Source organism: Cyphomyrmex costatus, unplaced genomic scaffold (genome assembly GCF_001594065.2).
Source record: "Cyphomyrmex costatus isolate MS0001 unplaced genomic scaffold, Ccosl1.0 scaffold273, whole genome shotgun sequence".
Lineage (NCBI taxonomy): Eukaryota > Metazoa > Arthropoda > Insecta > Hymenoptera > Formicidae > Cyphomyrmex > Cyphomyrmex costatus.
The window spans coordinates 498,799-570,887 of record NW_017276833.1 but is presented as its reverse complement, the minus strand read 5'-3'; the positions used below and the strand labels follow the sequence as shown (position 1 = coordinate 570,887).

Sequence of the window (72,089 nt, the reverse complement as noted above, 5' to 3'; positions counted from 1 at the left end):
TTATACTCACATGATTTAAGATAAATCTTATTTATTCTGATTAATTAATTTGCGAAAATGTTATAATTCCTTCTTCAATGATTATTAAATGATTGATTAAAAGAGCACTGGATAGAGTCCTTTTTATATTAAAGAAAGATATTTTGAAGTTTTTAGATTTTTTTTCTCTTGGAAAGTTTTATTCTTCCACATATTTATATTTCTTTACATATCATTTTCCTTTACGTATATACATAAGTAAACATACATATCTGACATTCTAGCGCGCGCAATTTGCACGTAATCGCTAAATAAATAATTACAAACTATGCAGCCCGGCGATGTTGCTATGTATGGAAGCACAATATCACCTAAATGCTTCGAACTCAAATAACTACCGTTTAAAAATTACATAACTACGACAAATTATTTCTTCATTCTTTATCGTTTTCTTAACACATTTAATTAACATGTCTCGTATGTTATGAAAAAAGATATTGCCGATCTGTTACAGTGATGATACATATGAAAATGTGTTACATGATATTGATATATAGATATATGAAAATCAGTTGATAACAGTTATTGTACAAAGATTCAAATTCTTGTGTTATAGGCGAAGAAGGAGATCTATGACGTAAAACATCAAAGACTCTGCCTGGCTCAGGATGAATACAATCACCTTAATAATGCCTTGACTACCCTTGGCGCATCGCGTACAAGCTGTGAGTGTAATTTAACATACAGAGGATTTTAATCGATTCTTGAATTAATTAGTAATTTGGTTATATACTGTGCGCGTTATATGCAGCTATTTATAAATGCTTCGTCAATTCTGTCACTTGAAAAGTGTTGTGTTGTTAAAATGAGATTGTACAGAATATTGCTGCGAATTAGGAAATTTGTCATGATTGAAGGTTTTCGTATTTTGGATTTTACATTATGATCAAACATCCGCTTTTTAATTGATTTCAACGTGAGTAGGTAAAGAAAGTTCTCATCGCCGGAAAATGTTGACGGGCATTTGTGGTTTGTAGTGTGTTCCAGCTCGAGTTCCTTGAGTACCAAATATGACCCTGACCTGCTTAAATCAGACGTGGCACTTGCAAGGAGTCGTGTTTCTCGACTAAAACGAGAACTCGAGCAAATTCGAGCGGAGATGAATTGCACGCAGCGAGGAGTAGATACTCTCGCCAGGTATTACATAGGCGAACATTAAAACATTGACTCATTTTTGTATTAAACTTGTTTAAGTAATTTAATCTCAGTCTGTAATGAAAATTATTTTTATACATTTTACCAAGATTTTTATGCGCAAAACTTTACCTCTCTTTTACATTTATTTTAATAATACTTATTCTAATAATAATTTTTATTTAACAAATCAAAACTTTACAGATATATATATATATATATGTATATCATAGAATTATTTTTTTTCCATATTTAAGAATAATTCTAACTTTTACAATCTATTCCTTTCTATAGTGTGGAACAAAAATTGAGCACCCACCATGGTGGATGCTACAATATCATGGAAGCGCAAGCGATTATGACAGAACTTCGCAACATCCAAAAGTCCTTAAGCTCAGGCGAGAAGGAGAAGGCTGAACTGATGCAATCATTGGCACAATTGAAGGATGAACTGACTAGGTTGCAACTATGCGAGGGCAGTCCGGAAGCTAGCACGCTGAGCTTACCGCAGGAAAAACTCAGCACAGCCTCCCAGACTGATCTCTCGGGTGAGTTGGTACCGATTGGTACTCGACTGGCCGAGATGGCACGTATGAGGTTGCAATATGATGAGGCGAGAAAACAGATTCAACATATACAGCAACAGTTGGCGGATCTCGAAGAAAAAGTGACGCCGGGGCAAACTGAGAGCGATAAGGATAAGCTGTTACTGTTCCAAGAAAAGGAGCAGTTATTGAGGGAATTACGTAGCATCACGCCACGTACGAGAACGCAACAGGACATGAAGAAAATCCAGTTGGAGATTCGCAGACTTGAGCAAGACCTTAATACTGCGTTCGAGCTTTCAAATAAAACCATCACCGATCGCGTACGGCTCCACGAAGAGAAGCAACTGTTGCTGCAGCAACTTAGAAACGCTCTGCGCTCAATGGCAATGTTAGAGAGTCAGTTGAAAACTTTGAGCGCTAGCACGTTGTCGGTGAGCAGTAGTTCCAGTCTCGGTAGTCTCAGCACGACGAGTAGCAAAGGTTCTCTCAGTTCAGGACTTAGCTTCACGGATATTTACGGTGGCCCGCAGTGTCTGGGATCGACCAGTTTACAGCAAGAGCGACCAGTCGATATGGTTGACCTCCACAGACGTGTTGAAAGACTGTTGCGCGGTTCCGAACAGAGCAATCTCGTCGGTACATCCTCACCCGGCAGATCTCAGCCAAGTCTCTCTCCCAGATCGAGCTTGTCTAGTGTAAGCCCACCAGTATCGCCGTTGTATGAAAACGCGCCGATGGGTCCACCGCCTGCTTATGAGCAGGTAGAACAGCAGAGGAAGCAATATCAAAGAGTGGTGCCTGCTGCGACAGCAACGACAACAACAATGGCAGCAATTAGCGGTACTGCTACGTCTCACCTGGACGGGAATCAATTAGAGGATCGTTTGTCAGAGTTCAGATTTAGTCAGCAACAAGGAGTAGCATCGCAGCAAGAACAGCCGTGTTCCGTCAATACACAGGATCGTTTGAAACTTGTGGTTGGTCCCCATCCGCCTGTCGAGTTGCAATCGAGTAACATGTCCCAAGGCAGCGGCTTGGGCAGGCCTGGCGCGAGTGGCACGCAGTTGCAACTGCAACAGGTACCGTCATTATCCCTACCGCAGGAGCCACTCCCCTTGTCGCCGATCAGCGAAACGCCACCACCTACTGGGATCAGATCGAGAGCCAGCAGTTCCGGCACCAACACTAGATCCGTCTCCGCCGCCGTTTCTGATGAGAGCGTCGCAGGTGACTCGGGTGTTTTTGAGGCGTGCAATCGAAAAAGATTATCCGGGCCTATCTCCGATGTAGATTCATTAGCTTCTGGCGAAATGAGTCTAGAAACGGCACAAGTGCAGATTAAACTGAGGTATGTTTTATTTATGGACTATACATTATAACAATATTGAACAAAAAAAATTAAAATGTGCATAAAAGTATCACAATATTATAGAAGTATATTTTTTGCAGACAGTATTTTTCTTATTAAAAATGTATACTCATTTAAAATGTATTATATTATCGGATTATATATACAAAGCAATTATGTGAAAATTTTATAAAAAATAATGTGGAAACATTGTGATGCACAAAGATTATTATATAATCAACCATGTATTATTTTTTATAATAATGTAAAATTATAATTTTTTAAATAACGTGTAAACTTCCTTCTATTTATTTATTTATATATTCTATCTATTTATTTACGATAAATTATTATAATATAAGTTTATTTTCTTTTATTTTTGCGGAAATTTGATTGCATTCTTGTGATGATTTGGATCTTGAAACGAACAACTGAATTGAAATCTATAACATTTATCAGGTATTCAGTGAGTGATGGGTTACTTCATGTTGGCATTGAACGAGCCAGAAATTTGGCTGCACTTTTCATACCCGACAATGCGCAAGTGTGAGTATCCACATGATGATTTTTTTTCTAATTACTTTTAAACGATATATTCCAAGCAATATTTACTACGTCTCAGTACTTCTACGATTGTGTCATTTACACGTCAATTTTATTCATTCTTTAGAAAATATAAGATAAATATTTATGTTCTATATTAATATCGTGATATAACTACATATTTTAGACTATCTACTTAAAAAGGAATCTCCTTTTTTAAAATAACTTCACCGATTAAATAACTTCGTTGCGCAATGTTAGATCAACCTGCTGACGAGTTACGCAAATACACTCGACTTTTATCTATTCCCCGTTTGCAATCGGTGATCTTAATGACCTGAGTTGGCCGGTCGATCGATCATTCGGGTCTCTACCGACGTCTTCGTGAAATTGGAATGTAATTATGGAATCCTTGTCGCGCACTCGTGTTTGGATCATTGACCAGCTGCGTGTCGCGCTCACCTTCGTTATGTAAGAGTCGGCTATTATCAGCAATACCGTGTCTCACAATTAGCTTTACAACCACTCAGGAATGTATTCTTGCGGCCATTGTGTTCGGCCACCGGTCATAAATTCACAAAACAGTATGACGCTTCGACGGTCGAGGAAGAGAGATAGATTAATGTATATAGTTACACAAGAGCATTTGATTAATGATCCATCTTTCACGCGATGAATTCACGTTTTCCAATTCCGTTGATGAATGAAAAAAAGAAGGAAGGAGATAAACAGAGAGAGAGGGGGGGAGGGAGAGAGGGAGACCGAGCCTTCTCTCGAATTCTATATTTGTTTTCGTCTGAATATTCTTTTAGAGAATAATTGATAGCTTGTAAGCGAGTCCACGACTTAAAAGTGCAACTACGCACTGCAATTTTTGTCTGTAAAAATAACGTTTTTATTTCGCATTTCAGGTACATCAAAGCTGCATTGTTGCCGATGCAACTACCTATCAATCATACATGTTGCACGAAATCGGTCATCGACTTGCGAAAACCGACTTTCGGCGAAACGTTCCCAATCGCCGTGCCGCTTAACAAATTGTACACAAAAACATTGCAAGTGACACTTTGGTGCACGGAGGCCGAGAAATGTCTGGTATGTATATTTTTATTTTCAAATTTATTTTATTTATATATGACAAATTCTCACTTTACTTAAAGTAATCTCAGATCCACTTAATGTTATGATCGAAAATTTGAGACACACTTATTAGAGAATCAATATTCACACACACACAATTGACGAAAATAATGAAAATTTCAAATTCTTTCGGACGAACAAACAGTTGTTAATTGTTGCTAATTTGAAAACATAGTATTATTAGTCATGTTAAATGGTTTCTTCTGATTTAATTGCAGGGTTCTGCACAAGTCTCGCTGGCAGACTTTAGTCCAGAATCTCCTAGCGTAAAATGGTACAACATACTCTCCTTCCGCTTCATGCATCCATCTGACAGTCCCGGTATCAATGGTGCCTCTGTAAATGTCAGATTGACGAAACACGACAAGCAGGAATCGGATATTTCGGTATATAGGAACGTACAGAATACGAAAGAAGAGAGTAGTGACGAAAGTACGATAATCAGTTCTCAAACATCCACCTTGACGAGGAATCAAGGCTGCGATGAGCTGCAAACAGCTGTAACGTTGAGGTTGGAAGAACTGAATTGTCTACGTAGTCCGGAAGAAAAGGATGAGGATGATGGTAGTGAAAGTGGGAGCGAGGACAGCGACGAAGAAGGTATCATCGTGGAGTTTACAGTGGAGGATAATATTCTAGAAGATGTTTTGGAGCACGAGGTAAACGACATTGTTATATAAACGATATTTATTTACCGCTTCGATTAATTTGACTTTACTATCAAATGTCATTAAAACAATCAAAAGTGTAACCATTGTTTTAACAGGATTTAACATTTTTCTACCACTGTCTCGATTAGTGTTATTTTTTGATGAGAATTAAACTTGCGCTGAATCTTAAATTTATTTTTAAAACTGTAGGAATTTTTTATTAATGAAAAATGAATTCTAAATTTATAACGTAACAGGAGGATGAAGAATTGAACGAGGAAACGAGGCAAACACAGGACAAGGAAACAAACACTGAGTGTGTGTTTATTCCGGAACAGGGCAAGCAAAGAAAACTTTCCGCGGCTGGCGTTGCACCCAGCGCTGTTCATGACGACAAAAACTCTATTGTGATCAAAAGAAGTCAAACATTCTCACCAAGCGCGGCCGTCAGTAGAAATCATTACATCTGTCGAGTAAGTTTTAATTAAATTTTTTTACTATTACATATTTAATAGATTTGTTTTTTGTTCTTATAAAATTCTGTACACAATAAAAAAAGGTTGCAAAGTATCATACCTTTAGACGAGAATTTTGGCACTCATTTGCATTTAATTTTTTTTATCTCGTTTTATACAGCTTAATCGCAGCGATAGCGATAGCAGTATGCCGCTTTATCGCAGAGGCGGACCTTTCCAACGGAATTCGGTAGAAAGACGTTCCCTGCGATGGCGTCGACCGTCCTCCGCTCTCAGTTACAAAACCACGAAAAAGTCGTCTTATTTGCCGTCGACAGCCAGAACGTCTTTGGATCTCGAATTAGATCTCCAGGCGCAGCATGCTAAACTAAATAATCTCCAAGATGAGCTTAGTAGGTTACGAGAATTGAAGCAACGGCTAGAACAAGCGCGTGAAAGAGGCGATACCGACCTAGCGACATGGCTGCTAGAAGACCAGAAGTTTCAAAATCTCATAGCACAAGCCGAAAGTGGCAGGAACGGCAAGAGCCTTGAGGATAAGAAAGTAGAGAAGATGTTAAAGAAAACTTCGAAAGAGATTTACAAGTTGAGGAAAACGAAGGCTGGGAAGGGAAAACCCGACATGATTTCTTTCAAGTAAGTTTCCCTTTGTTACAAAATTATTTTCCTTATCTTTTATTTCAGTTTTTTTGTGATCTGGATTCCAATATTTATAATATTTTATAATAATATTTAAGACACTGAAATAATTAATCCAAGTGAAGTGTTAATCAAAAGTCATGTCTTCAAATAAATTAGATCGCAATGAAAATCTGTATAACTTCCTGACAATTTTGAAGATCATATAAGGGTTAATAGGAAAAAATCATCTTTTACGTAAAGATCACTTGATAAATTAACATTATCTTTTTTTCAGAGAAAAGATGGCTTTCTTTACACGAGTGAATTTGAACGTTCCTGTTCTACCACCTGAGGAGCTCGGAAATGAAGGCATATGTTCTTCGACATCACACACGCATAAAAAGTACGCATCGGAGCCTGTTAGCAGCGTTTTTATAAATTCCATGACAATGCGATCGAACAATATTTCCGGTGGAAGTGCATTGCCTGTCACGAAGAGCGGCAGTGTTACAGATCGAAATGCCACGAATGTCGTTACCGTGATGGTCAACGCGGATGAAGTCGCGTTGTCCAACACCGACAGTAAATCTGTGAATGCTAAGAGTCGACCGGCGGCGGAGACCGAAGCGCGAAGTTCAGAGAACGGCGAGAGAGAGGTTTTACCGAAGTCTGAATCTGAGAAGAATGGCAATGGAGAGCCGAAAAGGTATGAATATGTCGTTGATCGGGTCCTCGGTGTGGAAGTATGAAGATTGGAAAATCGCGCATGTTCCAGTTTTATCACCAAGTTATCGCGCGATGGAGCTGCAATTCCGCGTTCATAGATCTGTTTTCCTTCGAATTTGAAATAACAAGCAGGACACAGGAAAAGACGAAAGAGAAAGAGAAATAGTGATCGCGCGAAGCCACTGTCTCCTAATTCTGAATCCCAGATGCCATACGGAGATTGTAAAACTCGCGTATCTCAAAAAAAACTCGAAAGAATAAAATGCATAAAATATTGTCGTCAAAATTGTCGTAGTCGATGATGTAACTAATGACCAGTGATAACGGTGCATGTGCCAATACTGGGTGTCAGAAGCAACCCTTCAATGAACGCAGCAACGAGAATTACACGCGAACGCGAGCATGATTGTGTGTATATATACAGAAATGTAAATTATTTAAACGATACTCTTTACGATAGGTTATTTAATTGTTTAATCCGATTCGTCTGAGTCTACGTTGCGGAATCGCGATCGCGACACTCGCGTGTCGCGTCATTCGTTCCCTCTGTGCGTCGGAGCACATGACCCACCGAGCAGCTGGTCTGCGACTTGGAAGTCTAACGAGAAAAGGATGCGCCCAGGTTGGCTAGCGAATTTTGCTCCGACTTCGGTGTTGCTGTTTTACAACGTGTTTGGTTTCCTATTTCTGAATTTCTGGATTACGCATCCAGCGAAAACGTATGTCCAAGTGTTCCTCGTGCATATCAATTTTAACGATTCGTAACTTTTAAATATAATAAAATCTCTAATAAAATTCTTCGCTATATGCCCAGATTTTGCATCTCTTTTTTTTAAATTACAATTTCATTAAACAAAATACTCGCACAAATTTTACTCGTTAATTTTCCATAGCAAATTAATCTGCTACAATCTTATTTTTATTTTTTTAGTCTTAGCTATCGAATTTTCCAAATTATGATCAATAATCGCTCTTTTTGGCAAATTTGTATAGAACAGACTTTTCCTAAATATTCTCGAACGAACGTAGGCCTTCATTGATCATCGTTCGGGATTTCAGAAGATTGTAGTTAAGTGCCAGGAAATTGGAAAAACAGAGTGAACAGCAAGAGATCGTGATGTCATTTTTGGCGATTTGTATGTACAGAATGCGTCAGGTATTTGAGGACATATTGAATTTAACTAAAATTTGTATTAAGAATTGTTCTTAGAAAACTTATTGTATTTTAATAAAATTTTTACAGTAAAAAAACTAAGCGAAGGCTATACAGTTATTCGATAAAGTCGCCTTCAGCGGCAATAACAGCTTCAATTCTCTGTTTGCATGCCCGAATCAAATAATCCTCGTCCATACGCGTCATTACTCTGGTAATAGCCGCTCTTAGGGAATCAAGCGTGTTATAGGGATGTTTATTGGTCTCCCGTTCAACAACGCCCCATACATAGTAATCCAAAAGATTAAAATCCGGGGAGCTAGGTGGCCACATGTTTGGAGTTATGTGATCATGCAGATTCTGGGACATCGAATCTTGTGTCGTCATGGCTTTGTGTGAAGGAGCAGAGTCCTGTTGGAATACGTATGGCCTGTCATCACACACGCTATCTATCCAGGGTTTCACAACTGCTTCCAAAACCTCAATGTAGACAGCAGCATTCATCCGAAGTCCTTGAGAAAAGAACTGGAGTGGCATGACGTGTCCTTCATTGCTCACCACTTCCAAAACCATGACAGTTGCCGGAAACTTTGTGTGCATAACATGAGGAACATATGAAGGATCCGCACATAGCCCACCTATCATTTCGTCGGTTTATTTTTCGATCCTGGTCAACATTTTTTTCGTCAGAATAAAACCAGAGCATATCCGGGATTTCAGGATGTTTTGACTTGTTTAAAAGTCGTTGTGCCCGGATGAATCGCTGTTCTCGAGTTTGTGCCGACATAAACTGACCTTCGCGCATCACGTAGGAATTGTGCCGGATGTCTTCGTTGACATTGCGACTGATTATGCACTCAGAAACTTGAAGGTCTCTCGGTATGGCCCTTATGGATTTTAAAGGATCGTCATCAATAATACCCTGGACTTGCTGCACAAACCGTGATGTTCTAACTCTGTCTGAACGTGCCTCGTGTTTTTTGGCAACACTTTCCACATTGTCGTCAGATGCTTCTAACTCTCGACAAACTTTGTGAACAAACGATCGAGCGATTTTCAAAAATTGGAAGATTTCAAGATCACTGTGATTCGCGTGTATTTTCATTTCCTGAGTCAGCTTATTGTCCTCCATTTATGATAAAAGAAAAAAACTTGCTGCGAAAATTTGGCACATGTGTGAGTGTCCTCAAATACCTGACGCACCCTGTATAGAACGATATCATAATCTTTGTATCTGTCTCAAACTGCGCAAATACTCCTCCACCAGTAGATTGTGCAATAATGTGCCTTATTGTTGAATTAGTCGCGCAAAAAAAAGCGTTGCAACTACATATATACAGGGTATCGTAATACAATTGACGAGAGATGATTCTTGTGTGTTTTACAATAAACAAGAAAGATAACTTTTCATTAGATTGCATAGTTTTTTTATGTAATATATATATATATATATCATAAATATATATATATTTGCCATACTGATACTGGCGAAAGATGATTAAACTATAGTTATCTGTGTGTAACCTCGATAGTTGTATCACGATTTACCAGACAACACTCTCACGTCGTTACTCATGTTATCACACCGTGGATACATATGAGTATTCAGACAGAAGCGTGACAATAAAAAATACTCATTTCCGCAAATAAATGATATTGTGATGATTCAAATCAATCACAACTGTTTTTTTTTTAAGGTTCAAGGTAAATATCTACATTCAAGAGTGAATACCTACATTTTCAATCTAATAAAATTGTATAGAAAATCATTTTTTTTTTTAGACACACAGACATTTATGTTGTGTAAATTATTTTATAATGTCAATTTTATATTTGAAAATGTAAATAAAAGTTTATCGTAATAGATGATGAATTTTAGAATATGCAAATTGTGTTACTTTAAACAAAATGTTTCATCGATTTCATCGATAAAAATATATATAAAATATATAATAAAAATATATATATATAAAACGTTAATTAAATGTAACAAAAATATTGCGGAAAAGAGAAATTTCTGGATGTTGCCGCATCGCTTTTAAAGCTAGAACGACCATCTTTGCGATTGTTTTAAATGGTAAAAATTTCGATAATTAAAAAGACCAATAAAATTTATAATGCACAGTATAGATAAAAGAAAACTGTTTGACATCGTCCTATATACATACAAATTTCTTAACTTGAAAATTTTAATTAAAAAATTGTAGAATTCTTTCTCGTTTGCATTCAAAACAAACTTGATCATTTTAGTGTTAATATGGGAAATGGAAAGGTTTTAATTCAGATCGTTGATAGCTTGACAAAGAGATATCTTTAAGATAACGGATGCCATATTATGTATATGCATATCAAGAAACCAAGATGTACAGGTTGGCCGTTAGAAATGAAAGGAGGGTGATAACGAAAGAATAAAATGCAAATATAACTTGTACATATTTTTGTATATACGCATCCTAACGATTATATTTACGTGTCTATAAGTATAAATATGTGTATGTGCGTGCGTGCGTGCCAAATTAATTCTCTTGCGACGTTATTCGCGCGCGTTGCAAGATGAAATAACAGGGATCGCGGAGACGGAACGGAGAGAGAGAGTCGATCTCGCGAACACTCAAAATCACACACGCGACATCAAAATACGCGAAACCCCAAGAGACTCGCTCGCATGAGGGTCAGCTAACTCGATCTAAGGGGCAGGGTCTTGTGGAAAAACAAAAGTTTGTTTTAGCTTGTATAGGAAGATTCGTGGAAAATATTAGGATGAGAGACACCAAGACAGCAATTCGCTTAGAACAACTTTCTGAAAAATATTGTATGTTTAAGGGGGCCGTCGTGGTACATTCACCACTTGTCGTATCGTCATGCCTGAGCGCGCGAAATGTCCAGCTCTGTGATTAGCGAAAATTTAATTGCGATAAATTAAAAAAAATGATTAGAGCTTCGACATTTTTGTATTAAGATTCTCGTCATAAAATTATCTCAAAATACGTCCTTAAGAAAAAAAGTGCGGTAGTGTAAAACACTTTGTATATATATGTATATAGTCTATATATGTTTTATACATATATACGTATATATATTTATAAATATATACTAGAGTTTGCAAAATATAGTGGCAAACTCACTCCTCGTTATTTAAAAACGTATTTTTATTGATGTGTGGAACGTACGTTCGATTTTATAGAGCGTCTTGTAAACCTACGAAATCATAGAGCAATTACAAAATTAAACAACGAAATAATTTAATAATTGCCTTAAATGCTGAATTTATTATGCTCGTGTATTTAAAATTATAATAAAGTTATATACATTACTATATATTTACTACCGCATGTAGCACCTTATATTGTATCAAAGTAATTATTAATGATAATATCAATAACGATGGCGTTAATGGTATTGCTAAGGAATGCTGAATAGACGATAATAAATGTAATTTCATAAAAGAGAAACTTACATATCCACATGCAATTTGCACACATACACAAATACACATACAGAATTATATACACTTACAGACTCCCAGGAAGAATCACAATCAGAGTTTGAATTTGTAATTAACGGTTCGTAATGGTAATGATTGAAAGGACAAAATACAGTATACTCTTGCCACGTTCATTTTTGTGTTGAATGCCTTTCTCTTACATTTTCTGTGTATAAATCTTATTTCTCCTGTATCCTAAACATATTTGAAATAATTACAGATATTTCATTAAACATTTTCAGAAGAATCCAAAACAATATAATAAAATGCCAATACAAGTTATAAGTGAGCCGATACAAAAAAGTTATAAGTGTGTATTTTTTTTATATATATAAAATTTATTCAAGATAAATAATAAAACGTATACGTTTCGACCCTCATTTGGGTCCTTTTCAAAAAGATTAAATATAAAAGTTCGTATATAATAATAGCGCGTACAAAATATAATAACGTGGTGGTAGTGTCCAAATTCAAGTCGAATTTTGTAATCATCAAATTATTAGATTTACTAATAGTAATTGAGTAAGAACAAAAAGAGTAATATATTTATAATTTGTTAAAGAAAAGTTTTTTTGATGTTCGCTTTGACGTTCGCGACTGTTCTAGGTATCATGTGTCGTATATTATACCTGTTACCAATAACAATTTTTTTTATATATATATATATATATATATATTCCCGAAGGTAAATTACATGATTAATATAAATTAATATATCAATATAAATTACACGTATAATATGTTATTAAATTAGAAGTAGTCTAAATAGAGACCGTATTTTTTATAGTATACTAATAAGTGAGCAAGAGTTAGCAAGATGTATAATCGTGTAAATAAAATTATCAAACTGACATGAAGCTTTTATATAACTGACGAGGTATGTACACGATTACAGTTAGACATTTTGTTAACTTTTGCTCACTTAAGTACATAAAAAAATCTCTTTTGTCTGTACGGTCTCTGTCTAGATTACTTCTGATTTATTAATATATTATACAAGATGAAGCATGCGAAATTTTGAATAATGAATTTTAATCATTGCGGAAACAATGTTTATGATGAATTCTATAGATTCAATGTAGAAGTATAACTTCTATAACGAATTTTGTATTATATGTTTACTGTAACATTGAGAATTAATGACCCGATCGGAGTCAATTATTTATATTAAATTTCTTTGTGTTATTTATATTAAACTTTTATTATTCACATGATTTTTATCATTTAAATTTAAATTTCTTAATTGTGTTACTGGTTCTTTGCTCTTCTATATACTTTGTTTCTTTTATACATTGAATTATAAATTTCTAGTGAATTAATATGTTTATTTGTGAACACTGTCTATGCATATAAATATAATAATGCATATAAAATCTTTCCTAAGAGTTTCTTCAATCATATTGGAATGAGGATAGAGAATAATAATTTCAATCTATCAGATTCCGTGTACTTTGAAATGCACAGTTTTTGATAGGTTGATATTCTTATTCTCTGTTCCTTTTAATTCTGCGCAGCCCTAAGTCAAGAGTCGTTGTCGTATGTCGTGCCGTAAGAAATTGGCCAATCACAGTTGAAAACAATCCACCATGAGAGAGAGAGATTGGCTAATTTCTTACGGCACGACATCCAACAACAGCTCCCGATCTATTGTGGAACGGGCTGAACTTTTACATATGCAAGAGTCTGTGCTGCGGCCTTTTAAAGGCGAGAGCCATGAGTAATTAGTAAAGAAGAAAAATAAGAAGGGGTATGTCAAAGGAAATAGATCAGTATTGGAGATTCATTGTGAAATATTACTAATTTTCGGAGTTTTGAAGTCTCTCGTATGACGTGGCGATAACAAAGACAACAAACGCATCGTTAAATCGTATAATCGGTATTACGATACACTGACCGACACTGACGTGACTCTCGCTTGTGATTTGAGACGTATAGGTTAGCGTCTAACCAACAAAGGGACCCATCATCGTTGAATATAATGTTTATTTACCTTGTAGTTCTATAAATAGAGAACAGACATCACGCGCGCGAGGGCGCACGCAAAGCATCCCATCAGGTGGCCGCGGACGATATCCTGGATTCACAAAATTCGTCTCTGAACACACAGCTTAGTACATTTTAAATGACAGTAAGTGAAATAGTACTTGAATAAACAGTGAACAATTATTAATATTTTCAGTCATTAAACAGTCCAGTAAATTCTGTGAATTCTATACAATACGTGTTTATGCTCTCTGCTATACTCTAAAGTACCATTTGATCTTGGAAACATAAGGCTGCTTTTTATTCCTGCTACTACTGTACTAGTGCAGTTCTCTTTCTTGCTTTAGTTAAATGTTATACATACACCTTTTATATCTTACTTTAGGTTTCATAAGTTGTGTACACTAGTTTAGCTATTAGAAAAAAAAACAGCTCCAAAGTCTTGTCATGACATAATATGCTTCCATTGATTTACGTAAGTGATTTTACTTTACTTTGGCAAATTTGACGTGATGGTAATATATTGATTTTATAATTTATTTTAACAATATATATTGAATTTATTTTAATATTACAAAGGATACTTTATATAAAAATATATGTGTGTAAAAGCGTAAGTAGTCGGTTTCACTAAAAAATGATAGGAAAAAATATGAAATTATGTACTCATTACTATCCTGTAGACTCAAGAAAGACATTTGTATTTTATTGATTTAATTTGAGCCTAGAATAATATTTATATTGTTAAATATACTACGATAGGATATTTTATAAATATTTTGTCATTAACTTAATTTCATATATAGTAACTTTAATATGTATCATTGTAGAATAGTTCACATTAGGGCTGTTACATTTGACAACTTTGAATTTTTGAAAAATAGCCTTAAAAAACATGCAAATAACTAAATTTGTTATGTAAGATGATATTCTAAAAGAAATTTTATATTCTGTGCAACACTTTTTTTATTTGCATGTTTATTTCTCAGAATACTATGGGTGGAACGCACTTATATACGCCACAGTCCATCTTACAACAGATGATGAACCAACAGAATCTACAGCAGCAACAGAACCTACAGCAGATTGAGCCATGGATGCAAACGCCGCAAGTACCACCAATAAGTATTCCCTGGAGTGTACCTGGATTGCATCAATCAGAATTAGTTAGGTTCACTGGAGAGACCAGCTCTGGGCCAATACTTCATCAGAAAAGAAAATTAGAAACATCAGATGTTGTAGATACGTGAGTGTAATGCTCTTTATGTCTACCAATTAATTCTATAGCTTGATAACATGTTGTTTTTCATATAGGTGTCATACAAAGCAGTTTATAACGGAAGAAAAAATAGCTGCACATTTCAAAGGTCTGCACATTAGTCCTAATTATGAATTCAAGAATCCAGTGCCATCAACTTCCACTGTTCAAACGTCATCTTCCTGTTATAAGTCATTAAATATTGATTTGAATGTTGATGTGACAGATACATTAAATACTGAACAAACGAGCGAGCTACATCCAAGATTAGTGCTTTCAGAGGAACTCAAGCGAATGCAAGAGGAGCCTATTTTGCCATCAACTCTTATATCTAAATTGTAAGTATACTGGTTATATATGATTTAATAAAAATGCTTTTTAAAAAAGAATGAGAGCGAGAGAGAAAGAGAGAGAACTGAAAAGAAAAATGTACTGTGTTTTCTAAACCTTGTTTATTTTCTTCTCTTGTAGAGAGAGGCCTTCTATGGCTCTAGTTCTTTGGGAACCACCAAATAGACATCTTCGTATCCTGCCAACGAGAGATACTCCAACGCCAATCCCGAATACATCCGACGACAATAATAATAACAATAATGTTACTATTCCTGATCTAAATAATATATTATCCAGTGCCAGATCAGCATTCGAACCAATGGAGTTATGAGAATCTTTGGTTAGTACTGTATATTTTATCTCTACGTACATTGAAAATAAAAAAGTATAAATATTATACTCCGATTTGGAAAAAGGTTTCAATAATCTGATCTACAAGTAAACTACACTGCTGGAAATTGAAAGCCCAAGTAGTTGTGCTAAATGAATTCAGTTGATCGGAAGGCTCCAAACCCCGGTCTCCTGATAGCAATGCCTTCCGAGGACGGAATTGCTACCAACAACTGTACATGGTAGAGACGTCTCGATCCATTCTTACCGCGATATCAAGAAATGATAATCCATCCTCCCAAAGGCCTATCATACGGCCTCGTTCAAAATGGGTTAATTGTCGATATCCAGTTTGTTGTCACCTTCGAGGCATTCTACATAATTTTATCACACGATATCACAGTCTTTCACAGTGATATTAACGCTTATGAATAGCTCCACACGTGTCTAATGGAAAATTTTATTCCGCATTCGTCGTAATGCTACAATCGTATCCTGCAAATTGTGACCTCTTGCGTGCATGTATTAGATATCAATATAATAACTTATAAATAAACATTCTGTGTAACTTTCATTGATCTAGCACTCTTTCATGGTGTTGGGATTTCAATTTCCAGCAGTGTAAATTAGAAGAATAAGGGATAAAATAATGTTTTGCTGTTTCTCCTATAATAATCATTTGAGTGATGCTGTATCTGTGTGAGTTTGAAACACAATTAATATATTATTTTTATTCAATAATCATGGATTTCACATATCATAATTTTGCTTCTAGTCACCACATATTGAATTGTGATGTCAGAAGCAAGAAAATGACACATTAATTTTTGTTATGTACTTTTCAGGAGTTTTCAATACGGAGCATATATCTCTTTCATTATATATATTCTTTATTGTATATTATTTTGTTATAATTTTCTTATATATAACATGTAATTAATATATGAAAAACAATATTATTATGAAGAGATACATATATAATGAGTCAGAGCATTTTTTTATTTGAAATTTTTTCTATCTTTATCTAGTAGCACAAGCAGAAAATAAGGATGTCTTTACATTTTGTCTTTTATAACCATACATTAACTTTTATTACACACAGCAAATGTTAGTAATAGGAGAACAATGCAAGAAAAGAATTTTAATTTAAGAAAAAGCGATGATTTCGAATAAATAAAATAGAGGAAATTAATTAAATATCACTAACAATTTTTTCAGTTTGTATTTTGCATATAGAATTGAGTGAATGAAAGATAATGATTATGTATAAAGAGATAATATAAATTATAACATACAACGAGCGTTTATTATGAATGATTAGTATAGAATGATATATGTATGCATTAGTTTTGTATTAAAGTACGATTATGATAATAAAATCGCATCGGAATTTTAATCTTTTTCACCGAGTTATTCAATATGAAGTAAAAATGACCTCTTTTGCTTCAACGTTGATTAATTAAAAAAAAAGTATCGTACAGAGATTGAAAAAAAAGCAAATTAAAGGTAAAGATTCACTCTTTCGAAAGCTGTAAACCGCATTTGTGCTCAATTTTTAACGCTGTGGAACTTTGCAAATTTTATAAAAAATTTTGAAATTTGATGCATCTTTATTATATATAATATTTCATAAAAAATTAAAATATATTTAAAAAAAATTTTTTTTTGTTATAATGATATCTTTTTCATCGTAGAAAACATTTTTTTTTAAACTAGCTAAATAGATATAATTAAATAAATTCAAGTTACTTTAACGAAATTGGAATATCTGGAAAATAAAAGAAAATTTTTTTTCTATTTTAATTACATTTTTATTGTAATATATAACTTCAATCAAGTTTTGCGTATTAATTTTGTAATCAGTTTTCTATTTCTTAAAATAAGGGATGAAGAAAGAGGAAATAAATCTAAATTTACAAATTTGTGTAGAATCGGCTGTAGATATTTTAAATTAATGATTAAAATAATTCTGAATGTAAATAATAGTTAATTCAATAAATTATTTGAATATCCAACTATTGGCAAATCCAAATTGTATTTATAACTTAAACTTGGTAAAAAGTACATACATATTTTTTTTTCTTTTAAATTAAACACATTACAGCCTTTTAAGCTGTAATTCAGACTCTTGTACGTTCTGTCTCTTCGGATTCGAACGGTCTATCTTCCGTTAAAAGTTTTCTAAATTCTTTAGGATCTTGCAACGGTTCTCCATTGATTGCAGCTATGATCTTGTCACTATCTAATATCGTTGCATGGTTGCCTTCAACGTAATGTACATTCACCTTGTCTCGCGTGATCTGAAAAGTTTTATTGCTGTTATTAGGTATCGATTATGGGAAATTAAGGTAAATATGAAGCTTAGGGGAGGCCTCCCCTAATGACCTGGATCTTGACATATGTTGTTAAGATCATAACCCTGAATGATCTTGAGGAAATCTTAACCGTCGGACCTCACTCGTTAAAAAGTTATGAACAAAAAAGGTTTAAGAAATAATGGTTCATTTTTGCTATTTAAGCCAAGGGTCGCATGACTTCTATAACTAACTCGATAACGAGTACTGAGGCATGCGCCTCGTATATAATCCGCTATTATTTAAAACCGAAGTTTATAAAAAGTACACAAGGACATATTACCTTGTGTAAGCCATAATCTTCTTCGGTCATATTGACAAATGGTTTCGTGGGTTTCAGAAGTGTTACAGGCGATCGTATCCATTCCAAAGATGACCAGTCGTATTTTCGGAGAGCGAGGATGTTCATATAAATAGTTGTATACAATGCTTTCCTAGTTTCGGTAATCGACATTTTGTCGGAAATGTGTGAAAAGAAAACATTTAATTTTTCTTCCCAGGTTGTACATTTCTCAAGATCTAAAAGTAACTGCAAAAAAATAAAATAAACAGGATATTGATAACAAGAAGGTCGTGATGATTAAATAATATCTTAATAACCGTTACTAAAATCTACCTTTCCGTTTGAAACTGATTGTATACTATCCATGATAGAAAGCAGGACATTATTTTGAAGTTCTTCTTCTGTAGTAGCTGGAAGGAATTGCTCTAACATCGTTTTTAATAATTCAGGAGCACCGTCAATCAACACTAGTCGACCGCTTAAACCATGTTTTTCTAATCGTTTCACTAATTCGAGGGCAATTAACGAACCATACGAATAGCCGACTATGGCGAAACCTCTTTGCTCTTCCGCTTTTGGCAAGACATACTGAAAATTCCAATGAAACGTGTCAGTCTGCATGAGCAAATATCTTTCGGAGAGCATTTGTTAAAAGAAATATTGAATGAATATCTTATTTTTTATTTATCATTTACATTCTTCCGCGTATACGTACTGGTAAAAGATGATCGGCGTATTCTGGTATAGACATGGTATTCGTTATTCCATATTGCAAAGCCGCTGCGGAAGGTCTGATTTTTGACGCTAGTGGATTAAATATCTGTCCGCAACCCTGTATACTCGGCAAGAGAAATACTTTTATTTTACGCGGATCCATTTTAGTTTGTAATTCCAAACAGGCCTTAGTAGGCAAATTTTCGTCGTACAAAATTTGAAGCAACAGTTGTATACCAGTTAGCTCGACTGTTTGCTCGTCGGTCTCTTGATTCTGTGCTTTCTGTCGTTCCAAATCCTTATCACGCATCTCCACCAATTTGGCGAAGTTTAGATTGCGCATGTCTTGCGCGGTGAGAAAGATATCATACTCACATTCTAGTATTCGTTTAATCTCTACGGCCATCAATGAGTTCATGCCAAGTTCGGTTAATGATATGTACTGAGCCACAGTCTTCGAATCATTTATATCTGTAAAAGTATCAAGAGATTAAACTTGATTATACCGAGTGGTGACCTGTAGTTTTTGACCAATAAAAAACCGATGGGAACAGGCTGTAACAATCAAGCTAAATATTGAGTGCTTCTATATAATTGCGTGTGAATTTACATACTACGTATGTAGATTTTTTAATAGCGCGTCGAATTCTTTTCAGATTTGAAATGCAAGCTCTAAACTATCTCAGTGATATCACGAGTTAATTGACTAACGATTTAACAAATTTTTGCCAGCATCCTCACCTTTAATCGCAATTTTCTGCTAAATCGTTCGAGCACAAAAATTAACATTAGAGCACATAATTAGCACTTAATTCTGGCATAGGTGCCGTTTTGATTTTTTGTGGGGGAGGGGGTACTAGCTTAACAGACATTATGCTTAGTTAGGAAATAATATAAAAAATTATAAAATATGTGATCTCTAAAAATATTGATTCGACCAATATACTCAAACTGTTTTAGTTTAAAAATAGAATGAATATCCTTATCTGCATATAATCTACAGATTCCTCATTTTGATTCTGTTCTAGAAAACTATTTTAAAATAACAATCTTACTCATTATATTTGCCACGACCTCTACAATGTCGATAGCTTCATAAGCACTTCCACGTTTCTCTGCCACTACCATGCAAGATACTACTGGATGGTTCTGCAACAAGAAGTTCTCCAGTTTTTCAAGACAGGAAGATACCGTTTGTTGCAAAGTACCGCCAGTGACGAGATCCTTGTTATTATCCTGCCAATCAGCGAGAAGACCAACTTCTCCTATCGCGCCCCATTGAATAGCCAGTCCCGGCAGACCGTTCGCTGCTCTATGCTCACAAATTCTCTCCATTATAGAGTTGGCCATACCGTAATTTGTTTGTCCAGCATTTCCCCTCCCGCAAGAAGCCGAAGAGAAAACTACGAACTGCTGAAGTTGCGGGCACAATTTTCTAGATAACTCATCCAGCATCTTCGTGGCCCGAGCTTTCGCTCTGAAAGTTTCTTCAAATGATTCCGGCGTTTGGTTCTTGCAGATGTAATCCTTCAGCACCACGGCAAGATTGAAAATCGCGTCGACCGGACCCTGTTTCTCTGCAGAATTTAGTATAAATTCACAATCCTTACGATTAGAAGCGTCTACTCCTGTGATGATAAGCACGTTCACGCCATAAGATTTCCACAACTCAACTTTTAGACGTTGATAACCGTTCTTTATTCCCGTTCTTGATGTTAACACTAAGTTTTTGGCGCCTCGGAGTATCAACCAGTCGGCTAATTCCAATCCGAAACCACCCAATCCACCCAGAATAAGATAAGTTTTATTACTGTCGCAGTAATATCGTGCATCAGCAAGAATAGGTTTCTTTTCAATAACCTTCTTCTCGTCGGAAATTTTCAAAAGTATCTGTAAAAGACATACAACATGGCTATGTTAAATTTTTTTTAGTTTCTCGCAAATTTTTACTTTAACAATAAGTTTAATAAAGGATCTTTTAAAACTTGAAAACTTAGGTGACTATAATAATATCAGGAGACTCGGTAGCATCTCCCGTCAAGTAGGGGAGACCGGGGCTCCATGGGTCACGGGGTATCATGGGTCATTGATTGTTTAGGAAGTCCAGAATGTTTAGATTGGTGCAATTGGTATCATATGATTATTATTTAGTTGCTCATATTATGAGTACGTTCCGAAATTTACTAGCAGTAACTGACAGCACTGCTTTATCATTCCAAAATAGAATTTCTTGTGCTGTCAGTTACTGAAAGTTACTATCCTACATAAATTGATCCTAGGAGATTACTGACTTCTGGCTATTTTTACTCCATCCCAAGAGGTGAGGCACAGGCAGTAAAAGCAGTATTGTGCGAAATCAAAATACGCATGGTCTTTTTTTAGCGCCGGGGCACTACCGTGTCTCCTGATAAGTGCTATAAGAAATAAAAAAAAGAAAAAAATTATGAATTCGTATAAATTGACATCGTACGAAATTGTAGATACTACCAAAAACAGTCTATACAAGGTTCTTTTATCTCCAGAAGAATTTGAGAAGGCTACGAATGCTGATATATTACATCAATTGGAACAAAAATATTAAAGAATTTCAAGACCGAAAAATTGTTCGGCGCTAAAAGGCTATATACGTAATATATTATATTATAAATCAAAATGACATATTTTGACGAAATCAAATAATATCCTATTATTTTTTACCTTCCCTATATGTTTTCCGGTCGTCATATGTCTGAAGGCCGTTTCCAATTCGTCCTTTTCAAAAACTTTTCGAACAAGTGGTTTAATCGCTCCATTTTTAAGGCCCTCATTTAACAAGTTACGTAGCTCCTTCTTTTCTTCTTCTGTCTTTTTATCCTTCGGTTCAGAGAAAAGCAAATTATCAATCAAAACCCCATGGAAACTGACTTCTTTTAAGAAGATCATCATTCCCAAGGGATTATTTGTAGCGAGATCAAACTTGCCGATTTCGAGGAAACGACCACCTACTGCCAGACAACGAACCGATGCTTGGAGCTTCTCCTCGGCTAATGAATTTAAAACAATGTCCACTCCATCGCCATTAGTTTTTTGAAGTATTATCTGCTCGAAGGTTGTGTTGCGCGAGTTGTAAATATGGTCATCCGGAATTGATGGAAACATCTCGCGAATAAATTTGCGTTTTTCAGGTGTTCCAACAGTAGTGAACACCTCACAGCCTTCGTGAAGAGCTAGATGTATCGCCGCCTGACCGATACCACCACTACCGGAATGAATGAGCACCTTGTCACCTTTCTTCATCTCGGCACGATGATAGAGCGCCAAATAGCATGTTGCATACACGCATGGCACAGTAGCCGCGTCCTCCAACGACCAATTGTCAGGCACATACCAGCACAAGTTTTCGTCCGGTTCAATGATGTTTGTTATACCTCTTATATAGGAAATATAATATATACATATATACGTAAATAGACACCCTATATGTGTGTGTGTGTGTGTGTGTGCGCGCGCGCGCGTATGTGTGTGTGTATATATACAGGATGTCTATTTTAACATATCGTAATATCTTGCTATTAAATTGATATTTTATGATATACTATTCCGACATTAATTATGCACAAGTGTATATAATTGAAAATGAAAAATGTACAAATATTTTTCGAACGACTTTTTGAAAAATATTGCATGTTAAGAGAGCCTTCACTACTTGTCATATCGTCATGCTTGAGCGCGAGAAATGTTCAGCTCTGTAATTAGCAATTGCAATTAATTTAAATTGTACCATTATTGGGATCTTAAGTCCGCTTTGACTTTTCAATGTATAACTTGTAAATATGAAATCGTATATACCGGATTGTACTTAATACAAATTGTATTTAATAGAAATATTACCTCCCACTGCAAAGACCCATCACGCGACGACCAGCGGTATCGATACCAGCATACTCTAAACCGATCGAGTACTCGTCGAATCGATCACGCATTATGTTAGTATCCAAAACGAGTTTTCCTGTGGCTAACATAACATCTTTAAAGTTGAGAGCCGAGTACGCCACATGGACTAGATTTTTTTTATTGGCATCAGGACGTATACTGCCCTCGATCCAACGAAGTGAGCTTAAGTCACTAAGTGCCTATTTTCCACCCACACACACACACACATACACATTTATACATATATATATATATATATATTATACAAAAATATAAAGTATTTACATTATATAACTGCATGGATAAAAGTAATAATATCAATAATAAGAATAATAATATATTATAAATGTACGTGTTTACGCACATCTATGCAGAATGTTTTATAATTATAAATAATGAACAAAAGAGAGCTACGAGCCTAACGAAGTTGATGTTTAATAATCTAACTAAGTAATACAAATACGAAGCCTATAATAGTCTAGCTTGGATCTTTTAATCGCTTATATATAAATTACCGCGGTACTATCACGAATTAAATTAAATTAATAATTAACTAATACGTAGTCCCCCCAAAATTGCGCGCCGAACAATCGTCGGTCTTTTGAAACGCAACTCTAATAATCTGAAAATACTAAATCTGGAAAATTATTCTTATTGCGAAAAATATTACCTCGGCCGGGAGTCGAACCCGGATACCTTTACGCGCAAGTGTCCTAACCAATTAGACTACCGAGGCCTTAGTAATATTCCTCGCAATAACTGGTATATGTGTGAAATGATAAACGCTTTCTTTCATTGGCTCATGATTTGATTTATGTAACACACGATTTCCCATTGATTTATTGTAAATTTTAACATTGAGAATGACCGTAGTCGAAACGTATGTATGTATATTTAACATATAGATATATCTAAGATAGATTATTAAACATCAACTTCGTTAGGCTTGTAGTCTTCTTTTGTTTATTTATTTTTATTGAATCTTATTATTTGTATATTTAGTTTGATAATTATGTTTTCTTACATACCATTTGATAAGCATACGCATGACGAACAAACTTTGGCTGTGGACTTGACAACGGTTGATGTCTGTAAGAACCCCATACTTTTTTCGGTTTCAATACATTGATTGGCAGATCTAACTGAAGCTGTTCCGAATAAAACCGGTTTTGTAGAGAAAACTTAGGAGCTTCGGTATCTTGTATCAATACACTTCTAATCATTTCTCCACCTGGTTCCTTTCTCAAACAGTTCACGAAGCCTAGCAAGCCACTTTCTAATTCTGCCTCACTGACGAGTATTATCCTCATCTCATTGGTTTCGCTTTCAATATTCATAAATGAATTCAACTTCTTGAGCCAGGTGAATTGATTGTTGTTAACATGGATGACTTCGGTTTTGCTGACCAACTGCTCTTTCTTTTTTAAAAGTACGACAGTCTCTTCGCCAATATTCTTTTCTAGAATCACATCTAAACCGTGCTTTGAAAGTGTTGAAAGATTCTCGAGCTTGAATTTTTCTCGTGTCAATACAAAACCGCCGTTTTTCAGTTTCAACAGAATTTCTTCTAATTGGAGGCTCTTATTTCTCGATAACAGCCCGATACCAATAGCAAGCATAAGATTATCTTCTTTAGATATTTTATTAATATCCGAAGTGATAACATTCGGGAATAACAAATAATCAAAACGATTAGATGGGGCTGACAGATGCACCTTCGCTTGAACCAAAGGCATTTCACCTAAAATCTCGGTGAGCATGGGTGATGCTAATTCATCCATCGTCACCTTATCGGAATCGTCGATCAACTCGATGGTTTTTATATGAATAGTTTGATGATATTCGAGTGCAATCTGCGTGGACAATCTAATCATCTCCTTCAAGGATATTTGTGCTCTATCGCGATGAGCTACGAATTTATATTCTTCGAGAACTGGGTCGTTTTTTAACTGGCGAGGTATGGCCGTAGCCTTAACACCACGGATTTCAACTCCCCCTGACATTATAGTTTCCCAATCTTTGTACACGCGTACGGGAAATTCTGAAACGAGAAATTTTCGATGATACTTCTTTTTTATGCATAATTATAATGATTATATTAAACTTATAAGTATAAAAGTTATATGTAGTAAAGAATATATCATAATTTTTATTTATTTTAAAATAATAATGAATTACGTCTGTTTTCTGGATCCAAATTTTGAACTTCTTGCTGGTGAAACTTAATATCAATCACGATCTTGCGTATTTTCGTAGGCACATATAAACCTCTCGTATCCATTCCAAGAATCATTATTTGTAGCATGTTGTCGATGAATGTTACCCAATTATCCATCCAAGCAATGTGCCCCTTATTCCCTGACAGAGATGCGCTTCTTAAGGAACGGAATATGCCTGAATATTGATAACCTCGTAATCTTAGCTCTTTGTAAATATCCTTAGTATTCATTATTTCTTCCTCATCATCTTCTTCTGGTAAAAGAGTAGCAGGTACCTTTTCTTGCGCTGGATTCTTCACGGCTCGAATCAATCCAGTCACAACTGGAGTGTTACCTTCCGATACTTCGAATCTTCCAGTACCTATAGAAATAATTATTATAATTAATTAAAATATTAATTAGAGAAAAAATATATATATTTTCTCTCAGGACTATAGTAACATTAAATTTAAATTGTGAATAATTCAAATGTAAAAATCAGAAAAACAAGAACTTGAAAAATTGATAATAAAAACAGAGGAGAGTCAAAAGACAGTTAATTATTTAAAATAATATAATAAATTTAGCACAACATACAAAGAAATCAACACAAATCAGAGTCAGAAATTAAAATAATTAAAATAATTAAATCCTATTTCAATATAATTTCACACAATTCGAGCAATTTAAAAAAATCAATCTTGAAATTTGCAAATTACATGACAATTGCATTATTTAAAACATGTCTAAATATTGTACATCCTAAATAAATAATAATCGTGATTGTTGTCACAATTAATGACTTTGTATTAGAATTATAAATTGTTATAAATGTAATTGAATTATATATATGTAAAAACATATCAATATAGTGGTAATAATTGTTAATCACAATAGCACATGTATTTTGTATTAATAAAAACATAATGAGATAACCTTTTTGAACCATTACTGTTAACTGAATACTGCCTTCTTTTGGAATATGGGTAGCACGCACAAAGCTGACATCTTCGAAAACGACTGATATCTCTGTATACATTTCCCCATGTAATATACCCATAGTTTCCCAAACCATAGCGAGGTATCCTATGGGAGGTATCAAATTCTTCCCATCAATAACATGACCGATCATATATTCATAGTCCTCTTCTGATGTACACACAATAACAGTTCTCTCCCCGGAAGTGACCTTCTTTTGCACTTTGTATGCTGTTACGTACCAGTCGTCAGTGTGTTCCCATCTTAAAGGAAATTAAATAATTTATTATCTTAGTTTCTCAACAAAGCACAATGAGATTCCTAAAATAATTTCCGTGCAACTTTTCTTTATATTCTTTATTAATTAATACTTTATAAGAATAATAATGAAAGATGAAAATTAATAAAAGATTGTAATAAATGATTAAATTATGATGCACTGAGCAAAAAAGTTTTTTTTGTTTAATTTTAGACAATCAAATATTTAGATCCCGCAAGTCTACCTGATAGAAGGTGCGATCATTGGAGTACCACGACTAACTGGATACTCAACAGGCGGATAAAGTTTCGCAATATCCGGTTGCAGTCCTGCGTTATAGAGCCTGCCGATTCCTTGCAGAAAAACGTCGACATTGTCTCTGTGACCGCGTTGGGTAAGCCCGATATTTGTGACCCCCGAACCAAGGGATCGTCTCAGGATGGCTTGTAAAAGACTGTGGGGCGCGATCTCAATGGTTATCGCATCCTTCGGGATCAAACGCGATGTTTCTTCGAACAATACAGGATTCAGAAGATTGTTTGTATGGTATTCGGCAGATGACAACTTGGCAGCTGTGGTGGACCATTTGTTGCGTGGTATAGAGGTGCTCACCCATTTTTTGCTGCGTGGCTTCGCTTCAGGAATTATCTCGTTCATATAAGCCAGAAGTTTTGGTCCGGCGGGTTGAATATAACGACTGTGATAGGGTATGTTGCTGCACGGCACTTCTTTCGCGAAGATTTGCTTAGCCTGATTAGATATATACATAGATTTAATTACGAGAAATATTACAAGAAAAACAATTTGGATAATATTTATAATTTGGCAATAAACAATTAATTAAAATTTATATATTTGCATATATTGTTTTGTTGTAACTAACACGCTGAAAATTATTTTAACATCATTTTGGATTGTAGTTGAAATCTCTCACTTAAATTTAGGAAAATTTCTGATAAGAAATGATACGTTAAACAAACCTGTAATTCGGCGACAAAATTTTTCATAGATTCAGCAGGTCCACTAATAGTACTACTATCTGAAGCATTATGACAAGCCACTTCGATGTCAGGTGGACATATATCTTTGATGTCCTCGTAGCCAAGACCTACAGCCGCCATCGAACCATAAATTACTTCAGTTTCTATAGACGCTAAACCCCTCGAGTATGATGACAAGATCATTTGTTCGGCGGTGAAACATCCGTCTGCGTAAGCACAACCAAGTTCTCCGACAGAATGACCAATAATATTATCCGGCACAATGCCCATTGATGTGAGAAGATCGACTAGACCAATCTATAAAATTTATATTATATCAAAATACGAAAAAATAGTAAGCAATCTTTTAAATTTAATGATTCTATAAGTTTAAAAAAATCTTAATTAAAAATTTTTTTAAAAGAAACAAACTGTCAATATGAGCCAACGCTAGTTCTCAGTGTGTACTTTTTATACAATTTATTCGGAATAAAATAAAACGTAAACGTTTTGATCTACGGTTAAGGTCCTCCTCAATATAAAAATAATAATTAAAATTAAGATATAAAGTTTAATAAATCTCCACCAATTTCCAATATGAATTTTAGCCTTGGATGGTAAGAATTAAATTTATTCAGAATCTCATCAATATTAACCCTGTCTGCAGCTAAAGCAATGTCATCAACATATCTTATATAAAACACCGGTGTCTCATTGAAAGTTTTTTTTAAAGAAACTGACTTTAAGTCCTGCATCACGATATCCGCAACTATAGAGGATAGTAGTGAATCAGTACATCAAAGGTTTATCTATAAAATTTGTCATTAAACATGAAGGATTTGGAATTTAAAATTTAAGTGCTTTAAAAAATTCTGTTTTAGAAATGTCCGTATTTTATTCTATATATTTCACTTCTTCGATATTCCGTCTAAAACCAGATCTATTGGTATATTGGTAAAAAGTGATACTAAAGATAAAAGAGAGACTTCGTCAGAAATTGTCAATTTAGAAATTCTTTTAGTCAAAAAATAACTGTTAATTATAGAACTTTCAGTCGATGATAAACTTTTGTTGATGATCTTATGTAAGAAAGATGCTAAATTGTGAAGAGAACTTTCAACAGATGAAACGATAACTCTCAACGGATATCCAGTTTTATGAATCTTAGGTAGACCATAAGCTCATGGTAAGACTGGCATGAAACAGTTTAAATTATTGTAATTATAATTCGAAAGATATCCATATCGCTTTTAATAATAACTTTAATTAAGTAATAATTTTATTAACTAGATTACGTCTTTAAAAAAATGTACGGAGCCTGTGAATAACACTGATAATATATAATTTATTAGAATTTATAATAATTATTAAAGAAATAATACGAATATTATAGTTATTGTATATGCAACTCACCTGTACTGCCGCGATACCCACAAATGAATGTAAAATATTATCGAAAATAGTTTTATCTTTATTTGTTAGTATATTTATAATATCTACACCATGAGGTCGTAAGGCGGCATCACATTTCTGAATAGCTTTGGCAAAAACAGGGAATCTCATCAAATCGATACCTGAAATTAACAAATATATCGAATAAACATAAAGAAGAAAATATAATTATTAAGAAAATATGTATATAATTAGAAAGAAATTAACACTATATACATACCCATACCAGGCCACTGTGATCCCATACCGGAAAACACGAACCAAATTGGTCTCGCAGTTCCTAAGTAATTTTCTACTTCCCTTATGGAATGGTCCGCCTTAGAGCCAATTACCGTGTATCCTCTATACAGATGACCTTGGATATCATCAAAATGAATGTCATGCAGCAGACGGATATACTCAGTATCTACCGGATGTCTTTCGATCTACGAAAATAAAAACGTAATTTTCTCCAATCGAAGGTGAATATCTCAAACATTTGGCATTATGTTAATTTCTTTTTCGAGGAAATCTTGTTTTTTTTGTCTCAAATATCTTGGTTCTTCATTGATTTTTACTTACATCGTCTAAGAATACTTTAACGGAGTCCTCTGTACGTCCAGATACTGTTACGAGTCTCGGTAAATCATCAGATGGTGCGCCATTGTTAATTTTCTTTTTCGGATGAGATTTCAATACGATATGACAATTGGCACCTCCAAAACCAAAAGAATTAATACCCGCGTAACCACCTTCCCAAGATGTTGATTCGGTGACGACTTTGATCCTGCCATCTTCAAGAGCTTTCAAGCCTTCTCGTGGTCGGTTGTAATACAAATTAGATGGAATCATTCCGCTTTCCATTGCTATTATTACCTGTAATATATGTTGATTTAATGAATTTAATGAATTACTATAGCATAAATCTAGCTATATAGTCGCCCTTTTACCCTTTCCCCTTTTTAAGGGGAATAACAATCCATTTGTACACTTCGAATCTTGCTAAAATCGACTTTAAATTCGAAATTTGGTCATTTTTTCACATTAATCGGGCAGTATTTCTTAAGGCGTATATCGTAGAGCTAAGTGAATTATTGCATCGTGTTCAGTGATCAAAAAGACATACAGTACCACATTTAAAATTCGGATTAAGCATTTTTGTATCAAATCAAACATGTATTAAAATGTTTTAAAATTAATTTTAAAATTAAGTTTTTTTATTTCATAAGGTTTTCAGATCTAAATTATAAACACAATATTTTTTTTATAAAAAAAAAAAAAAGGAGAGACCTTGGCAACTTGACATAGGCCACTAGCGGGCTCGGCATGACCCATATTTGACTTAACAGAACCGATCAGTAAAGGAGTAGGTCTGTCTTTCTCGAAGAAGACTTTCTCAATCGCGTGAAGTTCTTCAGGATCGCCGACTTTCGTGCCAGTACCATGACATTCCATATAGAACACATCGTTCGGTGATAGATTGCAATCCTTGTAGCATTCTTTCAGCAATGTGGCTTGCATCGCGCTCGACGGAAACGTGATGCCCTGTTCCTTGTAACCATCACAGTTTGTCTTACCGTAGACTACTGTAGCGTAAATTCGTTTCGCATTCTTCGCTTTCTGTAGATATATAACTGAGATTGTTTCGCTGCGAGCATAGCCGTTCGCGTCGGAATCAAATGATTTACTGCGGCCATCAGGCGACAAAACCCCTGTAATCATAATTATTATAATGTAAACAAACATAAAAAAATAGTCTAGCTATTATATCTTCAATTTTTGGTAGTCTCAGTATTTTATACCGAGACTACCATGTCTTCTGATATATACACGCGCGCGCGTGTGTGTACATGCATTGAGACTCTTGAGAAAATATTCGTATAAAAGCACTTATATATATGTACTTTACGTTTCTCTCTAACTTATTGTACTTTATATAGAATTGAATATTATTATGAATTCTTATTGGACCGCTAAAATTCAAACCGAATAAGACAATGCCACGGCAATCTAAGCTGGATCACGGGTGTTTCTAAATAATTGCGTGTGAATTTATATACTATATATGTAATTTTTCGATTGCGCGCCGAAATTTTATTTAGAAGTTTTATATTTAGAAGCACCCATGATCCAGCTTAGACTGCTGTGGCATTGTCTCATTTCAATTTAAATATTATTAACTTCTTGCGCAATATTCATAGAGATTCATGTAAAAAAAATATGATCGAAGACGAGGATTATACCAAGACGAAAAAATTGTAGCGATACATAGGGATGAAGACACAGATTTGATCCACCCACAAGAGCAGCGTCACATTGACCGTCTTGCAAAGATCGATAAGCATGTTCCAACGCAATTAAGCTCGAGCTACAAGCGGAATCTAAAGTGTAAGATGGCCCAGTCGCTCCTAGCCAGTAGGAAATTCTATTCGCTAACATGGCTCTGCTGCATCCGGTAATTCCAAAGCCATTTACCTAACCGTAATCAAGAATATTAAAAGTAGAAAATTTGAATTTATACGTGTGATATTCTCTATACTTTATTATTTTTTATTTTTAGTAATGAAATGAACGTGTAATTAAACGTTTCATAAATAGAAAATCTAAAATTAGAAAATCTTTCTATATCTAAATTTGAGTTAACAAAATAAATCTTCAGTTTTCTGACTCGTTTAGCTGTCGCGTGTTAATAGTAATGAAGACCTACCTGTAATTTTTCGTAAAACCAAGTTTTCTCGGATTCAGAAAAACATGCACCCACAAAAACGCCAGTTCGTGAACCACGTAACTGCTTTGGATTAACTCCCGCATCAATGATGGCTTCGTAAGCATGCTCTAATAAGATTCTGCACATCGGATCCATCGTGTGCGCCTGTTTAAAGTGAACACCAAAAAACAGTGCATCGAATTTGCCAACATCGTTAATCTTTCCTGTACGCTGAGGGATATCTGGATGATCTGTTGACATTAATAAAATCATAATAAGTCATTCAATGTTTCATTATGCAATTATACGGAGTGTCCCATTTTTAATAATGACCTTAAACATTTCTTCAACAACGTATTTAGAAAAATATTTATTTATTAAATAGAAGTTGTATAATTTGAAGGGGAGCAAATAATGGTAAAATTAATTTGCGAAAAAATTAACTTTTCAAAGTTACATATAGATTATCGCAATTTTTAAATAAAATTATATGATTTTTTATAATATAATATGATTCTCTAATTATTCTGCATACGAAAGTATTGAGGTAGAAATATTGAAAAATCAATAGTTTTTAAATAATTTATATTTTATTTTGACATATATTAACATAAAATATCCATAAACTTTTGATAGTCATGCTTTATACATAATAATAAGATGTATTGATTGGTGAAAAAAATATGTAGTTGTTTATAAAAGATTAAATATTTTGCAGAATGCAACTACTATATTTTTTTATATAAAAATTTTTTTTAAACTTTTTCTCTAAAATTATTTGAGAGATATTTGAGGTCATTATTTAAAATGGAACAATCTATACACACGCACGCACGCACGCACGCACACACACACACACACACAATATGTAAGCGTATTATTTCATATGATTTTTCGGAAAAATATTTATAAGGAAATATTTGTATGTATAATAAATTGATATTTAGTATATGATTATTATACATAACAATACATTTATTTATTAATTCGGTGCAAGAACTGATAGTTTTAATGATATGGATGTTATCTTTTATTTATATATTTATTTATATATAGGGTCTACAAGTTTGCTTCCGCCGTTTTCATATAGATAGTTTTATACCTGTAAAAACGGCGGGAGCAAACTTGTAGACCCTATATATATATATATGTATATATATAGCCATCAAAATTATTATACTATTTTCTGCTAATTTATTAATTACCTAATTTCCATCGACGATCGTCATCCGTAACCATATCTACTTTATTTAGCAAATTGTTTTTGAGCTCCTCCACATTTTTTGATTCTGGAAATCTACCGGCAATACCAGAAATAACGATTTCTTCACCTGGTTCGGGTATCTTGTAACCTTTCGTAAATAATTTCTTTGTAGGCATCGTTCCCAAGATCTTCAAATTTCGTTAATTCAAAGAAAGAAACAATATTTCTAAAATAAATTAATAAAATATTATTTTTGCTTATCAATTGAGACATTTCTTAATTCATCAATTATAAAATATATTTACAATTATTTTCTTATTTTATATTCTTGTACAGTAATTTATAATTTATTTTATTACAGGCAGCTTATATAATAAGTTTATCAATCGATTCTGTGAACGATGACTCGTAACTGAAAGACAAGACAGCGGAAAACAGTGAGTTTTTATATAACGAAATACATCCCTACCTCCTATGAATTTCATATTACTTTGAACTTCCTTCAAACATTTGCATTACTCGTGAGAAATAAATCAAAGCATTTTTTTTCGAAAACTTAACTTACTGTATTGTAAGTATCAAGAGACGCAGTAGCGTCTCCAGCCATGTTCAAAAAACTACTAGTTAATTTAAATTTAAAAGATTAATAATAGATCAGTTACTTTTCATGGTAATATATTATTATTAGATAAAAAGGTCTAAATTTTTGAGGATTTTTTTTTAACATGACCTTTTAGATATTTATCGTAAGAGTTTAAAAAAGAATGCTTCATTATTATATAAGAATACAGATTGAATTATGACGAATTCTATTAATACACAATGCAAAATATAATAACATTAAATAAGAAAGATAGAATTTATTTGTACCTATAATCAAAATTTCCAGATTCAGAGGTAATAAATATTATTCAACCGTTATAAATATGTATGTAAGTTTAGCATTTATATTATTTTTTACATATAATTTTTAAAATAAAATAAAAACAATATTTATAATATAATACTTGTTAAGACGATCTGTTTCAATTCTTTTCCCTTATGCAACTGACAATAAGTTATATGTAAAATTAATTAAGCAATTATGAAACGAGTTGCAAGACTAATCTCAACTTTATTCTGTATAAATAATAATTTATGAAGCTACGAAATATATATATATATATATATATATATAAGCAGACTTGACCAAATAAAAAGACATACTGTTCAACGATATATATATATTACGAATATAAAACCTCTTTTGTAATGTTTTTTTCTTGCTGCTCGTATAATGAATATTCGGCATGGCAGGGACACAGAAGTCAAGGGTGGCCGGATATCACATCAGAATACATTACATATGTTATCATCCTCTATTAGTTACATTGATACATACCGTTATACCAGTGTTGCAATATCATGCTACAGATTATTTACAATTTGTTTTTACTAAAAAAAACTATAGCATTTCGTTTCAATAAAATTACTACAAAGAAGAAAGAGAATGAAATTACTTCAAAGAGTAACTATTTTTTTAAATGTGACATAAATCATACAATACTGTAATTAAGATATATCTTTATTGTTTTCACATCCGTTTTAAACTAAATTGTAAAAATACAAAAATTGTACTTTGATATAAAAAAATATATTATAGTATTATGCTACACATATTAATATCAATTTACATAATATAATCATATAAGTACAGTTACTATTCTTATTTATAGATAAAAATAATCCTTATAAATTTATAGTGATTGTACTTTAGGAAAATAAAGCTTAATGTTACCTATGAACATTGTTAAAATTTAGAATCCTGATACGAAAAAAAGTCATTATGTATGATTTGACCTTTAACCCTCTGATCGTTTACAATGCATTAGATTTATTCAACATAAATTTTTATTAGAACATTAACAATCCATCTGATGCATTCTCTCTGTTATATAAAGTTATTAATACATTTATAAATAAATAAACGCATCTAACAATATATTATATAAACAAATTTATTTATTATAAATTAAAAAAAATAGTATTAAATATACAGAAAAAAACTTACCGATCAGAGAGTTAGAAATATGGCAAGTATTTGAGATCTTCATTAAATATTATACATAGCATGTGTTTTAATGAAGCGTTTGGGTTTTATTTAAAAAAGTGTAATAATATTATAAATAAATACTGTCCTGTTTTTAACTAATCTGTTCCAGACGTTATTTTTGTCGTAATAATTGCTGTTTATAAACATATGTAGAACAGCTTTTTAACCAAGATGTAATGTCAAGATTAAATTAAATGTCTCATATATATATTTTAGTATTTATGCACTCCAGCGAAGTGCACTTTTTTCTCTTGTCCGTCTAAAGCTTCCATTAAACTTGATGTAAAACTAAATTCGGAGCTACTCTCGTCTTCTTGGCCTCTGAAAAAATTATATAATTAATAATCTGTTATATTTAAATATTTCAGTTTTTTATATATCGATTTTCTCTAAAATAAAGAGAAGACATACATTGTATCGAGACTTGTTAGACTGCCGTTCATTGTTAGCATATTGATAAAACCATTTATTTTTAATAATTCGAGATAAGAATTAATAGTGGCCACATAAATTCCTTTTGAACCAGCTGTGCCTAAATAACGTGGACTAGATAATTCGATTAAAATACGTTCAGGATTCCTTTCCGAAGAACTATATGCTTCTGTATCGAGTTTCACAATCTCGACAGACGAGAAATGAATAATAAATAAGTACGGTTTGCAGAATGCTAAAATAAGGTAATCAGCCATGTAATTGATATGCGACATTAATATGGTATAAGAAAAACAATATCTACCAAAGGTAAAATTATATTTACCAAAAGCAAATGGCAAATGATTCCACACTGGATCAACAGCGCGTGTCCTTCTACCATTTTCGTCTACAAATACACCAAACTCATTGTAGCACAATAGAAGTTCCGCTGTGTTATACATATTGGAGATATTCAGAACACACACAGGAAATATGCCAAGTTTTGCTGCACCCGATATTGCCGCTTTAATTGAGCTATTATCTTCTTCTGGGAATTCTGTGAATAAATGTTAATTGTTTCATGTTATTTTTCTGAATTGTATTTTTTGTTTAAATAAAAATATCATAAGTTTACTGTTCGTATCATGAGAAATCACTTACTAGTTTAAAAATTATGTGTAACATATAATTTTCTGTATGTGTACTTACCATCTACAACGTAAGTTTGCAGATCAATCTGTAAAAATTTGTGACATCCTACAATAAGACGATTTGTAGTAAATATGGCACAACTGCAAGGCTCCTGTGTATCAAATTCACGAAGCCCGACGAATTCCCCGAAATCTTCCCCGATTCTCCATTTCAATAATCTGTATTAATACATAAAATATTAAGTATAGAATTATATTTCAATACTGTATTATGTTCATAAGTGCAATAAAAATTACATACATCACATGAGATGTGGTTGCGGCGCATAGTATATCTCCTTGTAATTGATAAAGATGGCAACTATCAGAGATAGATAGTACAGTCTTTGTACTGATTGCTGGTCTAGAACAATCGGCGGCCAACGCATTATTCTTCAGTAGCCTCAAGTTACAGTACACTAATTCCCTGTATTCACCGGCTATCATTAAAGCCAGATCCAAATGGGAATGTAAAGAGAGCTGGTGTACTTGTTTGACACCGCGAATTGTAGTGAGCGTTCGAGATTTCGAAGCATAATATGAAAAAAGGCCTTCTTTCGCACCTAGCAAAAGTACATTTTCCGCACCCAGATCCACAACACAGTTCAAATCCAACTAGAGAAATAAACGGAGTAGTTTTAATATAAAATTAGAAAACGAGAAACTAATACGAAATTCTATATAAAAAAATACTAATAACTATAGGAGTCGAATTTAATTTGTAAAATGAAAAATTCTTAATTTCGCTATTTTGTATCAGATTTTGTAAAATTGATATGTGATGATTTGATTCAATCATCTTAACATATCACTCACCTGGTGTTTTTCTAATCTAAGTATAACTTGATACTTTTTACATTTTGATGTAAGATACGAATTTTGAACAGTAACAGTCTTTAAAGTTTCAAGCCATTTCTTTTTATAAGCTTGACTCAATGCCATGATGTCCAATCTAGATGAAGGCCAACAAGTCGTCGCAGAATTTGACTCTATTCTAAAGATAAAAGGGCTGTCAGATTTTGCTGTATCCAATACGTCGGGATGTTGCACTACTTCAGAAACGTTAAAGCCATTTTCTATTAAATTTAAACGACTGATTGGTGCCATCCCCGCACATGGTTCACGCTCGTAGAGGCACAGGCACGGTCCTTCCAACTTCAAATACTTTCTCTCCCAGCAAGATTTTGATTTACTAGGAACTTTTACCCATCCTTCCATAGAAATTTCATTCTCTTTACAAGGAGTACTTTGTAGATCCTGCAAAAGATACATATGAATATATAAATTGTGTGTGTTATGGAAGTCATGACATTAAGAATAATAAATTTAATTTTTTACTGTATCTGGTTTATCCGGCTGATCTATCGCCAAAGTCTGAACGCTATCTCCGATTGATGATAAACTTTCATCGCTATCCCTATGAGATTTATGATAGTATTTAGGTAAACCACTTGGTAAGCCACAATTGGCAGGTACAGATACCGCGCATTCTAAGTGCGTCATGATTTGACACTCACTGCAGGTCGCGGCACGTTTTCCAAACTGTACAGCCTCTGGACATGCTGCGCACTTTCCAGCACGCATAGGCAATCCAACATTAAATCTATGTGGAATATTGTGTCCTATCCTTTGCGGAGATAACTGCCTAAGTAAGGAGGTACTAATTTCTGTGATATCCTTCATCTTTTTGCCTTCGCATTCTGGTTTCGTTGGAGACGTAGGTGCAGATACAGGCGCGGAAGCAATCTGAGCTTTCTGGATTAATAGCTGATCTGTCAATGTCCTCACCTTTGCTTGTTCTTTAGCGAGCTGATTCTCCAATTCGCGATAACCCACGGGCATGCCCATACCTATAGGTGGTACGTTCTCTTTCTGTTTCATACCAAGTATTTCGCATATCTTCGTTTTCTTTTTCTTACCACCTCCTTCCAATTGAAATTGCAAGTAATCAATCAGCTTAGTTTGTTGCTGTGTAACACTTTCATACTTTATCTCTTTCTTTTGATAGAATTGTCTCATCTCTTCTATGACGGTTTCCAACTGTGCTATTCTTGACCTCTGTTCCTGACACTGATCTATGCTATTCTGCATATCAGCCATAAGCCCGAAATTTAGCTCCTTCAATTCGTGCACTCTCGTCAAGTATTCGCTGCTTTCTTCTTTCACGACTCTCAACTCTTCTTTAACAGCTTCTAAAGAACGACCCGTTTCCGAGAGATCGCATTCCAATTCATCACACTTCGTATTCGATTCTTCTACTTGCATAGTGAGTTCCTGAACAAGTTTCTTATACTGATCCCTTTGAACGATAAGACCGTCTCTCTCGCTTTCTATATCACTTGTTTCAGATTCCAATTGTTCAATGTTACGCTCGGCAACTATTCTTCGTGTTTTTTCCTCGTTCTGCGTAATATGTGCTTCGCGAACTTTTGTCTCGGCAGCTTCTAAGTCTTTTTGTAGTTTCATTTTATCCTGAATCAGCATATTCTCGCGTGTTTCATGATCACTTGTTAATCTTTCGTAGTCCGTCAACTGCTCTTCTAACACTGTACAGGTCTCCTTTAACAACTCAATATTTATTTCATACCCTTTAACATCCTGTTCTAATTTTGCGATTTTAGACTCGAGGTCAGTCTTCTCTTCATTATGTCTAGCGACTATCTGTGTCAAACGCCTATTCTCGGCATTCAGAGAATCGACACGCTCTTGATTCGATCGCATTTGCTTACGAGCCACATCCAATTCTCTACGTAACGACGCACTAGAAGTTTGCAATTCTTCGATTTGATGATTAGCTTGGGTTAAAGCCTAAGAAATATAAGAAATTAATTAAGAATAAATAACAAAAAAATGTAATAAAAGTAGATTTTCCTTATATTTTAATTTCAATAAAAAAATTAACAAAATTTTAATAATTATTAATAAATATTTATAAGAAATATACTCTTTGTGCTGAATCTGCTTGCATTTTATGCCTTGATGCCTCTTTTGTAATATCATTCAGTGATGTCTTCATGATATTTAATTCTTTCATTAATTTCTTTGAATTTTCCTCTTCTTCTTTTACTTTACCATTTAATTTTTCTAGTAACTTTTGTTTCTCTTCCTGTAGTGTTTTTATTTTATCTTCAGCTCGCTTAGCTTCTCTTACAGCTATACGTTTATCTAAGTTAGCATCTGATAACTCTTTTTCTTTCTTCCATAAATTCAACTGAACTTGTTTTGCCGTTTGTTTTTCAACTGTTATTTCTTCCCTTAACGTTTGAAGTTGCTGCTTCAGTTTTTCTACTTCTTCTTGTTTATGAAATACTTTTGTATCAGTGGCTTCAATAATTGTTTTGCGAGTTACAGCTGGTACTTCGTCTAGTTGTTTAAGAACAGCATTTTCTGTTTCTAACTTTGTAACACTATTTTCTAAGCGTTTTAACAATTCTTCTAAATTGCACACTTTGCGTAATTGTTCCTCTGCAATTAAATAATAATTAAATGACAGAATAGTATAAAAACTATAAAAGAATAATTCTATGTATAATTTTGTTTACTTTCTTTTTCCACAGAGTCTTGTAATCTCTTTTGCAATGCAATCTTATCTTGTGCTGCTTGCTCTAAATTTACAGCAAGCGCTTCACTTTGCTCCAAATTCATCATAGTTTCATTTAGATCAGATTTGGTAGCCTATAAAACAAAATTATTGGGGATTCAAATTTAAATACATATAATTAAAATAAATGTGATAATCTTAGGCTCAATAGATTGAATCTAATGGTGTGTATTAATGCTTATATGAGCCAACACAGGATGTTTGTGTAATATTAACACTTTTATTGATAAATTTTGTAAACGTTTCTCTCTCAACCGTAATTTATTCTATATTCATGTGCTGAGGATCCGAAATTGGGATCAAAAAACAAAATTTATCAATAAAAGCTTTATTATTACAAACGAACTGTGTTGACTTTTATAGGCATTAATATACACTATTAATTTAAATATAATATAATAAATAAAACGGACTATTAAAGCTAAGTACCACTAGATAATTATTATTTAATATAGTTTGAGTTAGCTAATTATTTTTCTTTTTTCCATAAATTTAACTGAGCTTGTTCTACAGTTTGCTGTTCAACAGTTATTTTTCTCTTAATGTTTGAAGCTACTACGTCAGTTTTTCTGTGGCGTCGAGTGGCTCACCGCTCGGCGCGATTGACTCGCGATCTGTAGACCCGAGTTCAATCCCACGTGCGCCCAAAACGCGATTTTTCGCGTTTAATGAGCCAAAAAATGGCTCCATCTGGTGATCAAAAAGACCTATGATCATCAGCGCCGTTCGGATTCGGCGTTAAACTGTAGGTCCTATACATTTAGATGACTTACTTGCAATTGTTGTTTTAATTGCTCATTTTCAAGATTTATCCTTTCCAATTGTTCTTGCATAGTTGTAAGTAATTGCTCTGATGACTTTAAATCATCTATCTGCCTCGCTCTCTCTTGCAGTTGTTTACGCAAAATTTCAATCTCGGTGTCTCTCGCCGGTAACGTGGCTTGTATAGTACGTAACTGTTCCTGACAATCTTTTAATTCATTTTGAGCAAGTTCTAAAGCGACATTTAATCTTGATTCGCGACAATGATTTGAATCCTGCTCGTTTCGTAATCTAGTCTCGAGATCTACGTTCTTCGCTGTTTCAAAGTCTAATTTTGCTCGTAAATCAGCCAATTGATTATGAGCGCGTGTAGCCATCTCCTCTAACTTAATTTCTACACCTTGAAAACTTTGTCTACTTAATTCACGCGTTTTTGCCAAGGATTCCTTATATTGTGCCTAAACATTTATTAATAAAGAATTAACAATATTAATATATCAGCCTCAATTTGCATTTATATTTTGCAGTTAATAACATTACTTAATAGATAATTATATTATGTTGCATTAATTTATATTATTACATCATTAAATATTGTTACCCACTTGAAATACACGCAATTTATCCAATTCTGCATTTGCAGTTTGCAGTTCACCTTCTGTCCTTTGTAAACGTGAACTCATTTCATTATTACTTGTGCATAAGTCTGTAATTTTTGAAGTTTGTGCTTCAATATGCTTATTTAAATGTGCAATTTTGTCTTTTTCTGCATTTTCCCATTTCCGTTTAGCATCTCTTATTAATCCAAGCGCTCGAGTTTCTAAATCTCTCCTCTCTTGTCGCTCTAATTCTATCTCAACAAATAGATTTTAAGTTTTTGTCAAGCAATAAAAATATTTTTCATATTAAAACATGTTCAGATTCTCACCCGAGTACTTCCCGAGTATCATGTCATCCTTGTTTAACATTCAGTAAATAATAAGGATAGAATGATATCTAGATAGTACTCGGATGAGAATCTGAACATAGCCTTAAGTGAAACAATCATAAGCTATAAAATTTATACTTTTTTTCACAAATGTTTGTATCAATTTGACAATACATGAATTCAATTGCTATAATTGTTATATTAATTACATACCTAACGTCCTTTTAATACCAGCTAGTTCTGATCTTGTACTTATCAATTCTTTCTCAAATATGTCCTTCTCCTTATTCGAAGCTTCTAATTTTCGTGTTTTCTCCTCTACCTGAGATTCTACTTGAGAAATACGCCAGAGATTCCCCCTGACCTGATCCTGTAATTCAAGTATATTCTTTTGCTTCTCTTGAACTTCTTTCGCTTTCTCATCTAACTTTGTTTTAAACTCCATTTTTTCTTTAGAAAATTTGTCTGGCTGCAGATGTTTAGGCAATGAATATTCTAAGTATGAAGAACATCCTGCGCTTGACTGAGCTTCAGTTTCTGGAGCACCAGCTACAAAGACTAAAATTATATAACGTAGAAAAAAAAAAAGAAAAAGAAAAAAAAATATATATATATATAAAGCTCTTTAACTAAATTAATATAGATATCTATCTACAATTATATAGATACAAACCCAAACTTCTCCTAATGTCAGCTAAATCTGATCTTACAGCCACTAATTCCTGTGCTAGCTTATCTTTTTGTTTTACGCTTGTATCCAGTTTCTTTTCATCCGGATCGCAGAAATATTTAGATTTACTGTAAGGCTTTTCACTGGCCTCCAATGTCTTATATCGCTCATAGCGAGATCTCTCATTTCTGCCCAACTCCATGATTATTTTTGAATTGCGTAATTATAGTCGAATACGTTTAATCATTATTCATTGGTCTGTTTTCTGTGGATAAACTAGTATACACTTTTGAAACTTAAAGTGAGACAAGTGTATATACGATATTTGACGAAAGTTTCGATACAATTTAGAACAGAAATGAACACAGACCTCATAACGGCGACCAACGGCGACGATCCGACTCATTACAAATGTCTACATCAAAAGTTAATCAAAGTTTAACGTTAATTCACGTCGTCACTAATCGTCACTAAACTGCACTGGACTTGACTTCAACTGGACTTTTAACGGTCGTAAGCAACTTCGTGTATACAATTTGAATATAATACGCTGCTTGCACGTCAGAGTGCGCGCGCGTGATTTCAAGCCAGGGTTATCGATCATGAAACTTATTCCCCTAGGATGAAAAGTGAAAAATGAAAATTTTCTCCATTAGCTTCAATCATTAGCGAAGTCGGTCGCGCCTGCACTAAAAACCTAAATTCCAATCCTAAGTGAATAGTTTAATTCCTTTTTATTTACTTTGTTTTGCATAGCACTATCCTAGTTTAATCTACAAGGGTAATTCCTAATTTTTAAACGAATTATAAGTAGTAAATATATGTTTAAACTGCCGAATCGGAGTGACTTTTTTCTCGATAAAGGCTCCTCTCCTGCCTATTCCCGAAATTGTCCAAACGCGACGGATATCCAATTAGTGAATCTTTGCGCCTTGGGCTTAAAATGTTGGCAACACCGATGGCTCCTGCACATCGGTCGCGGAAACGCTTCTTGCCGCGCGGCCAAGTGCGCGGCAATAAGCCAATGAACATCTTAGGAGCTGCAAGCTTATTGGCCACCGCGTCACATTTTATCGCGCGGTAAGCGTTTCCGTGTTCAGTGTGCGAAAGCCATGAGGCAGCCATAGCTTCGGGCGCGGGACGCCTCGAGTCGCGGAGTCGTTGGATTAAACAACAATCCGTGGTGTCACTGTCCCGTGAAGCGCTTGGCGTTTGTAAGATTGTGGTTGGATTGTGTTTGCATTTACGCGCGCATTACTGTTTACAACCACCTTCGTGGCAGCCAAACACCGTGCGCGCGTGTGGTTCTCCGACGATGAGCGCAGAGGAGGAAGTGTTGCGTATCCAGAAGAAGCTCAACAAAATGTCGAGCGGTGACGGGACGGTGAGTAATAAGTGAGTAAAATAATGATCGCAGTATACTGGTTGAGATGTGCGCGCGCTAAGAAGGGTCCTTTAGTCGTTAGGAAAGCGCGGCTTTCTCTCCTCAACAATTTCGAGCACCCAAATTCGGCGCGCGCGGAACCTCGCGGGAGCCGTGAAACGTAAAGCCTGTTCTTTTCACCCTCAACCTTTTGCACGGCTCATCCTTTCTCTCCCCAACGTGGAGAGAAAGAGAAGAAATGATGAACCGCGTGTAATCTTCAGCCGAAAAGAACAGATTTATGATCGCCAAATGTCGTGAAGGCTCCGCTTTGTTTATCCATGGATCACTGTCGCATCGCGTCTTAAGGGTCTGAGCACAGGATTGCCGTAACACGTTTAAGACTCAGGACGAGTAACAAGATTTATTTTTTTACTTGCAAACGATCAGATTACCTTTGCTTATATAGCAAGTGCATACTATTAAGAGATGTAACGATGTCCATTAATTTCAATGTCATATGCCAAAGCTTATGCATTGTTTACATCTACAACTAATCCGTCTCAAATGTGTTATGGCAATCCTGTGTTTAGACCGTTACTCATTCGATTTATTTCTTGTCTCATTAAAATCAAGTATTCAAAAGTCTTTTATTCGATTCTTATATTGTATAATTTTTATCTTCCAATGTTTACCTTTCTTTCGGACTTTTATTGCAAGACAATTTTTGCTAATGCATTTTTGTTGTAATTAGATCGAATGATTAAAATATACAGTTTCGTTGTTATACGATTGTTTTTGTTTACCATAATTATTTCTGAAAAAAAAATTTTAACATGTAGCAATGTTGATGTCAGTATTGAAATTATACTACGCAAAAATACTGAATAATATACATAGAATAGGTATAATAGACCTACCCTTTGTCACTATACTAGATCCATATTCTGTATGTCTATCGACAGTTGTCGCTATTGTTTAGTAGCGACAGCTGATAAATGCTTTTTCCTGGAATAGACCTTGCTATCGTCAGTTATCGACACTGGCAACTGTCAATAGACATGTACAGATTATAAGTCCTAGGTGATACTAAAATATTCTATTTTGTTTTCGTTAAATTTCAAATAAATATCTGTTTTATTTTATTTTAAGTGTATACTAGTTATAAAAAACAAATCTAATATTTCTTTCAATCAGGGTCAAGAACAGGCTTTGGAATTGCTTAAGATTCTTCAAAAATTACCTGTTGACTTAGAGCTTTTGACTAAAACACGTATTGGAATGACTGTAAATGCGTTGAGAAAATCAAGTAGGGATGAAGAAGTCATTTCTTTATCAAAGACTCTTATTAAAAACTGGAAAAAGTTCTTATCTGGTATGTATATAATAATATAAATTTAAGTATAACATTTTTATATAGAGATCATTAATAACACTATTTGCATAATTTAATTCTATTGTAATTTATTCGATATTATAGGATCAAATAAAGAGAAGGACTCAACATCGTCAAGTAGTTCAAAAAAGAAGGATGAGAAACCAGATAAAGCAAAGGAAGAGAGCGATCATAAGAAAGAGAAAGATATTATGGATGTCGATGTAAAAGTTAAGGAAGAAAAACCTTTCAAAGACATTCAAAGGAAACAGGCGTCTTTCCCTGCTCCTACCACAACAGATGCAGTGAGATTAAAATGCAGAGAACTATTGGCGACAGCTTTACGTGTTGATGGGAAAGTTATTGATGGATGTGCCAGTCCAGAAGAGTTAGCAGAAGAATTGGAAGAAGCAATCTATGCAGAATTTAAAAACACTGACAACAGATACAAAAATAGAGTAATTAAACATATTCTTTTTTTTGTGTACAAAACTGTTTTTACTTTGGTACTCTAAAAGTTTAGGACGCTTGCGTAAAAAGTTAGAGATCAGGATTTGCTCTACATCTTATTTTGAAGGAAAAAGGTACTTTTATGAAAAAAAAAATGTTGCTTTTGTCACATATTAAATTGAATTATTTTTAGGATCATCTGCATGGTGATATTTTTGTTCTAAGCACAATGAAGTCATGATGTATGGAATAACATACAACAAAAAATTTATTTAAAAAATATTAAAGTAAAAAGCGTTATGCATACTAGAATATTATAAAAATATTGAAACAAAAATGACTCAAATAACAGTTTTATCAATTTTGTCCGAAAACCACATTCAAAAATTTTTAATTGGCTACTGACTTGCCTATACTTACCATACATATTTTCCTTATTTATCTATCAGTGTGTAAGCTTGACTGAAGTGCAGTAACTGAGAGTTAAGATCCAGCTTTCACCATTAAAGGCTTTCTTAATGTGTGTTCACATGTACAATCCTACAAATCTTTTGTTTAAAATTTTTTTCTTATGTACATTGCCGCCTAAATAAATTGCAGTAATGGAAAAAACTCATTGAACTAAAATTTATAAAATGGAGAGTAGAATAAGAAAATAAACTATACTTCTCTCTAAGAAACATACCAAGTTGTACTTGTAAACTCCATATATCATAAACAATTTTTCATGTAAATGTCATTTTAACATTTCACATCTTTTTTGGTATTGCAATTTAATGGCCAGCAGTGTATATAATTATGCCAAATTGTATTAATGTATTTATAAATACATTTATATATTTGAATATAGGTTCGCAGCAGAGTTGCCAATTTGCGCGATGTGAAGAATCCTAATCTACGGACGAACTTTTTGGTAGGTGCGATTACGCCTGCTAGATTAGCGGTAATGACTGCAGAAGAAATGGCAAGCGACGAAATTAAGCAATTACGCGAACAGTTCAAGAAAGAGGCTATCAATGACGCACAACTTGCCACCGTGCAGGGAACCAAGACCGACTTGCTCAAATGTGGTAAATGCAAGAAGCGCAACTGCACGTATAACCAAGTGCAAACACGTTCAGCCGACGAACCGATGACTACTTTCGTATTGTGTAATGAATGTGGAAATCGATGGAAATTCTGCTAAGCTATTATTTCTTGATCTATACTATGTCGTGACAAAATGTATATTTTATCAGCTTAGAATTCAATATTTATGAATTGATTTAAACATCATGATATGTATTGCGATTTTTTAATTGTCGCATTATAGAAGAAAATTCTTTTCAATTAATTAAATGTATAATATATAATTTTCGTATCTTTCACATATTGTTAGCTTTTTTTTTTAACAAAAAGATCATGAGTTTCTCAAACTAAGTAATCTATGAAGATTTTATATATCTGTTGTGTAAGTTGTATGCAAAGTGGCAAATATGTAGTTTAACAGAGCCTCCCCTCCCCCTCTATGACTGACATATATCCCTGGTTATGACCCTGCGTGATCTTGACGAAATTTTAACCGTCGGACTCGTCGTTACTCGTTAAAAAGTTATGAACAAAAAAATTTTACAAACATCTCATTTCTGCTATGTAAGCAAAGGGTCGCACGACTTTAATGATTGTATTGTTGCACGTTGATTTCGACTTTTCACACGAACTTATTCCACCTCTCCCTCAGCGCACGACGTCCATGATTATACAATAAGGAAAAATAATAAATTGTAATGAATATATTTGCAAAAATTTAAACTTTGTTCATAGCTTTTTAACGAATAATGTCCGACGGTTAAAATTTTCTCAAGGCCATTCAGGAACAAGACCTTGACAACATATGTCAAGGTCATTGGGGAAGGGGTTCCCCTAAACTACATAATTACCCATAAAGTTTATAGATTCTTTTCAAATTATCAGAAATGTATGTACATTGATCCATGAAGCATAGTGACATTCTCGAAAAATATGTTCCATAGCATTACATTTATTGAAACTGCTCAATTAGATCAGAGCTTTGTGGAAATCTGTTTGCTTCTCAAAAGCGGGAATATCTAATACAGTTATATGGGAAGTTGTTGAAATAAATCAGCTGTTAATTTTAAATGCAAGGAATAGGAAATATGAAAGATTTTTTTATAAAGGAATTTTATTTGCATAGAAAGTAAACATTATTTGAAATAAAGTAAACGGCATGGTTCACGAAACGTTTGCATTAATAATGAAGAAAGACTCGGCGATAATCCGCAAACCTTCTGGTATAATATGATTGGAAATGTTTGTATCATTTAAATGTTTATAAAAGTACTGAATATCATTGATCTTAATATTTTATGATATATTTTTGAAATACAAAATTCTTGATATATTTCAGAAATTTAAAAAACCAATGTCTCTTTTAATAGAAAAAAGTGTTTGTAAAATTCCGAAATATATATAAGAATTTAGTATTTCGAAAGTGAGATTGATGTGTGTTGATGAATGACATTGGTATTTTTATAAACAATTAAATAATGTAAATATTTCTGCTTGCATTTTTATTTCAGACGGAAATGAATCCTCTGTTAAAAAGGATATTTTATTTTTCTTATTCTTTGTGTACGCATTTAAAAATGATAACTGATTAGTTAGATAGCTGAATAACTTCCCATGAGATACACTGTAGATATATATTTTAAGGTACAGGCATACATTTTAATTGATACGCTTTTATTCTAATTGCGATTACTATCATGCTACGCGATTTTGACTGTAATGTATTCACTGTAAGTTTTCAATTATCCTTATAATAGTGTGATGTAAGTAGATTACTTTGTTATTGTGCTGAAAAATTTGAATCTTCATAAGCACTATAAATTGTCTTTATGAGTCCGAAATATACAGATACAATATAGTACAACTATCTTTAGATTTTTTTTTTAATCACAATACCTTTCTGTGAAATTCGTTAATTAATCATTAATGTAAGCATGTTGTAAGCTTAAGAGATTCTAAAAAAAGAAAGAGAGAGTTGTAAAACTGTAGAATCTGCTGAACGCGACCATATTCAAGACCATCTAAAGCCGTAATCACACTAGCGATTGCGCGATTGTGATTGACGATTACTTCTCAACCAATCGTAACAAAACAATCGGTGACTGCTTTGCTCTGATTGGTTGAGAAATAATCCTCAATCGTCTAATCACAATCGCGCAATTGCTAATGTGATTACGGCTTAAGTCCAGTCTTGAGGTTTCACAAACCAATGAAAAGGCTGCGTTAAGGCCATCACACGTACGAAAATTTTAGTACGAATCGTAAGGCCGGAATCAGACTACGCATTGAACGTTGAGATTAAAGATTGAAAGATTGAAATTTGGCCAATCAAAATAATAGGAGCAAAAATTCTTTTATTCTCATTGGTCAAAGTTCAATTTTTAATCTTCAATCTCAATTTTCAATCCGTAGTCTGATTCCGGCTTAAGGTGATTGCTCGACCATGATTGGCCAATTTCTTACGGCACGACATACGACAACGGCTCCCGACTTATTGTAGATCAGGCCTTAAGATGGTTTTAAATAAGAACCGGTGCTATGAATACCGGCCCTTATTGTTGTCACTTCGCAGCCATATTGAAACATCCTAGGCAATTTCTGATTGGTTCTACTTTTTAGACAAACTGCGCATCCACGGGAATGATATACCTGTGTTTTTATTGGAACTACCTATCTCTATTGTGAATGTTGTTCTTTTATATACTTGAGGTCCTTAGCGGGGGTACTCGCTGCATTTGGCATTAGCGACTTATGACAGATATCATAGAGTTGTCAAATGATTTATCCGAGATGGATCTCAGCGTCCACCCGGAAAGACAAAGATTTCCTTTCTGTATCGTTTGGACTCCTTTACCTATCCTAACGTAAGTCATTCTGATTTCTTCATCTCTAAATAGCTTTATCCAAGTGGGTATCTTCTAGAATACAATGGAGATATCTCCTGAATAAAGTTATCCACAGTTTACCTGGAAGTGAAGAAATTGGGCATATACATGTGTTCTAATCATAACCTCGACTCTAATCTGGATAATTTGTTATTAACATAATTAATTACAAATTATATTATACAATCCGTTGTTGTACATCACATATTTGAAGAGGACACAATAATGTTGAAACGTCTGTAATTTTTATTGAAAATATATTATTATTATTTCATGAAAAAACATCCTGCGATGGTTCACAAAGACAATTTTTTGTTCCATATATTTTTAAACATTGGAGCCTTTATTCTTTTTCTATTTGATATTTGTCAGACTAATGTTTAGCTATTTTTAAAATGTAAAAATAATTCATCAAATATATCAATTTTTCACATCAATATTAATCATGCTAAATGAATTATAAAGTTTGTATTTAAAATAAAAATTTGTGTACTTGATTTCAAGATACATTCTTCCTTTTATTGGACATATGGGTATTGCGACGTCAGCAGGAGTAATAAGGGATTTTGCTGGTTCTTGTTATGTTTCTGAAGACAACATGGGATTTGGTAAGCCTACCAAATATTGGCAGCTTGATCATACCAAAGCCAAAGGAGCCACACAAGGATGGGATGCTGGTGTGGCAGAAGCTAGCGAAATTTACAAAACCAGAATGGTAACAAAATCGAAAAAGCTAGAAAAAGCTCCTCTATTTGCAATGCAAAATTCACTTTCTTACAGCATAATTTATTCTGCGATAATTGCCACTCACACGTGGCAACAGCCTTGAATTTGATGTCATACGATAACTCGAACAAGTGGAATATGGTAAAACTTGCATTTCTTATGTTGCTTTATGGGAAGTACGTCAGGTAAAAACAAAATACGGAAAAAAATTTATGTATGTAATTTCTATTATTAATAACTACTATATTCATTTCAGTATTCTAGGTTTCCTTAAGACCTGGTTACCTTTCTGCGCATTTGTTACAATTGTATTGCTGTTAAGTTTATATGTATATTAATTACTTGGATAAAAAAGACATATTTCAAAATTAGTAATTTTTCAGTAAAACATTTTTAAATTCCACAAATTCAAATGTTTTAATTAAGATAATACATGACTTCATTTTTCACATTGTTACCGTACTTTCAACACTATACATATTATACTTTTATTATATTTTCAATTATATGTATTTAAAATTATGTCGTAATTTAAAATTCAGGTACAGATGTTAATTATAAAGAATTTTGTATATCCAGAAAACTTTTGAGGGGAACTATGCCATGTTCTATTTTATGAATATAGAATACAACTTCCACCTACATTTGTCAGATGTAAATATAATTTATTTAACTCTTACAATTTAAAATATACACATATAATGTACACACTTTATCTATATAAATGTTTTATAGTAAAATTAAGTTCAAGGATAAGTATATGACTTTTCATAAAATTATGTCGTGTGTGTGTATGTGTGTGTGCGCGCGTGCGTGTGTGTTCCACTTTAATCATCTTCTCAAAAGAAGAGTGTCATTTTGAAGAAGACGATTTTATTTTGTTCAGAATGTCCATCGCATCTTTTTTCTTCAAAATAGCATACCTTAACTTTATATCGAGTTTGCGTTTTATAATATAACAAGATAGATTTTTGTTACATAAGTTTATTTGTACATCTGAAGAGGGCTGAATCATACAGCTAATACGTGTAATGTTAATTTGTTGAATTGTTAAAGTAAAATTTATAATTTGATTATTGTATCTCACTTTTATTTGCTATATAAAAAGTAAATTTTGATTAGACGCTATCTTTTTTTTTTTGTAATTTATGTCTGCCAACTAATTTTTTTTCTTCTTAAACATTAAATATTCTTTCAACTATTTAAAATGTCATGTTTTTATTTGTTCTTGTATGAAAGATAGGAATGTTTTCAAAAAATAGTGTAAAATAGGATTAAATATTTAACTGCTATGTTTTCATAGCAGTGATACACAACCTTTTTTTAATGGCCATCTTTAGAGGAACATTTTCAAAGTGCTAGTTTCATAAATAGATAAAATCTTACGGGTCACGTGTTTATTTCATTTACATAAAATAGAAAATATGATTATATATTTTTTGGCAGAGAATCACATGTAGGCCGCTAGTTGTGCATCACTATATTATGAAATTATTATACTACGTGATATTTACTTTTTTAAAATATTTTATTATACATATTTTGTTATATATGTATATAATTGAAAAATACGAAGTATATACATCTAATAATGTTTTCGACTCAAGCAAGTTTACATCTTGGTTTGGATTAATGCTCTACTATTGGTTGACATCACATATGTTCTATCAATAAGAGAACATGCAGTCATTAATCCAATCTAAGTCGGTGCAAACCTATTTAAACTGAATTAATATAGTTTGATTCATAAAATTTACATTACGTATATTTAAAGATTGAAAAGAGTTTCAATTCAGTCGGTAGTTCTGCTATCCATTTCTGTAATAACTCCAGTTTCAAGAGAAAAATCATAATTGTAATTCTGATTCTCTAATCTTTCAATAAATGACATTATTTCGCTAATCCGTAGACTGTCTATCTCCAAGTCACTATTCATGTTACTTTGTAATTGTTTACATAACTTAAATGGTACATCACTTAGATAATGTGAAGCATCAAGTTGTTGAGTCAGTTTTGGTAAATTGTCAGCTGATACTGTAGGGTTCATTGACGTACCATCGAGAAGTGGATACAGTCTATTAGGATAAGGAGTATTCTGATCGCCAATATTAGATGGCAAGGAGGTCCTTCTTTCAATTACTATGAAGTCATCCCGTAGATCTGTGGTATGTCGTTCCTCCTGCTCATCCCTTTCAGGAGGTGAATCCTTATGCTTCTTTTTGCCAAAGAGCCAAGACATTTTCTGTAAAATATTTTTACATAAAAATTTGTTCCAATTCTTTGTTGTAAATAAATAATTGGATAATTCTTGAAAAAAACTACACTGACCTTAACCTTAAGATTATGGTTATGACCTTGACTATGTATGTCAAGATCAAGGTCGTCTGAGCTGTGTAAGTTTTTGTAAAGAACTATCGAACAAGTATAAACTAATCTACTATGCAGTAACTGCATAGTTTTTTAACTTATTAAAAAAAGGAATATAAAACATTGACATATTAAAAATTCAACATACAAAACTATTTGTAACATACTACTATGGAACTGTAAGCACTTGTGGTTTATGAAATACTATCTATAATGCAAATATCCATTTTCGACTTTAACAAGCAAGATGTCTTTCGTCTCGATCTAATTCACTACCCTTTAATTCAGGCAAAGTGAGATATATTGGTTTACAAAAATTTTTCAGTCTTCTCAGAAGTTTTGAACAAGCTCGAGGCTGTTGGCATAATTGCAGCGGAGAAGAATTACGAATCGTGATGAGATATATGCGAGGGAAAACCACAGGATCTACTTACAAGCAGGTTAAAAACTAAACGGCAAGAATCAGAAACAGCACTTATCACACTCGACAATCACTCAATGACTGGTTCATACGACTCGCAGGCGAAGATACGGCCAGTATCCCATGTAGCGACAGTAAACTAGTAAATTGCTCGGCGTACGCTTTCGGAGTCGGACTGGAAGGGCGCCAGAAGGGAGAGTAAACAGATCGGAGTAGGGATGTCAATATCGAGCAAAAATATCGACTATTCAGATTTTTTAAAACTATCTATATTCATTCCGAATGAATAGACATTATATCGAATATATTCGAAAAAAACGAAACTTTTTTTTAGAGCTAACGAACGAAGATGTATATATATATGTACATGTATTTGCGATCATTTGATGTAGAAAACTAGAAGACTCCTTTTATGATATTTATATAGTCTCAATATCTCTGTTCTCTATTACAATTATTACAAACGATAAATGAAACTTCTTCCTTTATGTCAAAGTAACTAAATTAACTAAATTAACTGATCGACTAGCTCTCAAATATTGGCTCACAAATCTAAAGTAAAAACAAAAGTTAAGAAATGTAATTGGTGGAAAATGTACTTAATAATTGTTTTTTTTTTTTTTTTTTTTAATAAAAACATTTTTAAACATATTTTTATAAATCATAAAAATATACTTTTATACTAAATCATACATTCAACATTTTTTTTATAAATACATTTTTTAAGTATAAATTTTGAATCTTTGAAATGTTGAAACTAAATAACATATACATATATATTGTATATGTATGAACATATAAACTGTAATATTGTATTTCTGCTGCAATATTTCTTCGTAATATTTCTGAATGTTACAATATTATTATATTGTAATATTACTATAATATATTACATGCTATGTAAGAAATGACACGGTGAAGGCATACATGAGGCACTAGAATGTGTTACATACACGTACTCAAAAAAAGAAAGATATTTTCAAATCAGAGAGTAATAGAGTAAACGGTATAACGCATTAAAACCATGAGCGAAGAAAAGTATTTTCCATTAGCGCTTATTGAGAGCGAGTCGGCCGCTATACAATAAGAAGTGTATAAGACACGCGTGCACCGCACCGTACGATATCATAACACAACACATATTCGTTCGTGTTAATCCCCTTAATGTAGTCCCCTTAATCGAGTGCCGAAATTTTTTTTTGATTTGTCATTACTTTAACATTACATCGTTAAAATTTTAATATGTCTTTCAACATATTATTAAGATCCAACAAGACGCTATAAGCATAAAAACTTGTTAGATTGCTTGTCAATTTAACTAATTGTAAGTGATTTTACTACGGTAGTTGTTTAGAGTGTTGCGTTGTAAGTCTGAAAAAATTTCGGCACGCGATTAAGGGGACTGCATACGTGGTAAATAAAATTCACACATTACATCAGCAACCAAAATCCTACTTGACCGTCACTTACATTAATCAGAAATAATTTATTTCAAATCATAATTATTTTATTTCAAAAATATATAAAATAAATATGAAATAACATAAAATAAAAATCTACGAAACTCCGCAATAAGTATCTATCTAATAAGTATATCTATAAGTAATATAATATCTATAACGAGTTAAATTATCTAGCCTAGAACCAAAAAAATTGTTCGGCGCGCGGTTCAAAGGACTACAAACGTAATATATATAAATTATAATTGGAATTACAATTCGCCCCTAAAATCTAGCTCGAAAAGCATCTTCTTATTACGGTTCTGTTTCTCACATGTACAGTCCTATATAAGATTCAACATTTGCATTTCCTATAATTTAGTCAAAAAAAAAAAAAAATATTTCAGTTGAAAAAGTATCCATCAAACATCGGGAGCGAAGAGCGTTCTCGCTTTTCCGTCCGATTGAGAAAACCGACAATGAAGAAAAGAAAAGAAGAAGAAGGAGGCGGAGAAGGAGGAAACTCGGATAGACGCGGGGAGACCCCGGCGAAGGAGAAGGTGGGAGGACACGGGCGGCCCCATCTTGGCTGCGGCTTTTCCGTTCCTCTTGTTGCTCCGCGCCGAAAGTCAGGCCGACGGGGGTCCGTTCAGTCTCGTTTCAGTTATCCTCACGTAGACGCGTAAACGCGATATATACCGTCGCGAGGAACAGTGGAGAGGATCCGCCGCTCTCTGCACGCGCTTGTTTGTATTCCTCTTCGTATACCGCGGCTGTCACGCGATCACCCTTCCGCCTTCCCGCGTGCATATAAATCCAAAACGATCCGCGCGCTCGTTGTCGGCGATGATATATATGCGTCCGTCGCAGGCGAAGCGGGGAATCGATTCGATCTGGAGGAGCTGCGTAATCAGCAAAGCGGAAATAATGCACGGAAGTCGTGCGACGATTCTTATTCTGTGCACGATGATGAATTGTCTGGTGAGTTTGTATCTTGCCTCTCCGTGAATGTTTTCCTGAATTTTTCACATTTATGTGTATTAGGGTTGCGCGCTATTATATGGGTTGCCAGCTTTTGGCAGTCTCTTCGCCTTTCGCTTGCTGGAAACGAGAGTGAGCGCCGAAAACGTTTTGTTTTTGGCCGTTTTATACACTTATCATTTTGTAACACAATGGGGTAATCTTTTACGTGTAACACGCGTGTTATTATCGTCGTTGCGTGCATTCTGCAGGACATCAAGATATAGCCTAATGTGTTTAAGGTCTGCACACAAGAATTACCGTAATCTTGTTTCTTGTTATTAATCTTAAGTTGTAGACGTAAAAGCAAACGCACAAGCTTTGGCGTTTGGCGTTTAACTGTAATTGCCGTGGATTAATATCCCGTGTATGAAAGTATTAAAATAGAGATATAGAGAAACGAACAGTTTACGGATTTTATACTTTATTCTGGCATATATTTTATAACTGTAGAGAGCAGTTATAATTGCAATGTTCAATGTCGATATAAATAATAATATATTTGGTAATAAAACCAATGACACCGTATTTTATATCATCTTTGAAGTAAATAAAACTTGTTTAAGTTATTTACAGATCTTAATATATTTTTTATCTGCATTATTAAAATCATCCTAAGATGCCTACGAGAGCATCAAATTATTAAATTACCAGACAATTTAATTTGTGATAGTAATATAAGGCTGTTCTGTCGGTGTAGCGTTTCAAAAAATTAAATCCTGCCAAATTGCGCGCCGAAAAATCAATTCGATGCGCAGTTTGGCAGGAGATTTGGTACATAATATATAAAAAATATTTTTCTCTCTCTCTCTCTCTCTCTCTCGATACAAGTTTTGATTTTCGAGAAAAATCAATGCGTCACTTGAAATAATCCACTGTATATAGTATAACAGTGCAGGTACCATTATACAAATATCTGAATTTACTTCTCCTAATTCCGTATATGTTATATTTCCTGTTTTATAAAGTTCGAATAAATACAGTCATGATTAAATTACGACATTACAAAAGAAAGGCCAACTTTTGGTCTTGTTTGAAAACCAAGTTGAAAACTGTGTCTTTGAGCAATGTGTATTATTTTTTAACCATCTTCTCAATGTACGCAATGTCGTCTACAAGTTTTTGAGAAAAATTATACAAACTAATAAAGAGATTTCGGAGAAATATTTTCATGCATTCTGTATGTACAAGCACATGTCACTTTATGTGCAATTTAGAACGACAACCTCTCACTGAGCGCTCAGTGAACTCTTTCTGATTGGCATATTCCGTTAAATCCTAAAATGTAGACCAATTATATATTAGCAGTCTAGAGACTGCTAACTCAATCCACACATTTCCTTATGTAAAAGTACTGTCTGCGCGAATTAAATGCACAGTGTAAGACTGTTACCTGACCGAACGCGCATAGAAAATAGATGCCACAACAAGTCGTGTGGTGTTAATTCAAGATATCATATCTCTTTGGCTCAAGATATATCGTATATCTCTCTGTTGATTGGATGCGTGGACTGGGTGGGCCTTATTTTGAACATTATGTATATTTTTGGCAAATTTTTGACAAGCAATCTAGTTTAATATACAGAAATCTGTAGTTTGTGACATTATTATAACATATAAAATAATATTTTAGACCTGCTTCTCGATTATAGTAAAACGCATATAAATATAATAATTATTTCTCCGCGTTTTCTTTTTAAGAACATAATTATCATATATAATCGAAAAGTTTCTAATTTCTTCATTATACGACGTGATGTTTCTTTCTTAATATAAAAGTTTTCTTAACTTTTCGTCAAATCCTTGTAGATTCTTCCCAGACAACAAAAATGTCTAAAATCAGGTGATGAAAACGTTTCTTGCATCCTAAAGGACTTAAAGACGTCCTTTGTTACAAGACTGTTGTTTTAGACTTGGTGTTGTTGGGTTGTTACGGTATCAATAATCCTATTCTTTTGTCAACGAGTTTCAGATTATTCTGAATATAAATTAAAGTTCTATTAATGTTAACAATAGACGTGAACTATGAGGCTTTTTAAGCGGTTGAATTTTAACAGAAATCAATTCCAGACAGTTCCGTATAGTTAAGAACTCGCCAGTCTTCCGGCAAGACTATGTTCGGCTATACGCATGTAGAATCATAATTCTTACATGACCTCGTGGGTCGTTGGACTCTGATACGTCAACCGCTGCGTCGTCGATGTGTCGTCCGTTGAATATGCGAGTTGTGTTAAAGAGGCATGCATTCTGGGCCGTGGAATCCCCCTATCTGGATTATATCACCTGAGGTCATTTTCTAGCGAGAAGTAAATATTTTACTTTAAACGTACCTACGTGATAAGAGTGTATAAGTAAGATGTATTTTTCTTTTTTGGGAACATAATTATATCATATATAATCGAAAATTTTCTTCATTATACGATGTTCTTTTCTTAACAGAAAAGTTTTCTTATTCGCCCATGATGATCGAGAACTTAAACGACTTGCTATTATCATTTTTGTACTGATCCATTATCATGAGTGCAGGATGTCGCAAATCCTTGTAGATTCTTCCCAGACCACAAAAAATGTCTAAAATCAGGTCATAAAACGTTTCTCCCAGTATTACTCCCATGCTTAATCTACTTTAAAACTCTTACATTTTAATGGTCGCAAATAGCATGCTCTCTGAGCGCCACTTCTTCTTATGTATTATCTCATGTTACGGTATCGCACCTTTTACATTGCGTACTCTTTTTCCGCAAAAAATGAATTATGTATTTATGTATTATAGAAACTCATTTTTAATCGTGAAGGAAATCAGAGTGGTAATATCAATTGACAAGCAGTTTAATATTTTTTTTATGCTAATAAGCATTTTTATTAATAATTTGATGTTAAAAAACATCTTATCTGCGAATTTATTGCGAGAAATATTGCCTCAGCAAAATTCGAACCTGGATCTTCCATATTCTGTGCGTGCAACTTCATCATTTGATTATCGAGGTTTCGACAATATTTATAAAGAAACATTATTTAAAAAAAAAAAGTATGTATAAATAATTATAATTTGTGTGAAGTAGAAAAAAATAAGGAAAATCCTATTTTTCGGTCAAAATGAATTTTATTGTAATATAAATATTTCCGTGTGAATTTATAGAATTTTCTCGTTTAATTAGATTTATGCTCATCGGTCTATTTCAAATTGAAACTATTTATGCATACCTTTAAATACGTTTTACATTTTAAGATTAAAGATCTTGAAAACAATTATTCTGTATTACGCAATTTCTCGACATTGTTGAACAAAATTATTTTGCAATATTCAACAGTCGGCCTCGAATTGCATCAACTTCCTTATAGATCCACTTGTGCTAGTAAGAGCCGATCTATTGTTTTCGTGGATAAAGATGGGAGAAAAGCGGAGAAGGGCTGGAGAAAATAGATCGACCACAACCACGAGGGCCAATTTGCAGACAAACAGAACTCGGAGAACTCCGCCTCCTAGTTCTACGCAGCGGTAGTTGCAATCTCGTCTGCAACGATGCGACTGAATATACGGCTCGTTTCTCTTTTTTCGTTGCATTATGCAGGGTACCTTCACCTTTCGAGTCTTTCTTGCTACTGTCGCATCTGTTATTGTGAGTGGCTTCATTTCACGTTTAATAGTCAGCGGTTTTACCGATATCGATGTTACCTTATATATATATAGGCTATCCTTTAAAAATGAATACAGAAAGTGTAGACAGGAGTAGTTTAATCAAATATATTTTTAAATTTTTATAACATTTTCTTAGCAAAGATTTGAAGTTGTCTTCGTAACACTGATGATGAGATTAAAATTTTATTAAGATATATTCTCGTTATCTCTGTATAAATTAAATTTGGAAAGAACTTTTACCGCGAACTTTAATTGTTTATAATTCAGGAATTATTATTATCCTTTATCATTTCTTTTTGAACGAAAAAATTAGCTGTAAAAATTTGTTAAGCAATCCTATATATTAAAATAAGAGATCTTACTTTTTAAGATTTTGTATTTACTTTTTATTGTAAATTAATTTTTTTTGTTACTCATTTATTTTCTAAGCTCGCAAAAGACGCCCTGTACGCAGCTGGAAAATAATCTTCGCAGACGCGAACGCATAATTTATAAATGACAAGAAAAAGTATTCCAAGTATTGGAATATTCCATGAGTATTTGGAATACTACTTGTTGTTAATCACGTGTTTGTTTCTGCATACGAAAAAGATTGACAAGAGTATGAACGATTAGAGCAAAAAGGTTTTACCTCAAGGTGATTGCAGATGCAGGCAACGATAATTAAGAGTACCACGAGTCGAGCAAGTCATCTTTTGAGTTTTTACGACTCTTCTTCCCGACGCGATTTTTCTCAGGTGTAAACTTTTTTTCTCACTTTACCCTTGTTTTATCCCAAGTGCATTTTATGGCGCGCACATGTGAAACGCGATTCCCATGTACGGCAAGAATAGATATATAGCCGAGGTAATGCTCGAGTTACCAATACATGCACGCGCGTTGGAAACCGGGTACCGGTATCCCATGAGATAATTGCGACGATCTGATGCTACCATGCATCACAGTGCGCGAATATACCATCGTTATACCTTGCAATCGACGCCTGACAATTATTCTCGTGGTATAACGATTAGATTTTTCGATGCATTTTTTTTTCGACCTGATGAGAGTCTGAATACCGCGAGAGGTGCACGTTACGGAAAATTGTTCTGCCGGGAAAATCGACGTTTCCGGGGGCATGCAATTATCTCCGAAATCGAGAATCAATTGGCTCAGTTGATTGCTGAAGGATAAATTGTATACTACACTTGTTTTAAGGAGAAATGATTTTTGGAAATATTAGGAGACGCGGTAGAGTGTCTCGCGCAGAGGCATGCAGCGCGAAACCGGCCGTGTATCTTTATGCGAACCGTCGAGTTTTTTTTTTTTTTACGTACGACCGTAAACTGTGATTTCTCGTTTATCGTGTAATAAAATCATTCGGACCGTCAATCTTGAGAATGTTATTTAAGAAGAGAGAGTTTCGAGAATATTATATAAGTTCAATCGCGCGGGAAACTTGAATATTTACAGATTCAAAGATACTTGAAAGTTACAGTTTAGAGATTTATCTAATTCTTCAGCTCCACAGATTGACTGCATGCATTCTCCCGCGCTTAGCATTATCTAGGATGAACGACGCGGACGTGACGGGGATTTCATCCCCGTTGGGGTGCTTGATTTACGTGAGCCCCTTGCCACTCACGTGCGTGCAATTTCAGCATTTAGAAAGCGAATTCAGGTGTGTATCATATACGCACGTATGCACACAAGAGATTAAATCCGACTAAGTAACCTCCACGTGGTACACCTTGGGTAATGTTAATACCGGCGAAACTGTAACTTTCCAGCCTTATAACTCGCAAAGTACTTAATGAAAAAACACTTTATTATAGTGAAAGCTCTCGAGGTGTTCTACAAGAATATGCAATAAAAAATAAAGAAAACCTACAACTCTTTTATATAAAACTTTTTCTTTTATCTCTCTTAGTTTTTGAGATATTCGCCTAAGGCGATTAAAATCCCTTATCCTGTATATCTAACAAAAATAAATTAAAAATAAAATTTTATTAAAAAATAATATTTATTATTCATAACAACTTGAATATTTTGTTAGTTTTTCTACAAATCTTATTACCTTCTCCCTTGAAAATACAATAAATTGAGGGTGCTTATGACTAAAGCTATTTTAAATGGAACAAAGTAAAAGCTGCTGATAAAGTAATAAATATTTATTAGTTCTTACAATGAAAGATTTATCTGCGATTGATAACGTTCATAGACGAGCATAGAGATAACTAGCACATCCTATATAAATTAAAAGAGCACGTGTGTAATGTGCATTTCCAAAGTCGTTCGACTCCGCGCAAAGATGCACGTTTATTGTATGTTATTTATTACTATTCAGAGTAACGTTATCCTGTGCGAGCTTCGAAACGTATTTCGTGTGTTGCCGACCGTGAAATTGTTGGCGTGACAGCGAAGGCACGTACTCATAAATTCAACCATTCAGAACGCACATATCTTTCGATCGCGCTTCTCATTGCAGCTGCGACAAAATTTATATGCAACGACAGCTGCATAAATTAAGAGCGCATCACGCCACATAATTAACCGTCGCCGTGTCGCCGCGGTAATTACGTCGCATTATTTCGATCCGATTCTCCAAAATCTCATTGTTTTTCGATTGATTCATAAATTGTGAAATGATTAATGAGTAATAATAATTCCAGATAAACTCTTCTTTTTTTCAACACATAAGGGTTTTGTTTTTTTTTCATCATTTGAAACTTAATACATTTTATTTAAATAATTAAGTGAACTGTTAATGTCGGAAAAATAAAAAGAACTTATTGTAATTTTGCTTTATTTAAGATTCAAAACTAGTAAAATTATTCATGGTCTAAAAAAATCACTGAGGCTGTTAAGGAAACATTTGGAAGCACTTCACTGGCAAGTGCTATCCCATGCGGCTTATTTACCAGACTCTGTGCTTCAATTCTCTCTTCAATTCTTATGAAGACATCGAAAAATGGGTTTCTCTAATGAAACGATGTTTTGCATTTAATATTACATGATAAGTAATAATTATAATTGTAATCGCAACTTTGTTATTCATTGGCACCACCTTAAACAAAGAAAGTCACTGAAAAGATTTGAAATTATAAATCTGATTTATTAAAGGAAATTGTGTCCGCGGTTGTTTTAAATTTTATACAATAGAGAGTATAAATATAAACTATTAAACCTCGAAATCATTTATCGTTTCAAAATGTGTACGTGTGTGCTACGTTATTGTCATCATTCCACAGTTTTTTGTTTAACAAGGAAAAATCCCCTCCTAAGACTATAAGTTCAGATTCAAGTGCTTCTCTGGTACTAACAATATATATGATAAATGCAATTGATTTTTTTTTTCAAGTATATCGTATTTTAAATATCCTTTTTACGTGTCAACTCTTTAGATTATATATTCCTCTTGAAATGCAATTTTTAGATTATTCTTCGTAGGTTTGTGCGTAATTCCATCATCCTTCGGGATAGTAGCTGAAGCGCGAATGGAATTTCCGCCTGGGAACCGACTCCGCACTCTCTGCAGATCGCGATTATCTTCGACGCGCCTCCTCCTCGGAACCGACTGCAGTTGCTCTATTCTGCGTTTAAATTGGCTCGGTTCGTTAAGCGTAATTAAGAGCCAGCTGGAGGCGTTTGCGTTGAATATAAAATTTCATCTTGCCACCCTCGAGTGCGGCGCTATGCACGCTAGGAATCGTGCTCCGCATCTCCACGTATATATATTGTATGGTACATACACGTGGCGTTGCGTGCAACGGCCGATTAACTGTCGCTTTCTCTTGAAGGTGTGGATTAATTTTTTTGATCCCACATATGAGTGACTATATCCGTGTGCCCTCGTACATGTAAATTGTTAAATTGTTATGAAATGAAATGTATACGCTTAGCAATCGCGTGTGTTTTATAGCAGCATAATATGGATTGATAAATAATATGAGTTCTCATGCTTTTGCAAAGACCGCAAAAGCATGACGCTCGGCGAACATATACGACTCTGTTTTGATTTTTTTTCAGGAGGACGGTGAATGTCGTTGACGTAGAAACAAACGCGTTCACTCACGAGAGCGTATTAATTATTCATCAGTAGACGATCGCATCTGCTCGATAGATCTATCGTTTTGCTTGAATGACACGTTTACGGATTATTCGTAAATATAAAACGGCAGTTCGTGATTCAGGATGTACGGGCAATTCTGTCTCCTCAATTTGCACGTGAGATGCGTACATAATTGAAAATCGCTTGTCACCGTATGGTAAACGCAAAAATTATTCCCGTGAATGGAGAATAAATTGGTCGATAAATTGGAAATATATTTTCAGATTTACGGTATCTGTGTATTGTTACGTTTTTGTAATAGGAGGGTTAAAACAGTTAAGCTCTGGTCTCCATCAGAACCTCGTATCTTAAAATTATGTTCACATAATATTTCTAGGAAAAAAAGTCTGCGGGATATAAAGCGACAGTGTCCCAATTCTTTGATATGGCAATCGGTGCATCGGGGTCATTAATCCGTAATGGCACGGTTACGTTATAGACACGACGGGAATTGCAATAAAATCTTACGATTGTATATTCAAGTGTTAACTCATCGGTAAGATTCGCCGATTTGCCTTCGAATAATATTGCGCGCGTCATTTAACATGGAACGTACACCGCGGTACGCTAACGGTGTATATACGCGTGCAACGGATGCCGTGTCATCTTGCGGTGCTTAAAGCGTTCAGTCGCGAATCTGCTGCGAGTGTACGCGTGATTCTGTTATTATTTCCATTTCCACCGTGAGTCCTGAGGTGGACTACTGCCGACTTAAGGGGGGGGGAGGGATTTTCATTTCGAACATAGTGCCACGCTATAAGTATCTCCGTCATTGGTTGGCAAGATACCTTCCGTCCTGGTCATCTGAAATATAAAAATCTGATAGGGGTTTACTTTTATATACAAATAGTTATCGTTGGATGAACAGGCAAAAAAAATATTGATAATTGAGGAAGTGGCGGTAAAAATCATCGATTTCGCTCTAAAAATTGGCTGAATTTTTTTACAATAAAGGAAAAGTATATACACGGATTGTTTTTCTTTTTTCATCGAACGATAAAGGGACGTTTCCTCAACATGCAGTTCAAAGCGGAAGATGATCAGTCTATTAGTTTCGTAGATATCATGCCAACCAGTCGTGAAAAAGCTGTCATGTGCTGCAATTTTGAAAATAATGGCCTAGTTTTCTTTAATTTCTATTCGAATAATCTTGAAGTAAATATTTCAAGCTTTATTTTGCTTTTTAAACATATTTTTATCTTTATTATTTACCGCAAGATATGATTATTTCAAATTTGTGGTAAATTTAATTTAATTTGATACAAAAATTAGTTAATTTAATTTAGTAAGTAAATTTAATTTGGTAAGTTTAATTTTTTCATATTTATAGTGTACCGCTTTTATTGCGAGTGAGTGTATATAAAATTAATGTAATACGTATTAGCTGTAATAAGATATAAAAAAAAAAGAAAAAGGAAAACGCGTAAATTTATTTCTTCTTTTTTTTAATATAAAAAGTAACTAAAAATTATAAATTTGAAAAATTAAAGCTTCTAATAACAAACTGAATTGAATTTATTAATTATTAAACCATTTATAATTCCTATTGTTATACTAAAAATTATTGTACTCTTACTGTTACATTCCAAAATTTTAATAGGCGTTTAATTAATTCACAGACTTATAAGCATACAAAATTTATTTCCTTTGCATTAATCTTTTGTTAAAGTCTAAAAAAGTTTTTGTCTAGCTTCTGTCGTAAAATTAGGTCGCTAAAAGGAAGAGCGATTGTCATCTTCGACTTTCTTGTAGAGATTGGCCTCATCGTCTCCCACTTCGACGAGCGTGAGACTCGGTGACGAGTGCAACCAAGATCGGGAGTGTGAGATCGGCATCGCTAATAGCCACTGCTACTTGGGTTATTGCCAGTGTCAGTCCTTCTTCGCCGGTTACAATGGAACCCATTGTCTCGAATGTAAGTTCGTCAAAGTATTCTTTTATTTTCTCCAACCGCAGCTTTCTCGTATTCGTCTATTGACCAAAATTAATGTTCTTGAACAGTCGCTTTAGAGTGTAAAAATTTCGAAGATTTTGCCAAGAATATAGATGGGGGAGAGGTATCAGAAAAAAATGTTTAGGAGTATTTGGTTATTTTAAAAAAGGAAGCGGTGCTTCATAATGTAAGATTTGCTGCCTGTAATGTTGTAGCAACTCTACTGGGTAACGATTGTCTCGTGAAGGAACAATGCTCTTTGAAAGTGGCGAACAGCAGCTGTCTTGAGAGTGTATGCAGATGTGAGGAGGGACACCTGCAATTTCGCAGACATACTTGTCTAGGACGTAAGTACATTTTCATTTTGATTAACGCACTTAATTAAAGGGTATTAAATTACGTGTTGTAAAATTATGTATCTGAATCATTAAAAACCTAAGTATATATACGCTTTGTATTTCCATTAAAGGATCTTCCTATTCTAACTTAAGCTGTAGTAGTATTCCAATTATTCTTCAAAAAATAATTATATCACGAAATTGCATTACTTTATTCAACACAAATTAAAATTACACATACATATCATTGACTTGACATTAACACCAGAAGAACTACCATGTCTTCTGATAAAAAATTGTTTTCTGCATCTGATCAATTGTTATATACTGATTATTAAAGCCTATTGATAGTACTTTCATATACATAAGCAATCACTTTCCCTGAATCTCTCCCGGTCAACAGCGAGAATTAATTCAAGCACCTAATATTTATTTTTGTCATAAAAACACATAATATATCGAAAATACCGTCGCGAGTAGAATCGTCTTATGTGTAAACGAAACAATACGCGTTTATTTTATTGACGGAAATTTTATATTTGAAATAAAATTATGCAATAATATTTTTTCAAAAATATTCAAAGGTCATATATTGAATTAAGTTGGTCAAATGGTTCTCTGTTCACATCTTGTTAATAATTATTCATTAAATTAAAGAATAGAAATATTAGGAAACGATCGATACAAATATAGTACTTATAATAACAGCAAGAATAAATACAGGCTATTTATTTTGTAGTTTATTTCTTTTATATCTTGTTTTTAAGGATACTATGTTTTCCGTAAGTTAAAAATTACAGGCACTACTTGCTCTGGATCTGTTGAGGGGCAAAAAGTTTTATAATATTTAAATATTGTTTATTTCTGTAGATGTGACAATAATAAGTATCTTTCCAAATCAGATTGGCTCGCAATATACGTAAGTTCATGAATTTAAAAACGAATCTAATTTGTAGCGGCTAAACTCGGTGAGGTATGTTACGAGCACGCCCATTGCCGTCTCTGGGATCCCGAGTCTCATTGCGATTTTCTCATTCCGGATTTATTCGGTCGCTGCCAATGCACCGCTCCGATGCGTCGCGAAGGCGACGTATGCCGACTTGACAGTCTCGTGAGGCCTGTACCGTTTCCAGAGCATCTACCTTCCACCGAAGAACCGATAGAAGACGTCACTGGGACTGAACGCGACAAAGAAACTACCGTCGAAGGACAAAAAGGCGAGGCCGAAAAAGAACAAGACACAGGTACGCTTAATTGAAATTGGATTGAGTTATCTTCATTTAGATCCGTTAGAATTTATGAATAGAATTGTATAGAATTTTTGTAAATAATGTTGGTTATCCCCTCTTATATAAAATATGCATGAAGTAAGAGTACAATGCGCAAAAATTAATGTTGTACTTTAGTATTGTAAATAATTATTTCATATGTGAGTCAAATAAATATTAATATGTCAAAATTAATGATCACGGAAAAAGAGTGTGTGAGCGAGGAAATGATATTTTCGCCTAATTAATTTTAATCATTTTCAACAGATTTTTAAGTAGCGAAATATTTGACTAATTAAATTTAGTTTTATCAATTTTTTAGGAATCTTTCTATTGTAAATAAAAAGTAGTTATACAGTTTTAATAATTACATGTATTTAATACATTAATCTTCATATAATGTTTTTTATTTTCTAAAGAGGAAGCCTTTTGCTCCTATAGTATAGAAAAAAAAAAAACTGTTATTTTTTTAACAAAATTTTTTGTACAAAAATAGAGCTTTGAGATTATCATATAATTGGGACTGTAGTTTAAACTTTGTACTCCATTGAATGTGCGAATTTATAACAAGTTAACACCTGATTCTTTCGTAAGTCATTTAACATTCTCATGGAGTGATCCGTGGACATGTATATGTTGTACGGGAACTGTATCAGGCTGCATCATCGCTTCTCTAAGTTTCACGCGCCTGTTATCTGATAATCAGCTTTTCCGTGTGTACGCGGATGCAACGGGAATCCGCGAGACCGAACGGTTTTGTATTCCGGCCTCGAACAGATGAACGAAATGAGGCGATTCGTATTCTTAATTAGTACGATAATTAATGAAACATGTCATTTTTCTACAAAAGCGTAAAAAGAAAATCTATACATATACTGAATCACAAACGATTATTGCATATTGCGAAATCTTTTTACTCTCCATTATCACTTTCACAGATTTCCTAATACGTTATATAGATACTGTGATTATTAGCTGGTATTATTAGCTAATAGTTGTAAACGTACTTTTTTTAATATATTCTTTTTTTTTATAGGTGTTCAGTTATCTTGGTTAAAGAACGCATCGATGCTTCTATCGACGGAACCTTCTAGTCAGTTGATACCGGTAAATTTGGTGACAAGACTGTCATCGAGTTTAAGACCTGGATTCAACAATCGTCCCGGACCAAATGAACTGCCAGATGATGATGATACTATTGTTATCGAAGCGGAAGTTACTGAACCCGCTCAAGTTACGACAACCACAACAACTTTTGGTGAGAAAGAAAATCGACGCTTTTATATTTATTATTTATTAAAAAATATTTTTCAATGATAAAGCACTAAAAGAAATGAGTTTGTTATTAGAACAAAAAGTGATAACTTAAATATGATGATTCGGTAGGAAAACGAATCGATCTATTATAATATTATGAATTATTTATTGTTATTCGTCAGTATAATAAATAATATACAATTTATACGATACCAATCACATTTGCTGAATCGTTGTATTAGTTGTTTGTATACCTTTTGAGATAAAATTAGTATCGTTAGCAAATAAAAATCTATCCAGCTGTTTCGAATGGAGAAGCGATAACGGTTTAAAAATAACTTTAAACGGTTTAAAAATAAATTTAAAAATAAAAAAAAAAATTCAGCAATTATAGCAGGACAATCACTATAATTTATTCCAAGAATAGAAAAACTCGTTAACATTAGTTTTGAATAATTTCCAGCAAATTTAGATCGACAGAGCGCAGAGCACCTTTCACAACGATGATTTTCTCACACACGACAGTTAATACTCGTCTAGAGCCCCAGTTTTACATCACGGATGTTTAGATCGTTCTAGAAACTTGATGGTAACTGGAGAATTCGTTGCATTATTTTTCTAGAACGATACAGAATCGAGTTTGGTTTTATAGACGTTCATAACAGCCGTTACTTAGCGTCTCATGATTCGCAATTTGGTCTTTCATGGAACTAATTGATTGGCGCTCGTAAGGCCGCGCCGCGCAAAGTTTCGATTCTCGCTTGACACCGTAATTTAATCTGACTTTTTCTGTCTTTCAGCGCCAATAAAAACAGACCGTCACGAAAGTACGATAATGACGGCAGTCAGCTTGGGGCTGCCATGCATTGCCGATTTGGAATGTCGTATGTCTGATCCGATGTCGCGATGCATTGGCGGCGTATGCGATTGCAGTTTTCCGATGAACAGCAGTTGCAACGCACGGCGGGCTGGATGTGCATCGGGCACGTTTCAGTGCCGATCATCTGGAAGATGCATCAGCTGGTTCTTCGTCTGCGACGGTCGCACCGATTGTGCAGACGGCTCCGATGAAGAGTGCACTGGTCCTCGTTGCCCGGCGCAGGCATTCAGATGTAACGGCAGTGACATTTGTATATCAAGGTCCGGACTATGCGACGGCAACCGCGACTGTCCTCATGGCGAAGATGAGATTGGTTGCAACAATAGGCGAAGTTGGTATTTTCGCTTCTTTCGTATTTTTAAATATATTTATAAGTAATATTAAAATTTAATCATTTTTTGTAATATACAATTCCAAGCCAAAAGTTTGGAAACACTATGTAACAATTGAAATTTTAATTATTCAAAATTTAAATTTATCCATAATAATAGGTTGTTAACAATAATCTTTATGTCCAATAATTGTTATTGGAATGTAGGTACTTGCATAAAAGATGAAGAAATATGTGCATTAATATTTTCGAAGCAAGTCCAGCCTTTTTACATATATTATAATATAATATGAAGATTTAATCAAATATCAAGAATAAGTGTGTAATTAATTAAAATATTCTTTAATACTGGCCTTAGTAGTTACTAAAAATTATAAGACAAATGAGGATTATATAAAACAATTGTTTAAAATCATTAATAAAAAAATTATTAGGAATTAAAAATTGCTTATGTGATTGCGTTCTATCATTGCAATCCTTATAATTGCAAATTAAATGATTTCTTAGCAGAGTTATAAGAATAGTTAAATGATTCATCAATATAATTTATAATGTTATTGTATATTCTACTTTACTGAAAAAAAAATTAACGTTTTGCCTTACACATTCCATGTACTCGTAATGTTTTACTTTAGTATACATGTAAGATTTCTTGTTCTGTGTGCAGAATGTCCCGAAGGTACGTTTAGATGCAACAATGGTCAGTGTTTGCCAGCATACGAATTTTGCAACGCGGTAGTTTCCTGTAGGGACGGTAGCGATGAACCCAAGGGAGCATGCAGAACACGCAATCGCGGTAGAATCACTTTAAGATACTGTCCGTTCAGATGCGATAATGGAAGATGTCGTTCTGACGCGATAACTTGTAGCGGTCGAGACGGATGTGGCGATGGCTCCGATGAGAAACGCTGTAACATCTGCAGTAAGTACTTTTGTAAAAGGAGAAAGATTTAAAGCATAACGAAAAGTGCATTATAAAGTCTCGGAAGATTATCTGACATTGTTTAATATAAACAAAACAGGACCTTATTGAGAAACGTTAAATTTATAAACTCGCACAGCCTCTTTTGTGATTTGTATTCTCTGTAGTTACGTCTGAAGTCACTTTTGTGTCGTGTTTCTTTGATTCATAATCAAACGAGACGTTCACAATTTGTTGAGAAAAGCAGTACGTGCTAAAATTAAATTGGCTTTTTAGCGAAGTGCTGAAAATTTGAGGTACTGAAAATTTAGTCGCCCTTGGCTGTCCGAAGGCATTCGACATAGTCAATCACGATCTTTTTGTCAAGCTTTGTTCTCTCGGTCCGTTCTTGCCTTCTACCTTAATGAGTTCTAAGGATATCTCCAAGATGTATTCCAGATAAAGTGTGCTATGAGCGAACTCTGTGCCACTTCCGTAAAATTACTTGATATCTACGTTGATCCTTCATGGTCCTTCAATAATCATTAATCATGTCATTACCAAGTTTCGAGCTGCTTTCTTACGGCTTCACTTCTTATATTCCTTTTGTCGCATCGCTTTCAATCTCGCAAAAACTTCTTTTGTAACGAAACTTTTTATAATCTTCTTATTCGATTACTCTCTGATATAGTATTATAGGTACATTCCGGCTTTGACTCAACAAATGTTTCAGCGTATTTAGCATATAGGTACTGAATTACTATCTCCGTTTTTCTTATAATATCCTTAAATACATATATGATCATCATTTCTTTTATATCTAAGTTCCGGTTGGTTAGAGATTCAACAACGTTTTATCCTCTATCTATGTTCTAATATTATCTATCAATGTTGTTATTTATCGACTTCTCTGCTCTAACACTTCATTTTATCTACATAATCTTCTTTATTATACATACAATTCCGACTTCCATTCCTGTTTCATTCCAGATACCCGTTACCACAATTCTTTGTCCTCTCACCATTACTTCGTCAAATTCAGTGCTTCTTCTATCAACCAAGTATCATAATATGCTATAATTATTTTTATATTAGAATAAATTAAAGATTTTAAAGAATTTTTATTGGCTCGTAGCTCTTTATTAGTTAATTGTATAAATGTATTTTTAAATACATAATTATAATATGCAATTAATTAAATTAAACTAAATTATATAAAGAAATTAAACATTTATATGATAACTCGATTAAAAAACTACCTTAATATTATAGAATAACAAAATATTCTTAAAAGAAACATGAGATACTTCTTTTCCGTTGTTCTCAAATAAATAAATGTATATAAATAAATAAAGCGTTACTCATAAACGCGGCTTTCGTTCGCTGGAATTTTTATTTTTGATATTTCATTCCGATCTTATTTACGTTGTATACATCTTCAAAACATCCAGGGTAACCGTTCGCGATTTGATGCATCAAAAGGCCGTTGTTAGATTCCTGTGCTTATTCGCTTCTGTAACTTGATGTAAAGTCACGCTCGCGTGTAATTAGAGCGAGATGCATCGATTGTGTTGCTATCTTCTACAATAATCTCTACACGCATCCGGAAGAATACAGCGAGAAATTACATAAATGAATAAGTTATAAACGAGCGTGTATATCTCGAGATGGAAATAATACACGCGCGCGATGCGTAGACATCACACGTATTGTGCGATATCCATGTAAATTGCTTTTACGGGCTATTTTATGTGACCGAGATAAGACCATTCTGTAAACAATAGTCACTTACAGCAGAAAATAGTAGAACATTTACAGGAATAAAGAAGAGACATTTAAATAATTATTTTAGGGAAGAAAAATACATTATTAATATTTTGATTGTTTTATATGACATTTCATGTATCAAACAGTAAACAGGAAACATGCTCTTTATTCAAAGAATAATGTTTTGCTGAATAATCTGTTATTAAATTAAATTAAAAAAAAAAAAAGATAAGTCACGCAATATATGTAACAGCCAAATGGGACACTCAATTCTTAATTCGCTTCTTTGTTATTATAAAATGAATAGCCAAATTCATTGAGGAATACATGTGATATCGAATGTGCTTGAACAAATGGTCGTAATCTCTTTTCCTTTTTGATCGCTAATTATATTTATTGCACACAGCTTATCATTTATAGCGTGGGTGCATTGTTCTATATATTAATATTTGCGACAGGACGTCGATTATCAAGCTGGCATGTTGCAGGATGTGGAGCAACGATCTAATCTCAACCGGCTGATCTTCTCGCCACACCGTCAGACGATAGAAGAAAGAGAAAGAGAATGAAGAAAAAAACAGAGGCAAATTATACCAACTGGCTTGTTGATGGTTTCGTGAAGTAAATG

At 33.8% G+C, this 72,089-nt stretch overlaps 7 protein-coding genes across 8 annotated transcripts in view; 5 read left to right on the top strand and 2 right to left on the bottom strand.

Annotated features, from left to right (window-relative positions):
* LOC108774769 (WW and C2 domain containing protein kibra) overlaps positions 1–8,087 on the top strand; it is a 71,084-nt gene extending 62,997 nt beyond the window's left edge. The window contains exons 4-12 of the mRNA XM_018540954.1: positions 596–704; positions 1,017–1,176; positions 1,468–3,069; positions 3,529–3,615; positions 4,524–4,707; positions 4,971–5,411; positions 5,660–5,875; positions 6,039–6,514; positions 6,795–8,087. Of these exons, the coding sequence (XP_018396456.1) occupies positions 596–704; positions 1,017–1,176; positions 1,468–3,069; positions 3,529–3,615; positions 4,524–4,707; positions 4,971–5,411; positions 5,660–5,875; positions 6,039–6,514; positions 6,795–7,248 (3,729 nt within the window). The 3' untranslated portion in view covers positions 7,249–8,087. The remainder of the gene's footprint in view (positions 1–595; positions 705–1,016; positions 1,177–1,467; positions 3,070–3,528; positions 3,616–4,523; positions 4,708–4,970; positions 5,412–5,659; positions 5,876–6,038; positions 6,515–6,794) is intronic.
* A 5,476-nt stretch (positions 8,088–13,563) lies between these two features.
* On the top strand, positions 13,564–16,380 carry LOC108774737 (uncharacterized). Of its 2 annotated transcripts, none has more exons than XM_018540911.1 (5): positions 13,564–13,609; positions 13,860–13,990; positions 14,835–15,091; positions 15,160–15,441; positions 15,575–16,380. In XM_018540911.1, exons 2-5 carry the CDS (start codon positions 13,985–13,987, stop codon positions 15,765–15,767), a joined length of 738 nt encoding a protein of 245 aa, XP_018396413.1. In that variant the 5' UTR covers positions 13,564–13,609; positions 13,860–13,984; the 3' UTR covers positions 15,768–16,380. The 2 variants fall into 2 exon arrangements, with proteins under 2 accessions (XP_018396413.1, XP_018396412.1); XM_018540910.1 differs by having other exon boundaries at positions 13,603–13,797.
* Positions 16,381–17,808: 1,428 nt separating this feature from the next.
* On the bottom strand, positions 17,809–42,085 carry LOC108774764 (Fatty acid synthase 3). Its single transcript, XM_018540947.1, has 23 exons — positions 41,946–42,085; positions 41,486–41,821; positions 40,950–41,194; positions 40,695–40,802; positions 32,788–32,926; positions 31,583–31,833; positions 31,119–31,350; positions 30,166–30,587; positions 29,458–29,751; positions 29,117–29,321; positions 28,858–29,018; positions 27,445–27,762; positions 26,709–27,214; positions 26,164–26,468; positions 25,208–25,609; positions 24,058–25,070; positions 22,988–23,229; positions 21,815–22,526; positions 20,173–21,007; positions 19,119–19,588; positions 18,737–18,991; positions 18,404–18,649; positions 17,809–18,066 (listed from the first exon to the last, which is right to left on the bottom strand). The coding sequence occupies exons 2-23, from the start codon at positions 41,715–41,717 to the stop codon at positions 17,887–17,889; spliced, it is 7,773 nt and encodes a 2,590-aa protein (XP_018396449.1). The 5' UTR covers positions 41,718–41,821; positions 41,946–42,085; the 3' UTR covers positions 17,809–17,886.
* A 970-nt stretch (positions 42,086–43,055) lies between these two features.
* TfIIS (RNA polymerase II elongation factor) lies at positions 43,056–46,316 on the top strand. Its single transcript, XM_018540921.1, has 4 exons — positions 43,056–43,326; positions 44,503–44,680; positions 44,786–45,138; positions 45,981–46,316. Exons 1-4 carry the CDS (start codon positions 43,258–43,260, stop codon positions 46,314–46,316), a joined length of 936 nt encoding a protein of 311 aa, XP_018396423.1. The 5' UTR covers positions 43,056–43,257.
* Positions 46,317–48,839: 2,523 nt separating this feature from the next.
* On the top strand, positions 48,840–50,147 carry LOC108774750 (transmembrane protein 222). Its single transcript, XM_018540930.1, has 4 exons — positions 48,840–49,062; positions 49,588–49,798; positions 49,864–49,994; positions 50,066–50,147. Exons 1-4 carry the CDS (start codon positions 48,950–48,952, stop codon positions 50,145–50,147), a joined length of 537 nt encoding a protein of 178 aa, XP_018396432.1. The 5' UTR covers positions 48,840–48,949.
* Positions 50,148–51,552: 1,405 nt separating this feature from the next.
* Positions 51,553–52,177, bottom strand: LOC108774759 (uncharacterized). The gene is made up of 2 exons (XM_018540939.1): positions 52,138–52,177; positions 51,553–52,051 (listed from the first exon to the last, which is right to left on the bottom strand). The coding sequence occupies exon 2, from the start codon at positions 52,046–52,048 to the stop codon at positions 51,602–51,604; it is 447 nt and encodes a 148-aa protein (XP_018396441.1). The 5' UTR covers positions 52,049–52,051; positions 52,138–52,177; the 3' UTR covers positions 51,553–51,601.
* Positions 52,178–54,891: 2,714 nt separating this feature from the next.
* Positions 54,892–71,330, top strand: ImpE1 (Ecdysone-inducible gene E1). The gene is given in 9 exon segments (XM_018540933.1): positions 54,892–55,017; positions 64,539–64,701; positions 64,935–65,066; positions 66,014–66,301; positions 67,362–67,583; positions 68,383–68,793; positions 69,461–69,719; positions 71,146–71,194; positions 71,196–71,330. Coding segments are annotated over 9 exon segments (1,785 nt in total).
* Positions 71,331–72,089: the final 759 nt, after the last annotated feature.

What these genes read in the sequence shown, in the direction of transcription:
- LOC108774750 (XM_018540930.1), top strand. Translation starts at nt 48,950, where the DNA reads ATGACAGATATCATAGAGTTGTCAAATGATTTATCCGAGATGGATCTC. An exon ending in ACTCCTTTACCTATCCTAAC is followed by an intron (nt 49,063 to 49,587) that starts GTAAGTCATTCT and finishes CTTGATTTCAAG; the next exon opens with ATACATTCTTCCTTTTATTG. An exon ending in CTTTATGGGAAGTACGTCAG is followed by an intron (nt 49,995 to 50,065) that starts GTAAAAACAAAA and finishes TATTCATTTCAG; the next exon opens with TATTCTAGGTTTCCTTAAGA.
- LOC108774764 (XM_018540947.1), bottom strand. Translation starts at nt 41,717, where the DNA reads ATGGAGTTTAAAACAAAGTTAGATGAGAAAGCGAAAGAAGTTCAAGAG. An exon ending in ATCACAGTGGCCTGGTATGG is followed by an intron (nt 29,019 to 29,116) that starts GTATGTATATAG and finishes TGTTAATTTCAG; the next exon opens with GTATCGATTTGATGAGATTC. An exon ending in ATGGGTCTTTGCAGTGGGAG is followed by an intron (nt 22,527 to 22,987) that starts GTAATATTTCTA and finishes TTCCTATATAAG; the next exon opens with AGGTATAACAAACATCATTG.
- TfIIS (XM_018540921.1), top strand. Translation starts at nt 43,258, where the DNA reads ATGAGCGCAGAGGAGGAAGTGTTGCGTATCCAGAAGAAGCTCAACAAA. An exon ending in TGTCGAGCGGTGACGGGACG is followed by an intron (nt 43,327 to 44,502) that starts GTGAGTAATAAG and finishes TCTTTCAATCAG; the next exon opens with GGTCAAGAACAGGCTTTGGA. An exon ending in CTGGAAAAAGTTCTTATCTG is followed by an intron (nt 44,681 to 44,785) that starts GTATGTATATAA and finishes TCGATATTATAG; the next exon opens with GATCAAATAAAGAGAAGGAC.
- LOC108774737 (XM_018540911.1), top strand. An exon ending in ACATCAGATGTTGTAGATAC is followed by an intron (nt 15,092 to 15,159) that starts GTGAGTGTAATG and finishes TTTTTCATATAG; the next exon opens with GTGTCATACAAAGCAGTTTA. An exon ending in TCAACTCTTATATCTAAATT is followed by an intron (nt 15,442 to 15,574) that starts GTAAGTATACTG and finishes CTTCTCTTGTAG; the next exon opens with AGAGAGGCCTTCTATGGCTC.
- LOC108774759 (XM_018540939.1), bottom strand. Translation starts at nt 52,048, where the DNA reads ATGTCTTGGCTCTTTGGCAAAAAGAAGCATAAGGATTCACCTCCTGAA.